The following is a 69,001-nucleotide window of genomic DNA, read 5'->3' as shown; positions in this document are numbered from 1 at the left end:
TGGACAGGTCCTCACAACCCTGTTGGTGGGGACCTCGGGCCTCTTCCTGGAGGCCAGGCAGCAAGCTGAGAGTGGATGGCACCTCTCGCCTACCCCACCCCGCGGGACAGAGCCGGCACCCGGCACCTTCTGGACTTGACCTCCCGAAGCAGAGCCAGAACGTCAGTGGCTTCAGAAGACGTCTTGCCGGGCCCTCTGGGCGTGGGCCTCGGCAGCCAGCTGGCTCCCGACTAGACTCTGCGGACACCTTGGAAAGGTCTGGCTGAGCCTCCCTGGGACTCGGATCCGTCTTCACAGCAGCCGCCACACCTTCTCTGTTCTTGAGTTTCAACAGCTCACGTGGCAGTTGATTGCAGTCAGGGTTACAATAAAGAGGGCAGGACAGGCACAAACCGGTTTGGGGACAAACACCCTGGATATCAGCAAGCAAGTAAGAGACCGAGGAGTGACCTGGAAAGGGACAAGCAGGTGCCCAGCTCAGAGGGTGGGGTGCAGTGAACAGAGCGGGTCCTGCCTCTGTCCGCTGCGGGGACTGTGGAAACCGGAAGACACCTTCCCTCTTGTCCCTGGTAGGCCCGCTGCCCGCAGACTGGGTCCACGGTGTGCCCGCTGGCCCCCTCCTTCCCCGCTCCGGGATGTCCACCCTCCAGGCTGAGGGCCCTTCATCCTTACTGGATGATGATCCCCCCGGCCCGCAGAGCCTCTGGGAGCTGATGGGCGGCCTGAGGCTCAGGGGTCTGGCTCTTTCCCTGCAGATCAGAGTTGGGCAAAAGAGGGCCTCAGCTGCAAAATGAAGGGGTCACTGGACACCAGTGACCAGGACAAATGATCCAACTAAACATGGGCAGGGATTGTTTGAAAATCAAAATGTTCAAAGGGGCTGGAGAGTTGGTCAGTGAGAGCTCTTGCCTGGCAGGTGCGAGGCCCGGGTTCAAGTTGAGTAATGGGAGGCAAGTTGGCGAGGGGCGCAGGTCAGGACCCTCGTCTGCTGCTGTGAGACCGTGAATCATGTGGACGCTGTGTGTGTGTGTGTGTGTGTGTGTGCGTGTGTGTGTGTGTGTTTAATCAGTACTGGAGGCTGAACCCAGAAGCATTTTGACACTGAGCTTCATCCCCAATCATTCTTTCTTTTGAGACGAGGTCTCCCTTAAGTGGTTGAGGCTGGCTTTGAACTTGGGATCCTCCTGTCTCAGCCTCCAGAGTGGCTGGGAGTACAGGCATGGGCCTGTACTTTTTCATAGGGCCCATTTGGGACAGTGCGGTGGTTCCTGGAAAAGGTGAACATGGAGTCCACGTCTCGGTGTATGCCCAGGAGAATTAGGACACATGTCACAGCCCTGTTCACAGAAGCATTGTGCACAGCAGCCACTCGGGAACAGGCCAACCCAGGGTGCCATGAGACAAAAGAAAGAAGCAGACAGATCCGGGATTGCAGGGCGCTCCTTCCTGGGGACCTACGGAAGGGTGGTCCCTGTGGCAGCAAGACCAGTTGGATCCTGCAATTGGGTCAGAAAGAGGTTCGTTCAGGGGATTAGGACAACAGAGGCTTCATCCTGCTTGGAACACAACTCCTTTATCTTGCACAGTATCAAAGAATCGGCACATTCCTGGAGCCAGGGCCCAGCGGTGAGGCTCCACATGCCACCCTAAGGGTTTGGTCTGTTCACAGCGTGCTGGGAATCCACGTAGGAAAACCCACCAGCGGGACTCTGAGGCATTCATGGTGGCTGCCACTCAAGATGGCTGCAGTCACGTCAAGCTGAATCCATGCACTAATAGCCAAAGAGTGGAAGCAACCTAAAGATCCACGAACCAATGGGTAGGTAGTACAGTATGTATCCATGGAGTCTTGGCTTCTAATACCATTCTCTGATTCTCCAATTAGAGGACCAAGATTCCTGGGAGAATGGCTGATTCTGGGTTGGGCAGAAAAAGCCTCAAAATGAGCCTGGAATATCTTGTGGGTCCAGAAACCAAGGAAGTACTAAACACACACACACACACACACACACACACACACACACACATGCACACAATTAAAAGGCAAAGGCCAATGGAAAGAACCTCCAGTAGCCAAAGATGGAACAGTTTAAGCAACAAATAATACGGGTTGCATTATAAGGTTGTAAAGATACACCCACGAATCCATTCTGTTGAATAAATAAGTGAACGGGAGAGACGAGATGAATCTCCCATGAGAATTCCCAATAACTAATGTAGGCTCCGCTCAAGGCCACGCATACCAGCGTCTGGCTGACTGGATTCCATCAAGGACTGTCCGTTGGATGTGCACCATTCTTATCCTCATTTTACAGATGAGGAAACTGAGTCCCAGAGAGGCCAAGTGCTAGATCAACTGCTCTAGGTCACACAAGCAGGGCACTTTTCTGCTCCTCCCCAGCAGACCTGTCCCGTTCCATTGTCCAGTTCCCCACCGCATGCCCAGGACCTAGCAGGGTGTGGGGGTTGTAAATGGTGCCCCAAAAAATTGTGGAATGAGTGAAAGTAGGATGAACAGCAAGGAGAGGACAAAGCAGGAGAGAGATGGAGTTAGACTGAGGCTGTGTGACACAGGGCAGTTCCCTGACCTCTCTGAGTCTGTCTCACCATTCTCATCTGTAAGATGGGGCAGGCTTTCCAACCTCCCAGGCTTAGTGTGGGAATAACAGGAAGTCGCTTGAGTGTGCTGGATACGAACACCACTCCACGTGCGCGGTTGTGTAAGAAATGGCTTCCGTTTTCTAACGGTCGTTTGAGCCCCTCAGCCCCACTCTGCCAGCGGGTGGGAAACCCGGCTTCAGCTCTTGAGTCTGGATTTCACTGACCCTCGCAGGTCTTCAGGGATGTCCCTCTCCACGAGTCAGAGCGGGCGACACCTTGACGTGCCCTCGGCCCTCTGGGCTCTAGTAGCCCACGTCCACTGGAAGCTGCTACTCTGGCAGTGTGGGCCACCCGGCAAGCAGGCCAGGAGGACACGGAGGTGGGGAGCAGAGCGTGACACTCCGCCTGGCCACTGGTCCGGCCCAGCGCCCCGTGGCCTGCAGGACGCTTTCCTCCAGTCGCACGAAGCCGTCCTGCCGGCAGTGCTGGCCTTGGGCTCCCTCCGTTCTGGACCTGCCTCTGAGGTCAGATATGCGTCCCCTCCTCCGAGGGTCCCCAAGGACGCCGCCCAGGCGGGGGAGCCTCTGCCCACCCAGTGCAGGCAGGCTGCAAGCGACAGGAAAGGGAAGGGGAGACACGGGAAGCAGAGAGAGCAGAGCCAGACCGGCACCTCCGGCCCTCCCTCTCCGCAGGCGGCAGCTCAGGCTGCAGCTCTCCTCCGTGTGCACGAGGTGACCTGGAGTTTGGGCTCTGGGGCACATTCCCACCCTCTCCATTGCCCAGGGCCGCACTGCGAGTCAGGCCAGTTTCCCAGCTATAAAGCCTTGCGGTGATCCCCAGAGGGGGCAGCCAGCTCACGTCCTCCCTGTCCCCCTGGGGACCTGCCCGAGTGGGCTCCTTCTCCTAGGGACCACTGCTGCCCACGTCCTGTACCAGCTCAGGGGTCCCAGTGGGAGTTACCAGTCCCGCCTTCCTCCCTAGTGATTGGGCACCTCAGCCAAGCTGGATGGATTACGGTGCCAACCGCACGGCCGTGCTGACTGGGCCAAGGACGGGCATGTGACAGAACAGACCAATCAAGGCCCTTTCTGAGGATTCTTCTACCTAGGACCAACCGACCTGGGCCCGAGGGTCATGGCATCCGGGTGCAAAGACGCCGGTGCTGGCAGGAGAGACGACGTTCCCTGGCAGAGGTGGGGAGGGGCCTGGCAGCATGAGGCTCTGGCTCAGGCCGTCCGACTTTCCTAAGGCCCCTCCTTCCATTTGAGGGGCTAGCCCAGGAACCTTCAGGTACATTCCTTCCTGCCTCTGGTTCCAATTAGGCTTCTGTCCCAGATAGTAAGGCATCACAGGCTTAAGTCCTGGCTGGCTTCCGGTCTCCTCCGAGCTCCCGAGCTGTGTGACCCCAGCAGGCTACTGAATGGCTCACTGCCTCAGTTTCCACAGCTGTCACCACACTGGTTGACCAAGGAGCTCTACGGCACTCACACCAGGAAGCACTCCACAGACACCGGCTCTTCAGCCAAGAGCACTCTGGGTCCCAACCCTCTGGGATCTGCATCTCCCCAGTGTGGTGGAACCTCAGAAGGTGAACTTACTTGGAAATAAGGTCTTTGCAGACATAAAGATTTCAAGGTGAGACCATCCTGGATTTAGGGTAGGCCCTGAATCCAATGACGGGCACCACAGGAAGACATGGATGAGGACCGTGAGTGAAGAAGAAGAGAAGACCGGAAGAAACTTCCCTTGGAGCCTCCGGAGGGCTCCAGGCCTCCCAGAAGGTGAAATAACAAGTTTCTGTCTATGGAAGCCAGCCGGTCTGTGGTCATTGGTCAGGCAGGTCCAGATCACTCATACAGATCAGAGTGGCCCTTGGCATTTTGGCTGTGTGGCCAAAGAGCTTTAAGACTTCGTTCTCAATCTCATTTAGTGATTCACGCCTGTGATCCCAGCAACTCAGGAGGCTGAGACCAGAGGATTAGAGCTCCTGATCAGCCCAGGGTTCAATCCCCAGAACCCTGCCAAGAAAGGTTAGAGAGTCCTATGTGAAAAAATACCATGTTCCAAGACGGTGTGTCTCTGCATAAAAAGCATGAGCCATAAAAGAATAACAAATTGAACTTTACTCAAATTAAGAGGCTAGCTTCAGGGCTGGGAGGTAGCTCAGTGGCAGAGTGCCTGCTTAGCATGAGCGAGGCCCTGGGTTTGATCCCAGCACTGAAAACAACAAAACAAACAAACAAACAAACTGAAATGCCAGTGTTCCCACTGTCTGTGAGACTCAGTGGACTTTGATTCTCTGTGCCTCAATTTCTTATCGGTGAAATAGAAGACCTGAATCACGAGATTTGTTCCAATTAACTATTATTGTATTAAAAAACACTCTAGATTTGGTGGCACATACCTACAAACTCAGAGGCCCAGGAGGTTGAGGCAGGAGGATCACAAGTTCAAAACCGGCCTCCACAACTTAGCAACTCAGTGGGACCCCGTCTCTAAATAAAATACAGAGAAGGGCTGGGGATGTGGCTCTGTGGTTAAGGGCCCCTGGGTTCAATTCCCAGTTCAAAAAAAAAAAAAAAAAAAAAAACCTCAAACACAGTGGTGTAAAACAATAGTTAAATCTGCTCGTGTATGTGAAATTGGGGCAGGATTAGTGAGGGTGGGTGGGGGCTCATCTCTGCTCCAGGGTGCCAGGCAGGGCGGGACCAGAGGATCTGCTCACTTGGCTGCAGGCTAGTGCTGCTCTTGGCTGGGAGCCCCTGAGCTCAGGGTCCTGCCTCCTTCCCGCTCTTCTCATGGGCTTCTCTCCAGGATGCATGGGCTTCTTCACAGCAGGGTGGCTGGGTTTCAAGAGTAGACGTCCCAAGACACAGAAAGTGGAAGCCACAAATCCCTCGTAGCCTGGGTCCAGAAAAAAGGGCACAGAGTCACTTGTGACGCACTCTATTACCAAGCACAGAGCTCAGATTCAAGGAGAGGGGACACAGAGCCTTAACTCTTGATGGATAGGATTTCAAACCCCCCTCCAGTTACTGGGGTTGACCCCTGGGCACCCTACTACTGAGCTCCATCATGTCCTTTTTATTTTTTTATTTTGAGACAGGGACTTGCTAAGTTGCCCAGCCTGGCCTTGAGCTTGAGATCCTCCTGCCTCAGCCTCCAAGGCTGGGATTACAGGTGTGCATCGTCACACCTGGCTAGAATGCCAAAGTATTGAATCATGTACCCATCCTCAAGGGATCATCCCTTATTAAATGCACAGGAAGGGACCTTTATAGGAAGAAATCTGGCAGACGTGGCTCGGCCACATGAGCAAAGCTGGCATTATAGTACCAGGGCAAACCAACATGGTGGCGGCCACAAAAGAAGCCAAGCACACTCCTGCCTCAGGGCCTTTGCACTCTCTGCTCTCAATGTCCTCACCTCCTTCAGGCCCCTACTTCAATGTCACCATGTCAGGAAGCACCCCCCCGCCCCCGCTGGCTCCAGTTCCTACATAAAATAGCTGCCCCCACTCAGTCCCTTGCCCTGCTCTGCCTTTCCTTTCTGCTTGACATTACATGTTTCTTTCTTATCTTTCTTGCTTACTCTGCTCTCCCTCACTAGAATGTCAGCAGCTTTTCAAGGGCATTTTTTTTTTTCTCCCCCCTGCCCCCTGTACCAGGAATTGAACCCAGGGGCACTTAACCACTGAGCCACATCTCCAACACTTTCTATTTTTTATTTAGAGACAGGGTCTCCCTAAGTTGCTGAGGCTGACTTTGAACTTGCGATCCTCCTGCCTCAGCCTCCCCAGTTGCTGGGATTCCAGGCGTGTGCCATTGTACCTGGTTCCATTTTGATCAGTGCTATACTCCTAGCGCCTAGCACATAGTAGGGAGTCAGTAAAAAAAAATGTGGAAGGAATGAATCTGGTGGTGGTAGCTCCAGTCCTTTGGAAACCAGGAGGTCCCTGGGAGGTCTCTTATTGATTTCATCTCTCCCGGTGAAGGGCCTGTGTCTGCCCCGCTCTCTCCCCAGCTTGGTGTTTGTACGTCTCTGGGAATGCACCGCACTTCCAGGTCACACGGGCTCTCAGGTGATTGTGATTCTTGGTCTAATTTCCATCTGTCCACAGAGCCAGCTTTGCTCTGGCTGCTCAGTTAATCCTACCCACGTCTCTCTGAGATGCAGGTCAGTGCCGGGTTACCAGATGCGACCCAGAGAAGAAAGATGGCTGGCCCAGGTCAGAAGCTGGCTGAATCTCCAGATTCCTGCTTCCCAGAAAGCACTTGGGGATGAGGGATGGTGTGGGGGCCCCGGAGGAGCTGGGAAATCCGAGCCCCCTGGCCTCTAGGCCTGCACACCGAGAGCCCACGGGGTCACAGCCGGAGCTGCGCAACAGGCTGGCATTTGTCACAAGAAGCCAGAGACAAGTCAGAGCAAAGCATTTCAAACAGTGCCACCAGGATAGGTGCCTCCGGGGGCGGGTCACCGTCCCTCGCCAGCTTTTAGCAAACTTTGCTCCTTCTAGACTCTTATCTAGATTCTAGCTGATCGTTCATCTCCATTTTACAGCCAATGAATCAAAGCCTGAGAGACGAGTGATTGGCCCAAGTTCACACAGCCATAGCCAGGACTTGAAGTGTTGGCCTGGGAAGGAGAGCGTTATGGGGTGACACAGAGCACGCATCCTGCCCTCGCACACGCAGCCCAGGCTACCGGCAAGAGGAAGGCCGGGTGCGTAATTCTAGAAGCCAAACTGCAGAAATGAACAGCTTCCTCCCCGGCTGCGCGCCCTTGAGCAGCCTCTTCCTTCTCGGCGCTTGGCCTTGCCTTAGGGACAGGACGCCCCACGTTGGGCTCTTGCTCTGCAGCCTGGCAGGCCCAGCGCTGGTTCCCTGACTCCGTGGGTCCTGGCCAGGTTCCTCCTGCCCCAGGGGTTCTGGCTCCTCCAGGTCTGAACAGGTCTGATGAGAGGTCCTGAGAGCGTCCCACACAGCACACAGGTGGCCCGATCCTGTCTCAACAAGACCAGCTCTGCTTGCCCAGGGATTGCACCAGGATGGACCGCGTGGCTTCAGGAGAGCCCTTGGGACAGCCGGGTGGTTCTGGAGCCAGCGTCGCTGTCCCAGGCCCTCTCCCTTCCCGGGTAGCAGGTACCACAACCCCTCCATTGATGCTTTGGTCTCTGGCCTTAGGAAGACATCCCCAGGCCTCCTCCCTTCCATCCTTCCGATCTTCCTATCTTCTTAACGGACTCCCCCTCCACATGCAAGGGCCCCAGGGCATCTTCTCATTAGCTCCTAGCAAAGAACTGTGCAGAGCGGGCCAAGGGCCCAGCTGGGGTATGGATGGGCCGGATAGCAGGCTGGTCCTGGCTGCCCCCCACCCCAAGGGGCTTTTCCTGCCGTAGAACTGACATCGGGGAGCAGTAACTGGGGGGCAGAAAACAGCAACATCTCCCCCCAGGGGGTCCCTCACAGCCCACCACTCAGACATTTGAAGTTCGAGTACAACTTTTTTGGTATGAGTATGTCCCAAGTAACATTTGGGACATACTTATACTAAAGCCCTATTCTTCGTTTAATTGACAGCATGATTCCTGCACCCCTAACCAGCACCTGGGGGACTGCCTGGGGTAGGGACGTTCCAACTTAGGCCCCCAAATCTACACTGGAATTCTGCCTAAAAGCCTCTTTCCCCAACCCCTGTGTCCCCAGACACTCCTGGGAATCGTGCTACCACCCCAACTCTCAGCTGGCTCCTCTAGAAAAGGAGCCACTGGTTTCTCTGCTCTGCCCCGCAACCCCCCAACCCCTCCTAAAGATTAATTCCTGAAAGAAGAGTTTGTAGGGAATGGCTGTTCTTTGGTTCACAGCAGGAGCTTGAGGGACTTGGGTCAGGGTCTTCTGTTCCCCTCCTCCAGAGCAGTTTATAAACCACTTCAGGGATGGCTGATTCAGGGGAGGATCATCAGCAATGCCAAAGCAAGTGGGCGACACCGGATGGAGATCAGGGCTTTCATACTGACGGGATCAAAGCAAAAGTATCCCTACCCTCCCTCAACAAGACCCAATTCTCAGAAGCTTCTCTTTGCTTCTGCTGTCCTACCTCTTACAGATCGGCTGTACGCTAATGGTGGCTAGGATTGCACAGAACCCTCCCTTCCTGGGTGCTCCCAAGCTAAGGGGGAAGATCCCACCAGGAAGGTGCTTGCCAGAAACACTGACCTCAATCAACGCAGACACAAGCCAGCCTCATCAGTCGGCCCTCGCCAACCTCTGTGAACCAGAAGAGACGCCCAGAGTCCAGGCTCCAGAAGATACATTTTGCAACACTGGACGATTGAGGCACCCACCTGTCTGGGACCCACATATCTAGCCTTGAAATAGTGTATAAGAGATTCTTCCTTAGGAAAGAAGGTCTTTGAAAGGTAAGAGCCAACCATCTTCCAACAATGCCGGCTTGTTGCTAACCTAAGGAAGCTCTTTCTTTCTCCCTCCTCTGCCTCCATTGGCAGCAGCCAATAGAATCTTGCCTGATTACAAAAGTAAAAGGTTACTTTTCAATGGGGAGAGCTGCAGGCGCCACCAACAGTGGGGCAAGCTGACATCACACACCTCCTGATCTGGTCAGTCTCCAGATTAAAGGAGACGAAAGAGACCTGCCAGGTAACTGCAGCACCCCACCTGGGATTAGAAAAGGAAGAGCTGGAAAGACATCCTGGGACAATTGCCACAATTGCAACAGGGACTGCGGATTGGATAACAGGATTGCATCGATGCTAAATTTCCCGAATTTGACAATTACACATTGGTCTCAGGTGCCGTGTGTGGAATCAAATATTTGCAAGCAAACTTTTCACAGTTCCCCCAAAGCAAATAGGGAGATAGGGAAAGAGGAGGCAGGCAGGGGGAGGGGTGATTGATTAATCTAATTGTCCATGTGCTTTTCTTACAATTTCTCTGTACATTGAATATTATCCCAAACCAAAAGTTTGGGAGCACACATTGCTAATAAAATAGCAGGAGTAGAGGGGGCTTGCCAGGTGCCTGTGATTCCAGCAACTCAGGAGGCTGAGGCAGGAGGATCCCAAGTTCAAGGTCAGCCTGGGCAACTGAGAGAGACCCTGCCCCCCCCCCCCCAAAAAAAAAAAAAGGACTGGGGATGTAGCTCAGGGGTAAGGGCACCCCTAGGTTCAATCCCTAGTACCAGGGGATGGAGGGGTGAAAGAGAAGTAGAGAGGGCTTATTAAATTAAATTCAGCTTAAAGCTGCCTCCATAGGTAGTAAACTGTAGCCGAACTTAATATGTTAATGAACTGCAACCTAACATGAGGATATGTTCTCTAACAAACACCCAAGTCTTCGCCAATCGCAGCAGCAGAGTTTTCAGCCAATCACAGGCTTTCCACTGACAAAACAGGTCTAAATGAGGCAAGGTGACTGTAACCAATCAGGTTACTGCTGTAGGAGGCCCCTTTCTGTGCCCTGCCTTCTTGATGCTGTTACTGGTTTGGGGTGCTGACCAATTCATGAATTATTTCTTAAAACAAACAAACAAAAAAAGCTGGGCACAGTGGTGCACACCTGTAATCCCAGTGGCTAGGGAGGCTGAGGCAGGAGGATCTCCAGTTCAAAGCCAGCCTCAGCAGCTTACTAGGCCCTAAGCAACTCAGTGAGACCCTGTCTCTAAATAAAATTTAAAAAGTGCTGGTGATGTGGCTCAGTGGTTAAGCGCCCCTGAGTTCACTCCCTGGTACCAAAAGAACAGAAAATGGCTGAATTTAAACTGAAGATGTGGTTCTGTGGTGGAACATTCGCCTGGCATGGATGAGGCTCTGGAGTGGATTCTCTGCACTGGGAAAAAAAAAAGTCAGAAGTTTCTCTTTTAACAGATCTAAGACCTTGCAGTCTGCCTGCCCTTTCTTAAACAAGGACCCTGAGAAGGGAAGACGCTGGCCGAGGGTCACACAATGGGCAGCAGCGGCCTAGCTGGCCTGCCCCTGCCCTACTAGCTACAAACCCAAGGCCCCAAGAACATGAGGGGGGACCTAACCAGTGTCACCCATCTCCTCTCCCTACTCCCCAGGCTGCCCACGGGCAGCAGCTTGCCTGCTGTGAGAGTCAGTTTTGCATACGTGTGACCAAAATACCTAAGAACAACTTAGAGGAGGAAAGGTTCGCTTTGGCTCGGGACTTCCAGTCTCAGTCCATGGTGAGCTGACTCCATTACTCAGTCAAAGGTGAGGCAGATCTTGGTGAAGGGCTGGAGTAGAAAGCTTCCGGCCTCGTGGCAGCCAGGAAGGAGAGAAGCGGGGAGAGGGGAAGAGAGAGGGAAGAAGAGAGGAAAGCAAGGAAGGGGCCGGGAACAAGACACAGTCTCCAGGACACACGCATGACCCACTTCCTCCCACCATGTCCCCACCTGACTGCGGTTTCCACCACCTCCCACCAAGTCCCTTCAGAACATTAACCCATCAGAGGAGCCCGTCCCGGGATGGAGTTACAGACTTCCCCTGCGTCGGGGACCAAGTCTTCAATACATGTGCTTGTGGGGGACCTTATGGCTCCAAATAATAACATCAGAGGTGAGCAGCCCCCTGGGGTCTAGCTGAGAAATCGAGCCCACCCTCTCCAAAGTCACTGGATCACAGCTTCCTGTGACCTGCTCAGCCCCTCCCTTCTGCAGAGAGAGCGCCACCTGCCCAGGTATAGGTGGCATCAGGGGGGAGGGGGAAGAGGAGGAGGAATTGGAGAAACAGGGACAGGCACTGAAACAACGTCCTCCAGGGAGCAAAAGCCCTGGAGCCTCACAGCCATTGCAAGCAGATTCCAACCCAGGTGGGCGACCTTGGGAGTGGAGGCCCAGATCAGTGATCAGACATAGTACGCTCTCCTTTGCCAGGGCTGAGGGCAGCTAGAGGGCAGAACTGCCAGGTCTGGGGGCCAAGCCAGCTGGAGGGTGTGGGCAGTGAGGGGCCTCTGGTGACTCTTAGTCTTCACAGCACAAAGGCCACAGCAACTGTCCTGACCACAGGGCACCCGAGCAGACAGCATCCGCCTCTGCATCCGCGCCCGCCATCACCTACTTCTGCACCAGCTCTGTCTCCCTGAGTCCACGTGTGGCCTGGGGCCTGGAGCACACCAGCTTGTCAGAGCCGACGCCAGGCATGGTATGGCCGTCACTTTCTGTGAGAGGTTCCAGACGTTTCCAGGAGTGAAATCTCCCTTTGCCCTTTACGAACTAAAATGGTGCCAGATGCAGACAGAATTTGTTATAGCACAGAAAACACTTCAATAACGTGTGCCGGTTGCAAACGGTGTTGATTTTATGTACAGAAACAATTATGAAGAGGTTCGACCACATAAGAAAAAGGATGGACAGTTAGCATGATCCTTTTTTTTTTTTTTTTTTTTTTTTAATACCAGGGATAGAACCCAGGGGAGCTTAACCACTGAGCCACATCCCCAGCCCTTTTTATATTTTATTTAGAGGCCGGGTCTCACCGAGTTACTTAGGGCGTCACTAAGTTGCTGAGGCTGGCTTTGAACTGGAGATCCTCCTGCCTCAGCCTCCGAAGTTGTTGGAAATAACAGGTATGTGTCACCAGTTAATATGACCTTAGGAGAGTCAGTAATGAAACTGAGGGAAAATCTAAATAGAACTGCTAGCTTCACTTGCTCTTAGTTGACCCTAAAAATCGCTCATTTTGGAGGCCATGCCAGCTAATGATATATTACCAGTCTCCCACCTGCTTTGCTGTCTGGATGAGACCTCTGAAATCTGGGTCATGACAATGGTTGCCTAGGTTACTCTTCAGGGATTTGATGCCTACTATTACTGAAACCACAAATCCTTTGCTTGGGCCTGTACAGTTGTCCGGTAGGTGACTTTTTGACCTCAGTGCCTGAAACTCCACCCTCTGATCATGCTATCACCACCATTTTCTGAACATGGGTCCTGTGAAGAGCTATGAGATTGATCATGCAAACGCAGACGACTGATATCCTCTTCTTCTAAAGAGTGCAGGAAATCAAACCCAGGGCATTGCACATAGTAGGTAAGCACTCAAGCACTGAGCCACATCCCAGCCTGACCTGTTTCTTTATCCCATAAAAATACTGAAACTCGATCTTTCAGGAGGCAAATTTGAGACTTGCTCTCCCCTCTCCACCTGCTCAGTCACTTCGGTGAATAAGCCTTTCTCTTTCCCAAAGCTAATCCTTTCAGTGATTCGCATACTGTGTGGCAGGCAACCAGGCCTGGTTTGGGAACAGGTACAGCAGTAACTTTAGTCTACAAATGTACATAACGATTTAAATGACCACGCAAGGCTGACAAACAGATGGGAGTCCATTCCAGCCCTCTTTTTGTAACATCGTTTGCTGGACTGGCATTTGTAGCCTTAACCTGAATAGCACTTAAGTCTTGTTTGTTTAGTGCCATTGGGTGCTGAGTCTTCCGAGGAAGACTTGTGTGGGAATTTGTCACAGCCTGTGAAAACGATTAAGAGAAAGTCAAGTTAGTCCCTGCCAAATTTTACAAGAAACTCCATCATCACACGTTGGCACTATTAATAAGGAAATGAAGATCTGAAGGTCCTGAGATGTGAGGAGCCTCAGGATGACCCTCTGCTGCCTTCAGACAAGACCTGTCTGTGGCCTCCAACGTGCTAAAGCCACATGCTAAAACCAATGTGACTACTTCCTTTTTTACACCAAACCTGTAATCATTAAAATTGAAATAATACTTACCGGAGCCATGCAGATTCACCTTATGTTCTATGGTAGTAGGCTCCTCCCCCCTGGCCACCCCCAGCTCCCTTTTCAAAACCAGCAGGACACTCCCTCCCTCCTGCCCCCGCAGGGCTCCCCACTCTCCCTGACCCCATCCAGTCCAGTCCCCTCACTGCCTCCCTGTGATGTCACACCACTCCATGCCCAGTCCCAGCTGTCTCAGCCTCTCTAGCCTGCTGACCCCGTGGGCCCACCTGCTCCCCACCTCGGTGCTGTGTGTCCCTCTGCCCACAAGACTTTTCCTTCTCTGCCTTGTCTGTGTCGTATAGAAGGAACACAGAGTCCACTTCGGTCAACCCCTCAGAGTACCAGGTCACATCTGGGTTTAAGACCCTTCCAGGAGAGCAAGGCAGGAGGACTCTGGGGCCCAGTACAGAGCACGTGCCCACTGTCTAGAGAGTATTTATTGAGCACCTAGTTACTATATGCTAGGCTCTTTGCTACTTCAGGCAGGCAGTGACTCCCAAGCGGCCAGGCTCCTGCCCTAAGGAGCCCACAGTCCACGCGGGAGCGGGTGCGCGTGGGGCAGACCATCTGCAGGCAGCACGCAGGGTAACTTCAGGCAAATGCCCAGTGCTATAGAGACAGGCTGTAGAGAGGGGCTGCGGCGAGGAGGGTCAGGGCAGCCCTGGTGGAGGGGACTCGTGACCTGAGCCTGAACAAGGTGCAAGGGCTGGTCCCCTGCACCTGGGCCGCGGCGGCCGGGGGACGAGGGCGGGGCCCGCTCGCGCAGCTTTGTCCTGCTGTGGCGCCATCTTGGCCCCTGAGCCGCGGGCCACCCGGCGGCCGGGCGCGGCCCTCGCGGGCGGAAGCGGGCCGCGCCCTCCCCGACTGGCCCGGCGGGCAGCCCCGCCCCCAGGTGACGTGACCCGGGCGGGGCGGGGCGGGGCGAGGCGGCTGGGGCGGCGGCCGGCGGTCCGGGCGGCGGCGGCGGCGGAGGAGCGCAGCGCGCGGCGCCACCATGGGGGCCCAGCTGAGCACGGTAGGCGGCGGGCGCGCGGCCACCGGACGCCGAGGCGGGGTCCCCGCCGCGGGAGGGAGCGGGTGGCGGCGCGGAGTGCGGGGCGCGGTGTCCGGGGCGGGAGGGCGGGCGCGGGACGCGCGCATCGCGGGGCCGGGAGGGCGCGGGCGGCGAGAGGCGTGGGTGGGCGTGCGCCGCGTGCGCGTGGGACCGGCCGGGTGCGCGCTGGCTGTGCACGCGCGACCCGGTGGGTGCGCACGCGGGCGTGTCGCCGATGGGACGGTGCGCACGTCTGACGGGCAGACCCCGTGCTCCCGAGGCGCTGGCCACCGCTCCCCACCAGAGCTGCGGGCCACCCTACTTGGAGGCGGCGCCGTTAGTCCTATTTCGCAGCTAGAGAAATGCCACCCAGATTTGGCCCGCAGCCACAACTCCACAGGATCTTGGACCTGTGGGGCAGCATTGTCCACTCATGCTGTCACTCGGAGTTGGCTCGGGGCCTCCCTTCTCCTCCCTTCCTCCAGGCCATGTCCTCTCTGATTTCTTTCTTTTGGAGCCGGTCTCCTCCTGTTTCCTAGGCTGATCTTAAACACCTGACTTCAAGTGGCCCGCCCCCCCGCCCCCAAGTAGCTGGGACTACAGGTGTGCACCTCCGTGCCCGGCTCCTCCTCTTCAGTGTCTTAAAAACAGCCGTGGAGGCACTGGGGCTGTGCCTGTGGACAGAGCTGTGCCCGTGGAGGGCAGACACCGCCCCCAGGCACACCCCCAGCCCCAGCGTGGCTCACTGAGTGTGGGAAGGCTGGCACTGAGAGGATAGGCCACCCCAGGTGCCCGCCACTTACCGGGCATCTTCCTCCTCCCTCAGGGCTCTAGGCAGAAAGCCGCTTGGCCTGGGTATTTGCTCATCAGCATGAGCCAGCCCAGGAGTTTGGGGGGCTTTTGGACCAAGGGCATCCTTCCCTGTGGGCATCAGGCCAGCCTCAGTGTAAAGTCCTCGCAGCTTCTCCAGAGGTCAGATGCCCCAGGCTCTGAGGCCCCCCACCTGCCCCTTTCCTTCCCTGCTCTGCTTTCCAGGGGCTTCTCACCTGGCCGTCTCCAGCACCTGCTGCTCTGAGCGTGTGCTGTGAGCTGGCCTGTGAGTAGCAGAGCCGTGTCTAGGAGTGGGACATCTTCACCAACCCCCGGCCTCATCTGTCCAAGGGGCGCCCAGGATTGCCCCTGCCTTGTGGTTCTGCTAGGATCCTGGCTTGGCCCCAGATGCCCACGGCATGCCGGGAGCCAGGCCTCCTGACCTGGCCACTGCAAGCATCCTCCGTGCCCTGGTGGTGGCCACTGGGGCTGGGTGCATGAGGAGTCTTATCTGGGTGGTGCAGGCACCAGGGGAGGCCTCCCGACACTGGGGGACCTAGGAGCTGGCACTAGAGTCTGCCGTCCCTCTGGAGAGAACGTTGGGGTCTGGCCTGCTGCCTGGACCCCCTGCCTTGCAGCCCCGGCTGAGTGCTCAGCAGGCCCCGACAGGCCCACACCACAGGTAGGGGGCAAAGGTGTCCCCACTCCCCTGGGCTCTGTGCCTCGTGGCCCAGCCCCCCAAGGAAGCAGAGCCCTGTCTTCCCAGTGGAGGCAGCTCACTGCCACCGGCCTCCTCCTGATTGCCTTCCCCCACAGAGCCCCCCACTACAGGACTTCCTCTGCTCCCTCCCACTTCCTTCTGCTTAGAATAGGACCTTGAGGGAGGTGGTCACTCAGATCCTGCTGGGACAGCAGGCAGGCTGGTGGCGGAAGGTAAACAAGTGGCTGACTGGCTTGTCCAAACCCCAGGTGAGGGAGCTGGCCCTCTGCCCATCCCATCCCTGGCCTGGGCCGAGTGGGTGCCAGGGTCCCAGAGTGGAATTCCTGGGGTGGGTAGCTGGGCGGGGGATCCTGTGGTGGGAGCACCCTGCTGACCCTGGTGAGGGAGCTGGGGACTCCCTGGATGTCCTGGGAATGTCCGGGACTCTAGCATGGTGGGTTTCTAGCGGTGGGTTTCCTGGTGGGGCAGAGCCTGGGAGGCAGCTGCCCCGAGGTCAGCTGGGTCCAGGTGGCTGGGTGAGGTGGGGTGTGGTGTGCGTGCCCACCTGCACAGCTGAGGAGGACCTGGGCAGGGCCGGGCCTCAGCCACCTCTGGTTTGCTTGGCTACTGCTGGTGTGGTGCCGCCGACTGGGAGGGACCGGGCCTCTTCCACTCCTGAGGGTGGGGCGGAGACCAAGGCCCACGCTCCGTGCCTCCTGGCCTGTGTCTCGTCCCGCATTGGCTCCTGCAGGGCGGGGTCTGAGACTGAGACTGAGGGAGAGTCACATCCCAAGTCCACCTCTGCCCCCTCTCTACATAAAACATTAGAAAGGGCTGGGGATGTGGCTCGGTGGTTAAGCACCCTGGGTTCAATCCCTGGTCCCCCCCTGCCCCCGCAAAAGTCCCACCTCTTCCTTTTCAGTGGCCAGAAGCGTCCCTGGGCTTAGGTCGTTGTCCTCACCTGAAATGGGATGGAGCGGCCGTAGCAGCTGCCCCTGTGGATGGCAGCCTGGGGGTGGGAGAGGCCGTGGGGCAGAGCACTGGCTGCTGGGCCCCGGAGGAGGCAGCTGAAGGAGCAGCCCAGATCGCAGGCCGCCCTGGGGCCTGTGCAGAGCAGGAGGGCACAAGACAAACAGGATGGGCTGTCCCACCCTCCCCGGAAGCGGCCTGGGCTCTTGCCCTGGTTCTGGAAACTTCCAGACAAAATAAAGAGAGATGGGGGGTGTGGTTTTCCCTTCAGTAGTTCATTCCACAGATATCTGTTGAGCGCTTCCAGCACTGAGTGCTGGGGACAGTGGTGACAAGACACTGCAGGGTTGCCTGGGAACACTGGGAGCCGGCCCAGCCTCTGAGCCCAGGGCTGGCCCTGGGGTTGGTGGAGGGTTTGTGTGAGCACTGACCGCGTCCAGGGCCCTGTGCAGGGCCCTGCCCCGAGCCCTGGCCTGGGAGTCCTCCTCAGCCCTGCGCTTGCCCAGGCCAGCCTTGTGGGCTAGGGCACCAGCAATGAGGCCCAGAGCAGTGGGGCCCAGGCTCCCGGGCCCTCCTTTGGCAGACTGGAAGGCAGGTGTTCCTGCCGCCCGCTGCTGAGGGAGGCCGGGCAGAGGTGCAGGACGTACCCCGCAGGCCAGGGAACTTGTGCTGTTAGACTTGAACAGCTGTGTGGGGGACATCAAACTCCAGCGTGCACCCGACAGCTCCACTGGCTCATGCCATTCAAGTTCAAGGCCAGCGCTCCCAACAGCGGCAACTTGCTGCAAACGTGCTTCACTCACCCGACCCCGCGCTGATTCCCCGGATTCCCCGGGCGTGGCTGCTTGCTTGACAGGGCACCGCTGGTTGGGGGGGGATCTTCAGAGCAGTCCTCGTCCCCATGGAGTTTATAGAGGGCCCGGGACTTGAAAGTCCAGCGCGGGCCTGGTTAGCCAGTGTGCAGGGTGCGGGTCTGGTGGTGAGGGAGCAGAGGTCTGGGGTTGGGCCACAGGATGGGTGCCTTGCAGGTGGGCGTTTGCGGGGAGTGAATGCTTGCTGGTTGGCAGCCAGGGCTGCGGGCAGGGGCTCAGGCCTCACCGTGGGAGGCAGGACACAAGATCTGGGCTCTGGGCGCAGAGAGGAGGCGGGTCCCCGAGGCGACTGGAAGAGGAGGGCTTTGGACCTGAGGTCTGGAGCCGAGGCCTGGCTCCCCTGCCGCCTGGCGCCTCAGTCTCTGAGAAGGCAGGAAGGCAGTGGGGAACTCGGGCAAGGTGCCTGCCTCTGGGCCGTTTCCCTGCTGCAGCTCGGTGACAGTGCGCCCACAGCCACAGACGAGGTGGGGATGACCCGGGAATGTGTGTCCCGTACTTGGGACGGTGCCGGGACGGTGCCAGCCCAGGGTCATGGGCATTGGCTCAGTGCACAGCCTTCAGAAACTCGTCTGCTTCCCCCGCCCTCCCTGGGCCTAGGAAGACGTTCCCAAGGTCCTGAGCTGGGACTTGAACCCAGGTCTCTGATTTTAAGCCCATGCTGCCAACTAGAGCCTTAACCCCAGAATGGGTGAGCCAGGGCGGGGTGCCTGGCACAGCAGACGTGTGAAATAGGTGGGTGGCGAGCCCTGCCCTGCGGCCCTGGCGTGGTGGGTATGGGCCAGGCGCCTGGGGCCCTTCCTTTGAGACCCCCGTGGTCACAGACCAGGGCCCTGTGGGCCAGACCAGCTGGGAGAGGCATTTTGTTCTGAGCCCAACCAAGGGCCTGTGACCGCAGCTTGGAGCTGCTGGGCCGGTTTTGGGGGCTGGGCCTGGTGTGGGTTCTGGGCACCTCTGCCCTCCCTCCACGGAGTGTCCACCCCAATGGTCACGGTTCTGTGAGGGGCAGGGAAGCTCCCTGTGCGGTCCACACTCTCAGGTCACAGGCCCCTCTGTGACCCCGGCCCTCGTCTCGTCCCATTGCAGGTCCTGTAGGAGGAGGCCCGGCCTTGGGCCTCACCTTCCTTCTGGACAGGACACAGAGGCCCGACCTGAGTTGTTAGAGGGTGGGGGGTCCTGGCAGGGATTCCAGGAGAAGGTCAGTAGGCTGGACCCTGAGAAGTGAGAGACCTGTGTAGATCCCCAGGGAGCAGAGAGGCCTCTGTGCAAGCAGGGAGCTTGGATCTGAGCTTCCTGGCAGCCAAGGTGAAAGGGTCATGATGAGAAGAGAACATGCAGGGTCCTTTGCTGAGAGAATGGGAGTCAGGAAAATGTGCTCGGAGGATAAGTGACCAGCTGGGGACTGGCGCTCTTGCAAGTCAGCATTCTGTGGGAACGTTGGTCTGGGTCTGTTTGAACCCGTGTATACCCACCTCTTTATTTCTTCTTTTATCTTCATCTTTTGCAGTTTTGGGGATTCAGCCCAGGGGTGCTCTATCATATCACTGAGCTATGCCCCCAGTCTTTTTTGGGGAGGAGGGGGGACAGGGTCTCAGTAAGTCACCCAGGCTGGCCTTGATCCTGCGACCGTCCTGCCTCAGCCTCCCCGGTTTCTGGGATTCCAGGCGTGTGCCACTGCCTGGCAGCCCCTGGTATTTTTCAGCTTTGAAATAATTCTGCGGTTCCACTACAGGTGTGGGAATGTTCCCCTGTGCTTCGTCTCCCCCACGTAGATCTAACGTAAGACCCTCTGTGTGTGGGTACGCCCCCGCCCCCCTGGTAGGGTATTTGGGAGTAAGTTGCTCCTTTGCCCCTGAATCCTTCGGTGCACGTCTCCTGAGAGCAAGGACATCTGCTCAACTGTGAGTGGCGACCAGCTCCGGAAAGCAGCACCGACACTCTTTTGGAACCCACCACCCTATTTCCCACTCTCCACTGTTCCCGGTGTTGTTCTTTGTGATGTTTTTTTTCCTGGCCCAGGAGCTAATCTAAAACCACAAGTGCACCTAATCATCCTGTCTCCCTCGTCGCCGTCCCCGGGACAGCCCAAGTCACCTCAGACAGCCGCTGGAAGCAGCAGACCTTGGCTCCCATGTCTTGGAGGCCAGGAGTCTGCAGTCTTGCTCTCCTCCGGCTGTTGGTGGCTGGCCTTGGCTCCTGGGCCTGCCGCTGCCTGCCTCCAGTCTGCACCTCTGTCTTCAGCGGGCTTCTCCGCGGCTCCAGCCCTTCTCCCTGATAAAGACACGTGCCGCTTGTTGGGTGGACTCGGCATCCTCAGCCTGCGTGCATCTGCAGAGCCCGTTTCCAGGTTGGGGACGGCCACGGTTGGCGCGTTGTTTCGGGGGCTCTCATTCAACCCCCCACCCCCTGCCAAAGCCTCCAGAGCTGGTCCACTTCTCTGGCCTTAGTTTTTCATGTCACTGACGTGTTTGAAGAGCAATAGCCAAGCCAGGCGCGGTGGCACTCAGCTGTGATCTCAGCTACTCAGGAGGCCGAGGCAGGAGGATCACAAGTTCAAGGCCACCCTGTTCAAGACCCTGTTTCAGAATAAAAAGGGCTGGGGACGTAGCTCAGTGCTGGAGCAGTTGGTCCCCAGTGCCAGGTAACCAGGGGAGAGTCGAGGCCAGTTTTTCTGGTCAACTCCTGTCCCTCGTGGCCGTGTGGGGGCCTTGCTGGAGTTGGGAGTGTGTGACGTGGTCTGTCCGCCGCGATGCTTGCTGGTCGGGACGGTGCCTCGAGACCATTCTAGTTTTCTTGCCGAGTCTCGCCTGTGGTCCAGCTGGGTGTGGCTGCCCAGGCTCAACTCCGGGTGACCAGGCGGTGCTTCGAAGGTGCCCGGGGGCGGGGGGGGGTCCAAGGCCTCTGGAACCCGGCCCCGGGTGGCCCTCCCTGTGGCTCCTTTCCAGGTGTCAGGCTTCTGAGCCCAGGTCCCAGATGGAGCCTGAGCGAACCGCGACAGCTGGAAGGGGCGGGGCCCGCTGTCCTCGGGAGGGTGTCCTAGCAGTGTGCTGTCCAGCCTTCCTGTTCTTCAGAAAATCCAAGCCACCTCTCAGGGTCTTAGCGAGGCCACCATGTGGGGGCAAGCAGAGCCTGGGTGGACTGCGGTCCACATCGCAGCTGCCCCTGCCAGCTCTCTCTGAGCTGTTCCCTCAGGACCGGCCCTTGGGCACTGCCTGTGTGCTGCCCAGCCTGGTGGTGGTGTCAGGTGGCTGCTGGCCTTGGTGACCTGTGTGGTAGTCCAGGGCTTTGGGGACCTTGCAGACCACCTGGTCCTGTTTGGTTCCGAGAGGGGAAGGGACTTCCCCGGGTCGCACAGCCGCTGAGCAGCAGTGCCCAGTTGAGTGCCGCAGCCGCAGGGGCAGGAGAGACCTGCGACCCTCACTGGTGGGCGGTGTCTCAACCTGCCACCTCACTGGCTTCTCGTGGGCTCTGGAGGCGAGGATCCCGGCAGCCCTAGGAAGCTGTGGTTCGCAGGCCTCGTGGGTGGGCTTGGAATCGAGTCTGTTTAGCGCGACCTGCTCCACTCGTGGGCCCGAGGAAGGGGGGAGGCCGGGGAGCCAGACTGCTTTCATGAGCTTCCCGGCAGCCAGGTGGAGAAGGCTCTGCGGCCAGGTGTGACTCGGTTTAGTCCCTGTTCCGGGACGCGGAGCTTTCCCAGGAACTTTCTCTCAGGGAGCTGAACTCGGAAGACAGGCGGTCGGTGACGGGGGTCGTGACCCTGGCTTTATAGCTTCCCTGGCGGGCAGCGGGGGTAGATGGCGGGGTGGTGGGCGAGCAGAGGCCTGGGGAGATGGACTGGTGTCTGCAGAGTTCCTTGTGGTCCCGTGTGACCTGATGGGTCCCCTGTCCTTGCAGTTGGGCCACGCGGTGCTGTCCCCGGTCTGGTTCCTCTACAGCCTGCTCATGAGGCTGTTCCAGCGCTCCTCACCTGCCATCACCCTCGAGAGCCCCGACATCAAGTACCCGCTGCGGCTCATCGACAAGGAGGTGGGTGCCGCCCCCGCCCTGGGCACCTGCTCTGGTCCCCATCGCTTCTCTGCCCATTTTACAGGTGGAGAAAGCGAGGGGATGTCTCTTGCTGAGGCCACCAGGAAGCGGCAGAGGGATTGAAACCCAGGTCTCAGACCACACTCGGCCCGTGGACGTCACCGCGGGGGCCCTCAGGACTGAGAGTGCACACCCCGTTGAGCAGAGGGGGAGCAGGGCACCCAGGCCCTGAGGCCCGCAGACCTGGGAGATCCGTCCATGTTCTGCGATGGTCGCCTCCTGCTCCTGCCCCGTTCCTTCCAGGCTCCGCCCAGCTCGGCTCCTCAAAGCCCTGGCCCTGTTCAGGGCCTCGGGAGGGCTCGGTGGGAGCTGAGTCACCAAGCTGGCCAGGCCTCCACTGCAGGGTGTCCCGTGGGGCTGACCTGGGCCCCACGGGAGGCTCGGCTGTCCCTGCAGCTGAGCACGCAGCTCTGGGACCGATGGGATCCCGAATTCATAGGAAAATCAAAAACCAGACAGAAGCAAAAAATTGTGAAATAAAAACCAAATCACCCCTTTCCGTATATTTTATGTGCTTGTGGGCACACGTATTTTTTTGTCTTACCAAAATGAAATGGTAATATATCGAAACCAGTTTTTAAAATATATTCCTCCTTGTTGGTGGTTTTCAATTCTAGAAGAGGCGAAGGGTCCCTCCGTGCTCACTGTGAAAACTGCGGGGTTGACTGTTGCTCAGCCCCAGCCCCGCCCATCGCTGCGTCCCAAGCCGGCCGTGGTGCAGGCTCCTCTTGGGACTTGAGGTCCACGTGCGCGTGGTGTGCACGGGTGCCGGTCCGTGCGCAGGAGGGTCTTTTTTGATGACCTGACTTTTCCTGGTTTTTTTTTTTTGGCTCAGCCCTACAGCTCGCGTCTCTCTTCGTGACCAACCCAGAGCTGCTTTGTCTTGAGTGACAGTCCAGCGTTTGTTATAGGGATATCACACAGAGGACCCGCCCCTCGGATTGGGCAGGCGGAGGTGTCCTGGACCCCCCCCTGCCCTCCCGCGGCGGCCGCTCTCTGGCATTGCCGCGTGGCAGGTGGCCTGCTGTTTGCTTCCCTGGGCTGAACCCTGCTGGAGGCTGTCCAGCACCTAGTTACCAGCGTCTCCCTCATTTCTGTTCCTCCAACAAAAAATGTCCCATCAGGTGGGTGTCTGCTTGACCCTGGGACCCATTGAGGACCCTGGACTCCGCTGCTGGGAGGCCTCGAAGCTCTGTTTGCTCTGAGGGCAAAGTTCCGGGGAGGCAGCTTTGAGGTCTGGGCTCAGCGGGCGGAGAGGCCACCACAGCCCACGCCAGGCGCATCTGGCCCGTCCTCCTGACGTTGCCTCTGCTCGTGCACTGCAGGGACTGGGTCTCTGTCCTCCGAAGGTCAGGAGATCTCAGACAGACCAAGAGGGCTTCTGCGATGTCCTGTCCCTTTAGCCAAGTTCGCTGTTCTCCCCCCAGTGATGATTCTCTCCACCTTGCCACGCGCAGCCGTCCTGGGCACTGAGCCGCGTGGGCAGCCAGGGCTCCGGGTCTGGTCCCAGCTCTGACTGGTTCACCCGTCACTCCCTGCCCTTGGTCGACGCTCCACTGAACTAAGGAGGACGCGGGCTGGGTCTCAGCTCCTTCCTCAGCCGGCCTGGCTCTTAGCCACCCCAGGGAGGGGACCGCCTCTGCACCCCAGCCACTGCCTCCCTGGGGCCCCACGACAGCGGCGGCCTGGCTTTGGGCTCTTGGTGGTAGCGGGCCCAGGATTCCCGGGCCGTGGGGGCCACGGCCACGCTGGCACTCGAGGGCTGGTACAGTGGCTTCCAGAGCCCTTTCTCGCAGCGGGACCTGGGCAGCTGGGTCACGAGTGGCCTGTGTCAGCTCTGCCCCAGGCCCCGGCTGGTGCTGGGGGCCAAGTCCTTCCCCTGTGGGACTTTCGGGCCGTCTGGCCTCCTCCCTTGGGACCCTCGTTCATTCTTTTCTGACACCTTGTTTTTGTGACTTGGAGGGGAGTCACTGTCCCTTCCTGGGCCAGCAAGCACAGAGGGGCTCCTGGCGTGTACCCGACTGCTCACACCTGCAGTTGTGCCCGTCTCGTGTGTCAGCGCCACTTCTCAAGGACACACGGGGTGCTGGGGAGGGGGAGGCCGGGGTCCTTCAGCAGCTCTGGGCCTCTCTGCAGATCATCAGCCATGACACCCGGCGCTTCCGCTTCGCCCTGCCGTCGCCCCAGCACATCCTGGGCCTCCCTATTGGTGAGTCTGCCCCAACCCGGCCTCGGAGCTGCGGGCAACTGGACACGAGGTTGGGAGGTGGGCACTTGGCAGTTTGGGGAGAGCAGAGGAGCCTGGGCCTTGGGGGTGAGTTTGTTAGAATGAGCAAGAGGCCCGGGGTACGGGGCAGCGGCACCGCAGGGACAGAGGCGTGGAGGCAGCAAGCTGAGCAGGCTGGGGTGCCCTGAGGCGGTGTGGGCCGTGGAGCAGCGGCCGAGTGGGGCGTGCGTGCAGGCGGGTGTGTGGCCAGTCGCTGGCCCTGACCGTCCCTGGCCCCGGGACCCTCCCCACCCTGCAGGTCAGCACATCTACCTCTCCACTCGCATCGACGGGAACCTGGTCATTCGGCCTTACACACCCGTGTCCAGTGACGACGACAAGGGCTTTGTGGACCTGGTGGTCAAGGTGAGGCCCCCGGCATGGCCTCAAGGGGCAGTGTAGCGTGGCCACGCCCTGGTCCCCACTGCCTGGTCTCTGGAGGCCCAGTCTTCCTTGCCTCTGTTTGAGTAAATGCTAGATTGTGGTTCACAGTGGAGCCTCAGGAGGGTCTGGGCAGAGGGCGGGCCAGGGCCAGGCTGGCACCCCACACAAGGACCGGAGAAGAGCCAGGAAGGCTGACCCGTGGGAGGCCCCGGCCGAGGCCCTTCCCTCTCCAGTGCTGGAGAAGCCCAGGGCCTCTGTGGCCCACGGGTTCAGTGGGGAGCCTGTGAGGCGGGGCCTGTGGGGTTGTCTAGGGAGCTGGGCCGAGGGGCCTTCGGGGGTCTGTCCCGGGAGGGAAGCGGATACACACCCTGTCAGAAGCAGCAGACCAGAGACGGGGCGCCCAGCAGGGGTCCTAAAAAACACGATGCTGCCCGGCTCGGTGGCACATGCCTGTAATCCCAGCAGCTCAGGAGGCTGAGGCAGGAGGATCGTGAGTTCAAGGCCAGCCTCAGCAAGTTAGTGAACTTAGGGAGACCCTGTCTCAAAATTTTAAATAAAAAGGGCTGGGATGTAGCTCAGTGGTTAAATGCCCCTGGGTTCAATCCCTGGTACCAAATTAAAAAGAAAGAAAACAAAAACACACTGAGTAGAAAGAGAGACTAGCAACCAAGAGCGGGTCACGCTTTTACAAAAGTCAGAAACCCAGCTGAGGTGGCGACCCCCATTCCCTGACCACACATCCAGAGGTGAGGACCAGCCCAGGCTGCAGGCCGTGGGGTGCTGGAGACTCCCAGTCAAGACCCAGACTCCCATGGCCTCCCTGCCCGGCACCTCCGGGGCCCCCTGAGCCCTGTCATGTGCCCCCCTTTCTCCTGAGCCTTGCCCGGCAGGGAGCGCTGCTGCTCTGGTCTCCCCACGGCTCCCGGGGTACATCTCAGTCCAGTTATTCCTGTTTCCCGAGGTGGTGATCCCAAGGGCTCCGGAAGGATGTTTTTATGGCTGGACAAGATGGGAAGGCTGGGGCCTCCACCAGGAGGACTGGCTGAGCCGGCTCCCTGGGGCCTCTGCTGGGTGGGCAGCCAGAATCCGGGCGGGAGGTGTGGGCCAGCAGCACGGCCTTCCAGCCGGGGCACCAGGCGGGCGCCCTGCTCTCCGGGGACGTGTGGAGGGCAGGCTCCCGGGGGACGGGCGTGGGGGAGGGAGCGGCCTGGGAGAACCCCAGAAGAGGCACCTGCTTCCCAGTGGGCGAGCTCTGCCCCGAGGCCCCAAGGCCGGGGACCGAGCTGCGCACGTCCTGCAGGTCTACTTCAAGGACACCCATCCCAAGTTCCCCGCTGGAGGGAAGATGTCCCAGTACTTGGAAAACATGCAGATTGGAGACACCATCGAGTTCCGGGGCCCCAACGGGCTGCTGGTCTACCAGGGCAAAGGTGATCGGCTGGCTCCCTGGGCGGAGTGGCCGGGGAGAGTCTGCACGCTGGGTGGGTGAGTGGTTGGCCGGCTGCCCTCGGGGCCAGATCCGCCCTGCAGACCCCCGTGTCTGGGTTACTCAGTGCCCCAAACAAGCCAGCGCAGGCCCAGCTGGACAGCCTCCCGGGACCAGCCTCTGCGCCCTCTGCAGACTCCTTTGGGTCCTCTCCGGCATTAGAGGGGGCCCTGGATCGCCCCTTCCCATCCCGCCACCCTCCTCGGCTTGGGCTGAGCCGCGGCTGCCCCACCCTGGCCTTGCGCTGGGCAGCTGCTGCGGCGTGGTCGGCCCCTGGCCCCTGAGCGCTGCCTCGCCCTCGTCTTCCCACAGGCAAGTTCGCCATCCGTCCTGACAAGAAATCCAGCCCCGTCGTCAAGACGGTGAAGTCCGTGGGCATGATTGCAGGAGGGACAGGTACGGAGGTGCCGAGGGCTGAGGTCCGGGCGCGGGCGGAGGCCGTGGTGAGCTGCCTGAGGTTGGGCCCGGCGTGGCTCCCGGCTGGGATGCTGGGCACTGCGCAGGTGCGTGTGGCGCTTGCTCAGCGCACGGGCTGCTCCTTCACAGGCATCACCCCGATGCTGCAGGTGATCCGTGCCATCATGAAGGACCCGGATGACCACACCGTCTGCTACCTGCTCTTTGCCAACCAGGTCAGTGGACGTTCCCCAGAATGCAGGCTTGGCTTCCGCTGACCGGCCAGCCTGGCCAGGCTGCCCAGCGGTCCCCCACAGCTCGAGGTGGGACGACTGGAACGTGCGGGGTCCCTGTGCAGCAGACAGGTCAGGTGCCTCTCCTCGTGGGGCCCGCGGGAGAGAGACGCCCCCTTGCAACTCGGGGACACAGTGGACGGCCCCTGCCACCTGAGGCCCATTGCCTGAGAGCACGGAGGGGCTGGACCCGCAGGGCCAGCGTGGGCTGGTCCACTGTTAGCAAGGTGCCCACCCCCGTGGCACTCAGGAAGTGTGGTCCTCTTTCCGCCCTCTGCCCCGTGTCCATCGGTGTCCTGGGCAGTCTTTTTTTTTTTTTTTTTTTTTTTTTTTTCCTGGTACTGGGGACTGAACTCAGGGGACTCACCACTGAGCCACACCCCCAGCCCTTTCCGTATTTTATTTAGAGACAGGGTCTCACTGAGTCGCTTAGGGCCTCGCTGTTGCTGAGGCTGGCTTTGAACTCTCGATCCTCCTGCCTCAGCCTCCTGAGCTGCCGGGATGACAGGCGTGGCCACTGCTCCCAGTTCTGGTCAGTCCTCTGGCTGGAGTGCTCAGGTCCCATGGGTCATGCACCTGGAAGTCAAAGTCACCTTTTCTGGGTGGCCTGGCCGGGCAGTGTCCACCGTCACCCGTCACTGACGATCTTCCCTCTGGCTGGCAGTGCTATGGAGAGGAGGGCGCCCTCTTGCTCAGGGTCCCCTGAGGTCATGACACTGCACACTGACCGGAGGAGCCCTGTCTGAATGACCGCTGACACACTGGGCACCGGCTGTGGTCAGAAAGGGACAGGGGCTCCGTTAGCTGGAGGATCTCAGAGGAGATTCCCGATACCCCAGGGGAGTCCGGGGCTTCCTGGAGGGGCCGACACTGGACGGAATCCTGTAGGCCTGTCAGCTGGGGGCTGCTGCAGACGGGCTGGGCCAGGCGAGCGAGGGCGTCCGTGTTCCTGGCCTGGGCGTAGGCCGGCCTGAGCCGCCTGAGCCGCGGAGCTTGCCTGAAGGGCAGAGGGCAGCGACCCTCCTCCCAGGGACTGTCCCCGGGTGCTCTCCTAGCCCGGGATCCTGTCTCCGGCTCTTTCCAGTCCTACTGAGCTTCCCTGTCTTCGGTTTTGGTGGACAAGACTGGACGTTGAAAAGCGGCCAGCTCTGTGTAGCGACCCTCTTGGTGGCCAGCTCTGAGGGCAGCTCTGGCAGGCAGCTGGAGGGCTCCTTAGGTGGCAGCTGGACAGGGCGAGGTGTCTAGATTCCGGTGACTGTGCACATTGCCCTCCTGGAAGCCTCGCCCAGCGTGGGGGAGAGGGCCTCGGGTGGATGCGCCCGTTGAGCATCTCCGAGGACAGTCCCTGTCCCCACCCCCTGACCAGGTGGCCCTGTCCCCTTATAGACCGAGAAGGACATCCTGCTGCGGCCCGAGCTGGAGGAACTGAGGAATGAACATTCTGCCCGCTTCAAGCTCTGGTACACGGTGGACAAAGCGCCTGAAGGTGAGAGCGGGAAGCCCTGCCGTGGTGCCTTCTGTGCACACGGTCCATTCGCTGCCCACCGTGCCCTGTGAGAGGGCGGTGGGCGACCCCTGCTCAGAGATGAGGAACGAGGGCTCAGAGAGGGCGAGTAGGTGCCCCATGTCACACAGCAGAGCCGGGGCCGGAACCGAGCTGCAGCTGTCGGCTCCGGCCCTTCCCAGCCCCTCCGCTGCCCCTCTGGACGAAGGAGGGCTGCTCTCGGGGCAGTGCCAGGGCAGAGTGGTGGCTTCTGTGCCGTCTGTACTCCTGACGCCCCAGACACCCTTTCCCTCCCGTCGCCACCTGGGAGCAGGCCTGGCTGATGTCACCACCTCCGTTCCGCCCGCCCAGCGGGCAGGCTGTGGCCCACGCAGGTGGCAGGGAATGAGGGCTACCCCACAGCGTGCCCTCTGGGAATCCAACAGGCCTTCACGTCACTGCTGTGGGTAAAAATGCGGGTACGAGAAACATCTCACTTCTTTGCTCTAAGAAAAGCAGCCGCTGCAGCTTCCTTGTGGGTAATTCTAGCGGTGTGGCTCCAGGTTAGGGAGACGCTAGGGAGCGGTGGGGACTGTGGCAACTGAGTGTCCATGCCCCGGACAAGTGGCCGCAGGAAGGACTGGGCTGTGTGGGCACCGTGTGAGCGTCAGCTCCTGGATTGTGCGCACCCGCCTCCTGCCCTGAGCAGGGCCGCTGTCCCCGCAGACTCTTCCACAGCATGGGGTGCACAGTACCTGCTGTGGGGAGGCTGTGTCCTCCCCACCGTCTGCCTCCCTGGAAATGAGTAGCGGGCTCTGGAGGCTGGCGCCCTGCTGGACCCATCAAATTGGGTTCTAGGCTTTACAGGCTGAGCCAGGCCTGAGCCTGGCGTATTCCGGGACTTGGCAGCTGTGTCCCCAGGCCTCTGGCTGGACTGGTGTCCAGAGCCAGCCTGGCCACGCCCTCCACCCAGTTGTTGGTGAGCCCGCAGGGCCACTGGGCGTGGGAGTGGGAGCTGCTCTCTTTCCTCTAGTAACAAAAGGGACGTTTACCTGTACCCGGCTGTCAATCAGACAGGCAGGGGAGTTGGGGGCAGCAGCCGTGGCCCCTCCAGTGTGAGTGACCGATGGCCCTGCTTCGGCCCCGGGAAGTCCTCCAGCCGGCCAGTGCTGACCCCTGCGGGTGGCATGTGGCAACGCAGACACTTCCTGGGGCGTTTTCTCAACAGGGCTGGTTACCAGGGGCAGTGGGCAGCTCCTGGTCAACAGGGGGTGGTGTTGGTGGAGGCTGGACTTGGAGATGTCAGTGGAGAAGTGGTGACAGGCCCCGGCCAGGGGAGGCCACTGAGACCTCTGCAGGCCAGACGGGCTTCCAGGCCCTCAGGGTTCACATCTGGCCAGCGGGCTTCTCCCCGGCAGCCGCTCAAAAGTCCTTTCAAGGCTGCTGTCCAGACTCGAAAACGCTCCTGCCTGCTCTGGCAGGGGTGGAGGAAGCGGTGAGTCACGGCAGTGCCCAGTGCCGTGCGGAGGGAAATCGGGGGGAAAAACAGGGCGGGCCGCCCCACGGAGTCAGGAACGAGTCTGTGCAAACAGGCCGCCGGCATTTGGAGCTTCCCAGCAGCCAGGGTGAAAGGGAAGCGTGGCCAGTTACTCAGCTCGTGGGATCCAGGAGAAAAAGAGGACCCTGTCGGTCAGGGCAGTACACTTCCCGGTCCAAGGTTGACCAGGACCGTCTTGGTCCCTCTTGTGCCCAGGAACCCCAGTGAGTGTCACGTGGGGTGCGGGGCCCGCGAGCGAGGCAGGTGCCTCCGTCACCGTGTCTCTTGCGTCCAGGGCTTTGAGGAGGTTCTCTGGGATCGCAAAGAGCAGAGGCAGGCGCGAGGCAGGCCTGGGTGCTCAGGCTGGGGGCAGTCGGGGCGGGAAGCCACCGTGCCCTGGACCACTCCAGCGGGCGCACCGAAGGCAGTGACCCAGCGTCGGTGACCCAGCATCTCCGTCTCTTCTGCCACTTCCGGGTGCTGCGCCTGCAGCCCTGCTGCTGCCTCTCTGGCCGTCCCCGTCCCCGTCCCCCTCCAGAGCCACGCTGGGGATCTGCCTGGGTGGCCATCCTGCCAGTTGAACTCAGGGGCTGGCGTGGGGGAGGCTGGCACAGCGGGATCGGGAGTGGCGGGCGGCTCCCCAGGAGAGGAAGCTCGCGGCAGGCGGGGCACCCCCTGGGCTGAGGGTCCCAACTCGTGTTTGTCCCACTGGAAAAAAATCTCGAAAAACGGGGACTTTGGGACTAGGTTCTGGGCCGGGTGCAGCTTGGTAGTAGAGCCCTGGTAGAGCCCTACGCGCTCACGGCCCTGGGTTTCCTGCCACCAAGACAGGGACAAGGAAGGCCTGGGCGTCCCCCTCCTGCTGTTGAGTAGCAGGGAGCCCCAGGGACGGGCGGGATGGGACTGGGAGTCCATGTGAGGAGGCCGGGGCTCAGAGGCCGGGACTCGCTGGGCTCCTGGCCTTCCCCCATCACACCCCTGCCAGCCCACACGCCTCGTCCCTGCCGACACTGTGCCTGCAGGCTGGGGGCCGCTTCTGTGTGGCCCCTGCTGACAGGTAGTCCCTGGGGCACCGGCCCTCCCAGCCTTGGCCTCGGGATGTTGGCTCCTCGCTCCCGGTTGTCAGTTTCTTCAAGGGACCAAAAGGCGGCTCCAGATCCCAGGGGAAGCTTGGAGACACAGTGTCCTGGGGATCTGTGGGCTAGGGTGGCGGCCAGGACCGGAGGGGGCAGCCAGGGCCTCCAGCGCCCCACGCCTGGGGCCAGCCTGCCCCTGGCCTTGCTCCAGAGCGTAGCCCTCCTTCAGTGGACAGCCTCCTTCAGGTCCTGCTTTATTGAGTAGCTACTACATGCCAGGCACCAGGAACGCAGCTGTGACAAGACCTCGCTCCTGGGGGGCCACTTCCCATGGGGGGCAGCCAGGCCAGAACCTGTGGGAGGACAGGGGACGACACCCTGTCCGGCACAGGGCTGGGCGCATCTGGGGACCTCTGGACCCGCAGCTCCTGGCTCAGCGGTGTCCCTGCCTCCTTGCGTGACCTTGAACAATGGTCCTCTGGGTTCAGTTTCCACATCTGTAAAATGGAACCAGGTCGTCCTGCCGGGCCAGCCTAGAGGGTGGTTCTGAGGGCCACGTGGGAGGCCAGGTGGAGGCAAAAGGCTTTGCAAACTGTAAAGTGCAGTGGGAGGAGTCATGAAGGGCTCCTGTGCTGCTCTTGGGTTGCAGGGTCCAAAGCCACAGGTGTGGGTTGGGGACGGGGCCGGGGCAGGGCCCGCTGGGTCACCCTCTGTGTCCTGTGCTTGCTGGGAGGGGTGGGGGGGCAGGTGGGCAGTCCAAGCCGCCGGTCACCTGGTCTCTCCCCTGGTCTCCCCGCAGGCTGGGACTACAGCCAGGGCTTCGTGAACGAGGAGATGATCCGGGACCACCTCCCGCCCCCCGGGGAGGAGCCGCTGGTGCTGATGTGTGGCCCCCCGCCCATGATCCAGTACGCCTGCCTGCCCAACCTGGAGCGCGTGGGCCACCCGCAGGAGCGCTGCTTCGCCTTCTGAGGGCCCCGGCCGTCCACGCCCCCGCCGCCCTCAGCTCCCGCCGCCTGCCCGCCCGCCCGCCCGCTGCGCTGGGCACTGGGTTCAGCCTGGCCTGCCCGCGCCCTGGCGCTCACCGGCCCGGGGCCCTTTGGGAGCAGGGTTCTCTCAGGCGGGCCGCCGCTGGCCGCGGCGGGGACAGCTTGCCGTCTGGCATTAGCTGGCTGTTACCAGAGGTGCCGCCTGCCCTGTCCTTGCCGCCCCTGGTGCCCCCACAGCACCGCCACGGGCCAGGGTGGTGGTGGCCCACGGTCCACGGAGGCGCAGAGGAGAGGGCAGCCCAGCCGCTGTCCTGGGGCCTGGCCTGCCCCCCACCGCCTGCCTGAGGGACCCTGCTCGGCGTCTGGCAGAGGGGCGGCCGGGTGAGAGGCTGCGCCCCAGCAGGGAGCCCTGGCCTCCCAGCAGCCCAGACCCCGGTGGCCTTGGGTGGCCCTGGCCGTCAGCCTGGCAGGGGCAGCAGGCCTGGGTGGGGCCGCCTGCCCCCCGTCCCCCCCCCGCCCCTCCTGCCTCCCCTCACCCCGCAGGCTCCGTGCCAGGCGTGGCCCTCGGGCACCGGCAGCCGCCTCTGCTTCCCGGAGTCGTTTATCAGCATTGAAGTAAACCTGGCGGACGCCTCTGCTGCCCGCCTGCCGGCCTCTTTCTGTGGGAGTTACGGGCAGCGGCCGGCTGGGCCTGGCCTGGCTGCGGCGTCCCTCGGCGTCCCCTAGCTTTGCCCCATAACAACACCCGTGATGGTGACGAGTGTGCGGGCTCCTCTTGCTGGACAGCTGGACTCCGTGGTGTCCCCAGCACTGCGCCCAGCCCATCCCCGCTCACCTTGGGGTGGCTTCTCCTGGGACAGGCTCCTGGGAGAGGGTCCAGGCCAGGGTGGACCCTGGGGCCCCTTCAGATCCTCCCGGCCAGCCTGGTCCGACCACCTTGCCGGTTGGAGGGTTGCTGGGCCCGTCTGGACCCCCCCGGCCCTGCGGTGTGACCGTTCACCTCCCGACAGCCCCGAGGGAAGCCTGGGGTGGACGGTCACTGGGCCACTTTCCCTGGCGAGGCAGGCTCCCGCCGCGAATGGCTTTGGGCTGGAGGCGGGACAGGAAGCCAAAGCCCCGGCCTGACTCCAGGCGAGGGAGAGCCCACCCCTCCCTCCTCCACACCAGGCGCCAGGTGCAGGGCCAGCCGGGGCCCCTCCCGTCACTGCTCCACCGCACTGGGGTTCACTGGGAAAGACACCGCACACCAGTAGAACACGTCACTGGCAGGATGGTGACAGTGGCAGCAGATAGGTCAAGGCCCGGGGGGCTTCTTAGAGAACACCTCCCAAGGTGCACATGAGCTCCCCACGGAAGGGAAGGAGCTGGCTGTTGAGGCAGGTGTTCCACAGTGGTAACAGCAAGTGCAAGGGTCCTGGGGCAGACACCTACTGGATGGCTCAAGAAGTGGTAAAGGCCAGGGAGGCTGGGAGTGGGTCAGGGAGGGCAGGGAGTTCACAGGAAGGAATCCCTGACTTAAGCCAGTGGAGGAGGTGTAAGCCCTTCATCCTGTCCCTGGTCCTCTGCCACATACAGGAGCAAGGCCAGGACTCTGCCTAGGTATCCCAGGCTCCCATGGCCTGTCCCCATACTGTGCAGGGACCATGTGGAGCACTTGGCACTAGGTGTCATTCTGGTCCTGTCTGAGGATGAGAAAACAGGGCTTGCCTGAGCCCATGAGAGTCCCTACCTTCTCTCCTGGCCTCGGTTTCCCCATCCATAAAAGGGTGGGGGGCTGGGGCTGACGGGGGCTGGGGCTGACGCTGAGTGACAGCTCTCAGGCTCCCCGAGTTCAATCCCCAGCACTGTAAAAGCAACGGAGCTGGTGAAATAGGTCAGTTCACTCACCAGGCCTGGTTCTCCACCACCACCCCACCCCCACCCGGCCAGGGCCATTTAGAACAGGTTTATGGCAGCCCCTTGATGTCCCCCCACGAGTGCACGGCGGCCACACACAAAGCTCCCACTGTGTTGCCCACGGACGATAAAGGATTATTTACGCGAAACCACACATATCTGAGTAAGCAAGCACTGAGCCCGTGTCCCAGAAGGCGGAGACCCACCGGACAGCAGTTTGCACAGATGCCCATCCCGCAACTGCAGTGGCTCCTGGGATGCCTTGGCCAGTTTCCAAACACCGCGGCTGAACTCCTTTGGCTGCCGCCCATTTGCATTGCTGGAGGGTTCACGTCGGCTCACACCAAAGTCTTGTGGGCCACACAGATACTGGATGGAGGCCCTGGTGCAGAGGTGCACAGGGGGACTCTCCCCTCCAGGAAAGTCCCCGACTTTGGGAGGACCCTGAAGCACTCCTGACGCCCCACCTCAGTCCCCACCTCTACCTCCTGTGATCCTTGTCTCTGGACAACCAAAGGCCTCCACCTACCATCCCAGAATTAAATGATTCAGTTTATGATTCATCGTACTGGCTTCGGAGAAAACATCTAAGTGACATTTTAATATTTAACTTCTCTAGGTCACGGCAAGCTAGGGCCGTTGCTCCTGCCCCGCGGCCCCTCCAGGTTCCTCTGCATCTCACCTTGAGGTCCAGCTGGCCCCAGAGCTGAGGCTGAACCTGTGGGCCTTGGGTTAAAAGTACATGATTCAAAGGCTAAGGGTGTAGCTTAGTGGCAGAGGCCCTGGGTTCCATCCCTCTTCCCCTGCAAAATGACATTACTCCATTTGAGCTGAGGTCATGCATCTTTAGAAATGTGCTCTACCCTCAGCTAAACCTCCAGCCCCGCCTGTATTTTATTGGTTGATTCATCAACTAGCTGGAAAATGGGGCTTCAAGAAGAAAACGCCATTCCGTATATTGAACACTAATGAATCGCGGCAGTTAACCTCCCAACAACCTACTATTTATCCCATTTTACGGTTCGGGACAGAGGCACAGAGAGGCTACCAACGGGACTCCAGCCTCCACTGTAAAGAGCTGTAGACCAGCACTACACTGTAAAGGTTCAAAACGAGCAGGTACCGCCCCTATTTTCCTGAGGCTAGACTTCAAAAACTCAAAAGAACACCACCGCAATAGATCAGTAGTGGGCTACTTTAAGGCGAAGAACACCCCCCCCCCACAGAAAAAAAAGCTTTAACGCCCTAAAAAAACTACTCATAGCACTTCGTCAAAACTAGAAAAGAAAAAAGGAGGAGAAAGAAGAAAAAAAAACAACAAAACCTACTTTTTTGGTGTACAGGGGTCGGGCAGATCGCGACTCCCAGGCATCCCGCAAAGTAGGCGGGTCACCTTAGGGGCAACCTTTACCCGCTCAAAAATTCGTCTCACATTAGCAGTGAGGATTCGGGCGTCACCCCGAATCGTTATTTTCCTTACTCATAAGTTTAAGGCATAAAGAAAGATGGGTCTCACTTCCTGGGTAATGAATCCTATTCTTATTAAAGCTATGGTGAGTAACAAGTTGCTCATTAAACTGACCGCCCCATTCTTCCGAAGTTTGCTTTATTGGCTACCAGTTTTTTATGTCGTTTTAAATTTTATTTGTTCGGGGAAGAGAAAGGATCTGCTGGGCTCGGACCCTCCGTATGCAGATAAGGAGTTCGCATCGCGAAGGCTCATGGGAGGCATCCACGCCCCTTCCGGTCCTTGCCTCGTGTGAGCTGTCGCGAGAATTGGTTGGCCGGACGCCGGAAGCAGCTTGTCTCACCGTAGCGGCCGAAGGGGCGGGCTCGCGGGCTGAGGCGTCTAAGCTGCTCTCGGCTTGCTCGGTGGCGCAAGATGGCGGACATCTCCCTGGACGAGCTCATACGGAAACGCGGAGCGGCGACGAAGGGGCGGTGAGTGGCCTTTTCTCCCTTCGGGGCTCGGGATCTGCGGCCTAGCGGGGCTCGGGACGGAGGAGGGAGCGGTCCAGGCGCTACGCGAGGGCCGGCTGCGCCCGCCCCCTACCTCAGCCGCGCTCCTCATTGGCCGCGCCGCCGCCGCCGCCGCGGGCCCGGCCGCCCGGCCGCCCACTGGCTGGCGGCGCCGTCGCTCGGCGGGCCCCGGGCGGCGGGCGGGACGGCTGCGGGGTCGGGGCCTGGCGCGTGAGGAGCGGCTGCCCTGCAGGGCCGCACCCCGCCTAGGCTCGGGGCCTCTCCTGCGGGGTCCCGGCGCTGCCTGCACCCGCCGTCTCCACCGCCTCCGAGTTCAGAGAACTGCGTTCAGAGGGAAGTGGCTCGCTCGGACCGCCGAGCTGGCGCTCGGCCCGGAGCTCGAAATCCGCCCCCCGCCGCCTGTTAACAGCCGCCCCTTGGCGCAGCCTTGCGCTTCCGAGCGCTCGGGGGCGAGCCGCACTCGCTCCCTTTCCGCTGCCCCGCGGACGGGCGTCTCGCCGCCTTGGCCAGGCCGGTCTTAGAACTCGGCCGCGGGCTGCAGGGCGGCCCGCGCCCCGGCTTGCTAACTGTTGGCGGCGAACCCATTCCACACGCCGGGCCCTCGAGGCTGGGAGTGGCGGGGCTCTGGCCCGAGGCCCGCGGAGCTCCGCGAGCGTTTCCCCGCCGGCCGGGCCGAGAAACAGGTGGGACGGGCTGGGGGACGCCCGGGGATGCTCGCAGGCTTGGGCCCCGCGCTGTTTTCTAGACTCTTAAATATTAGGCCATTTTCAGCTTATGCGAGCTAAGTTTGTATGAAGAAATGGGACCTAGGTTAGAGGTCTTCCAACACAGATAAACGTCTTTGTAGAACAGGCTGTAGAAACATCACCGTTTCCTCAAACATGCATTCCCGGGGCAGATGTTTATTACTGATACCTCCCTGTGCCTGTGGCTAGAAAATAAATTCATTCTTTTATTTGTATTTGTGCTTTGTATATGGCAGTGGGATGTATTTTGACATACTGTGCTTACGTGGAGCGTAACTGATTCTAACTAGGATCCCATTCTCGTGGTTGAACGTGATGTGGTGTTGCACTGGTCGTGTATTCATATATGAACTTGGGAAAGTTCTGTCCCATTCGGTCTTGCTGTGTGAAGTGTACACCCTGAATACGCATATCCACCACAGCCCCCGCTGCCAGCGCCCTGTAATTCACCAGCCAGTACGCTCACTTGGCTGCTGGCTCATACACCTAAGCAGTGTGTTTTGTCAACAAGGTCTTCCCCTCAAGTAACTGAGGTGGAGTTGGTGCTGGATCCTCTGGTGCTTCTGAATCCACAGGTTCCCTCAGTAATTCCTGAGTGAGCCCCTTCCCAGGCAGGACCTGAGCTCTCTGAAACTCTCCTCTCAGCTCTGTACTATATTGAGTCTGTACTTTTCTGACCTTGGTGTGTGCAGTCTTGTATTGAGGTGGGTGGGGCTGCAGGAAGAGGTTCTGTGTGGATCCTCAGTAAGAGCAGGGGCTGGGCAGACAGGCAGACCAGGTCTCCAGCAGGCACCACATTTGTTAGGTTCTATCCCCCTAGCCAGGTGACTTCTGAGCTGAGCAGTACCCTAGATCATATTATAAAGGTATTCTTGGTGAGGGAATTAAATGTAACAACAGCTGTTTTAAGTTTGTGCCATGTGGTAAGTGTTCAGCAAATGATGGCAGTTGTCATGGACCTCTCCTTAAAGGAATAGGAACATGTGACCCTTCTGGGAACAGACTAGGTAAGGATGAGGGCTCTAGAGTAAGATTGCCAAACTTCAGTTCCCTGCTTCATACTTTCCATATGGTCTTATGCAAGTTGCTTAACTGTTCCTGGTCTCCCTTTCCTTGTGTATAAAATGTGGCCAATATCAGCTTCATCAGGACTTGAGTGAATTAATATAACTAAAATGCTCCAAAAAGAGCCTGGCAGTACTAAGTGCTCAGTAGGTGTTCTTTTGTCTTTGTCATTGTTGAAGGGTTTTTCACTAAAGAAATAACATGATCCAGTTTTCAGTGCAAGAGTACTGCTGTCAGGTGGAGAGTATTAGGGCAGGCGGCAGGCTGGAAGACTAGGGTAAAGGAAACTGGAGAATGTGTTGTGTCTGGATTAAATCTCTTCTGGAAACTTGCACAACCATCAAAGAGAAAAACTAGATGCAGGGCTCCCTATCTGCGGTAACTGGGCATGATGGTACATGGATGGGTCCTGTAACCGCGCTCCGGGTTGCTAACTGTTCGTGTCGAACCCATTCCACAAACCGGGCACTCGAGGCTGGGAGTGGCGGAGCACTGGCCCGATGGAGGATGAGGCAGGACGATCCCAAGTTCAATACCAGCCTCAGCAATTTAGTGAGATCTGACTTAAAAGGGGCTGGGGATGTAGTTCGGTGGGGAAATGCCCCTGGTTTGACCCCCCAGTACAAAAAAAAAGAAAAAGAGGTGAGGTGTGTGAACAAATTTCAGTGAACAAATGTCTTCTCTTGTAGTTAATATATTCTATTTTATGTGGGTTTTTTTTTTTATGTGTTTCTTAAAAGAAATCATCGTTCTGGAAACTTTGGTCTTAATGTGCGAATATTTCAGGGAAAACGTTGCTCAGGGGCTGGGGATATAGCTCAGTTGGTAGAGTGCTTGCCTCGCAAGCACAAGGCCCTGGGTTCAAATCCCCAGCACCGAAAAAAACAAAAACAAAAAAACGTTGCTTAGTAATTTAGGAAGAACCTGTGACTAGTTTAGCATTTTTTCCTCTTAGTGGAAATAAGGCCTCTTTCCCCACCTGCCTAGCCACTTGTTTCCTGTTACCCTGAGGATAGATAGCATTTGTGGAATGTGCTTGTCCTCTTGCTGCTGTGTGTTCCTCAAGCCTTGTAAGTCAAGAAAAGAGTCATTACCATTACCTGGATCTCCAGTTAATCATCTTCAAGATTTCTTGCTTAATGGGAACTTCTGGGACTGAAGGGGGGTGCTTTGAGTGACTCTTCGCCCAGACCATGGAATTCCATCTTTTTGCCTCTTACAACTGTAGTGACCTCAAGCATGCAGGACAGATAGTTGAGTCTCCCTGGGTCAGTACTAGTCACCACCTGCATTGCAGACCTGGGTGGCATGTTGACTACTGCCTTTAGATGTGGTGGTGTCACTGAGTTAGTTGAAGCAACTCCTTTGTGGGTTGTTTAGTCTGTCAGAGGACAGCTGTCTACCATCTCCAGCTAGTTCAGGGTGGTAACCCTAAATGGACTGGAGTTGAGCATCTGGAGTTGAGCATCCAGGGCCAGATGTCCCATCTGGGGAGTTCTTGGAGCTGCAGGGGTTGGGGGCAAAGTGAACTTTCCTGTTCAGGCCAAGGCCCGAGACCTGTACACATTGCTTGTTTCCTTGTTGAGATAAGATAAAGGAAATATAGAACTAAACACAAGTGAGTTGTTACATAATTTGGAGGAGAAGAATTTGATTTTAAAATGAAACATCTGCTCTAGACTCTTGAGTAAAGGGATAGTGTCTTAGTGTCTTGTTTTTGTGTGTCTCTCTAAAGAACCTAATTCAGAATTGACCCTTAGTAATAATTTGAATTAGACTTTTTTTCCTATAAAAATGTCCTCAAAGCTGGTCATGGTGGCATATGCCTGCAATCCCAATGACTCAGGAGGCCAAGGCAGGAGGATTGCAAGTTGATAGCCAGCCTCAGCAATTCAGTGAGACCCTATCTCAAAATAAAAAATAAAAAGAACTGGGGATGTAACCCAGTGATCTGAATTCAATTCCCAGTACTAAAAAACCCAACTCAACACATATGTACTGTAATCCAGAAATCCCCATGGATTACAGTCCACATTATATAATTCAGGTTCCCCCCTTTGTGGGCCTGAGTCTTTTAGATTAGACATCTGTCCAGAGCCGCCTGCAGCCCTGCCCTCCACAGAGCCAGGAGGGTGAGGCATTCCCAGTCCCCACAGACCCTCCCTAATTCTCACGCGTGCGCTAGGTTCCAGTCTCAGGAATGTAGGCAGGGAGGGCTCAATAAGGCATTTGCCCTCTCACTGTCCTGCAGTACTCTCCCCAGTACCCCTCAGAATGCCTGGGGAGGACTTTGAAGCAGTTGCACTGTTTCCATTGTTGGCTGAAGTGGAGCAATTAAAAGACTTGCTCAGAACCTCTCTCCCTCACCCTCCTGAACATGTGCTGAGGACAAAAGTGCAGAATGTGTTTTGGAAACAGAAGTAGGCCCTACAGTGGGGGCTGAGGCTGCAGGCAGAATCTGGGGTTACGTTGGAGGCCCCCCATGGATTGGGCTTTGTTGGGGAGCCCTCAGCAGTTCTTAGACAGGGGGATAACATAATTGACTTTATGTTTTTGAGAACTACCCCTGGCAGGGGTGTTTATTTAAAAAATTCCTGATGACTAATGCCTGCCTTAGAACCACTACTGCTGCCTGCTGGGATGAATAGCTGTCTTTTCATGCAGGAAGAGGAACCATGATTATAAAAAGCCTGAACACTGGAGCCCCCAAAAGCTATTCGTGAAAGGAGTTGAAAGGACTGGCGTAACTAGGGAACTAAATGCATCAAATTGAGGAGTCGCTTACTCATTCCCACTATGAGTAGCTACTACATCCATCTGCCAGCACCTCCCTCCTGCAAATGTATCTTTTCTGCTAGTCAGACGCAGTCAGGTGCTGTGATGTCCCACCACATACATGGAGGGTGGTCCCCTAGGATTTTATCACCTGGTGATGCCAAGTTTGTATAAGTACATGGATTTCTCAGGTCATGTCCCTACCGTTAAGTGAAGCATGACTGTGGATTAAAATATCGGCATATGCCAGGCAAGGTGGCCCATGCCTGTACTCCCAGTGACTCAGTAGGCTGAGACAGGAGGAGCCACAAGTTTGAGATCAGCCTCAGCAATTTAGTGAGAGCTTGTCTCACAATAAAAAATTTTAAAAGGGCTGGGGATGTAGCTCAGTGGTAGAGCATCCTGGGTTCAGTCCTCAGAACAATGCAAGACACACACACACACACACACACAGGCCAGGACAAGTGGTCTCTCCTGCCAGACAGGCATTATGGTATATATATTCCTAGGTGTGACTGGAGTTCCAAGATTTTCCTCCATTTAGAAACACCCTTAACTGTTGTGTTGTTTTATTTTAATTTTGAAGATGTATTAGAACCAATATGTTAGAACTAAAAGAGCAGACATTAGTAATATGGAAGATTAAGTTTTGAATCTTCGAGATCTAGACTTTACTATTAACACATACTTTATTAGTGTTTTAACTAGATATAATGAAGTTCAAATCTATTCTTCAACATTAGTATCTGATTTTGAGATTAGCTCCTCACATCTGTTTCCTTATTTATAAAATGTGAACAGTTAAACACTATTCACAAGGTTGTTATGAGGCTTAAATGAGGTGTATGTTAAAAATCTGTGCCTGTAGTAAATTCAGGACCTCAAACATTCTTAGGCAAGTGCTCTATTACTGAGCTACGTGCCCAGCCCCTCAAATCTTTATCTTTCATAATCCTATTAGTTGCCTCTTCTGTGTCAGTAGCAGGTATTGCTTATCTACCCTACACTCATGTGAAGTCTGGAAATTCCCTTGGGATTCTCAGTATAGCACTTCAGACAGCCATTGCTGATTATCAGAGAAGGGAAACTGTTGAGGAATATGAATAAGTTACGGTTGCAGAAACCTAATCCCCCTCCCCTGGCCCACCTCATGCAAAGGTCAAATTCAGTAGTAGAGTGAGCCAGAAAATGTCAGTCTGCCCTTTTCTCCATCCCTGTTCAGGGATAGGAAATTTGTCTTCAAGAATCTCATAGTTGCTGGTTACAGTGGCGCACACCTGTAATCCCAGTGACTCAGGAGGCCGAGGCAGGAGGTTGCAAGTTCAAAGCCAGCCTCACCACTTGTGAAACCCCATCCCAAAATAAAAAATATAAAGGGCTGGGGATGTGGCTCAGTGGTTAAGTACCCCTGGGTTCAATCCCCAGTACCAAAAAAAGAATCTCATTATTAACCTTAATTTAGAATGAGGCTCTTGGTCATTCTTTTTTTTTTCCTCTCCCACCACTGTTTTTTTTTTTTTTTTTTTTTTTTTTTTTTTTTTTCCCTTGGTACTAGTGTTTTATTGACTTTGTGATGGGTGATACTGGGTAAGTTGACTTGAAAGCAAAATTGGTAACTGTGGAGCTCTAGATTTACCCAGCCTTATGGTATTATAACATGGAATTTTACAAGATTAGATGGTCTCACCTCCTGTAGTTATAATATCAGGGACCCTTTGATAGTGAGAGGTGCCTTGGTGATGGGAGAAGGTAGAATTTGGAGAAGACCAAAGTTGGGAAGTCTTGGAAAAGGATCGGGTTTGATTGGGATGTGTCTGACTCCCACTGTGTGGTGCACACCATGACCAACTGAGTCCTCCACTTTTGTTTATGTAGCCTGGTTCCATTTGTGATGTTCTGTCACAGTGGGAGACCAGCTCCTTTCTCTTCCAGGGGACTTTTCCTGAAGCTCTTGTGCCCTGGCTACATGGGTGCCTCCCTCTCTGCTGGCAAGACTGGAGGTCAGGATCCTGCAGAGCAGTGGGTAGTCAGTGAGGGCTGGTTTCTCTAGGAGAAGCCCTTCAGGGCAACCACCGTTTCTCCATCTTATTCCTCTGGAGCTTGGAGTAGGAAGGAGGGAAACTTGGAGTGGGTTACAATGAGAAGAGTGGGCTCTGGAGTCTGGTGGCCCTGGAGTTCTGTTCTGGTTATGGCCACTAGCTCTGTGATTCAGTCATTCCAGGAATCATATGGAGATGATGGCAGCTAGCCTCAGAGATTGTGAGCCCAGGAGAAGGATGTATGCTAGTAGCTTTATAGGATTCCTGGCACCAGAAAGCCCTTTGAGCCCTACCATTTCCCTGAAGCAGGGTTGACAGAGGTGAGAAGGTACAGGGGGTGCCCCTGAGAAGCTGGCAGTTCTGTGGGAGATGCAGGCTTGTAAACAAATCAGTCTGTGATTCAGCATGGTAAATGCCTTAATGGAACTTTGTCGAATGCTTTGAATGCTCCAAGGGCAGGGGGACCTTCACCTGAAGACCAGGGTAGCAGAGGCTTTGCCTGAGTGATATGGGAAAAGTGAAGGAATGCTCTTAAGTTTGGGAAAGCTAGAGGCTGACTTGGCTGCTCGCCTGAGTCCTAAGAGCAAAGAAGCTGCGAGCTGTGGGCCAGAGTCGTCTTTTCTGCATTTGACCTTTGACAAACTGCTCTTCTCAGGCACCCTAGGCCACTGTCTTAGCCTTCCCACGCGAATGGTATCCTCTTTGACTTTGTACCATCCTCTGTTAGAGTAGAAGCGTGGTGATTATTTGGGGATCTCTATGCCACACCTCAGCTTGGAGGACCTAGAGACCTGTACCTCACCATGTTCGTTTTGGTAATTTGATTGCCTGACCCAGAGCCTGTGGCCTCAGTAAGTAAGCTTTTTCTTCTGGGATGCTTTCCACTAGCCCCTGTTTCACATGGATCTCTGTGGGAATTGTTGGCCAAAACCTTTCCCATTTTGTGAGTAGACTTCAGTAGCAGCTCCTGATCTGAATGCATAACCTGTTTCTTCTCTTTGAAGGACATCATTAACAGATGTGAGAGAACTTGAAACTTTTTTTTTTTTTTTTTTTTTTTTTTTAAGCCAGAGACGGGCTGGGCATGATGTGATCCCAGTGGCTGGGGAGACTGAGGCAGGAGGATGGCAAGTTCAAAGCCAGCCTTAGCAACTATTTGAGACTCTAAGCAACCTAGTGAGACCCTATCTCAAAAAACAAAAAGGGTTGGGGGTGTAGCTCAGTGGTTAAGCACCCTTTAAAAAAAGGTCAGTGGGAGCACCCTGCTCGAGGGTAGGACCTTCATTCTCACCAAGAGTCCTTCAGAGTAGCTACAGGTTTCTGGATAGGCCCACTGTTGTCCATGGCTTTGCAGGTCATGGACCATGAAGCCTAGGATAGCCTAGGCCAGGGGAGGTGGGTGCTGTCCACCACACAGCTGTTTCCTTCTCCCGAATTGTGTATGCTGGCCTCCCTCCACACTCGTTCCTTGTGGCTCTGCTTTCTCTAAGGCATCTCTAATCCATCTTCCAGAGTCTTTTTTTCTTTTTGTACCAGAGATTGAACCCAGGAACACTTAACCACTGAGCCACATCCCTGGCCCATTTTTATTTTTTATTTTGAGACATGGTCTCACTAAGTTGCTTAGGGTGATAAGTTGCTGAGGCTGGCTTTGAACTTGCAACCCTCTTGCCTCAGCCTCCTGAGCTGCTGGGATTACAGGCCTGCACCACCACACACCTGGCCTTTCCAAAGTCTTTACGTGAGAAAATAGAGTAGGGCCGAACATGCAACCGTCTCCACATTTTTTTTTTTTAGCCGGGAGGATTGAACCCAGAGATACTCTACCACTGAATTACAACTTAGAGTCTAGCTAAGTTGTTCAGACTGGCCTTAAATTTAGGATCTTCGGCCTCCTAAAATCAACTGTGATTACAGGCATGCGCCACCAGGCACAGCAGCCTCCTCAACCTTCAACTTATTCTAATTGATACTGTAAATGACCCTTCCATCTTCTCTCCCACCCAGTCAGACCTACTGGAAAGTAAACCTTAAAGCAAGTTGCCATTTCCCAAAGAGAAAAGTGGAACTGTGCATCATTGTCCAGTCTGCTTGGGCTGCTATCTAACAAAATAGCATGAACTGGGTGGCCTATAAACCAGAGAAGTTTATTTCTCTTGGTGCTAGAGGCAGAAAGTCCAAGATCAAGGCCTCTCTATTCTTCATGGATAGACAGGTTAGGAAAAGCCCACAGATCCCAGGAAGACTTCTAGTGTTATACTCAGAAGAGCTTTTTTTTTTTTTTTTTTTTTTTAAACAAACTGCTGAAAGAGAAAGAACCTGTTTAAGGGAGTTAATTAACAAGTTTCCAGTTTTAATGGTTTCTGAAACTTGACATTTTTATTGTTATTGCAGTGAGCCATTATTTTTCTTTTCTAAGTCTTTTTGTCATTCTTTGAGTTGCTAATGAGACCCACATATTGACTTTTTTAATTGCAACCCAGAGGAGGAGGTCTCATGCAGCATGGCCAGGAATGCTTCTCCCACTGTAAAGCAGACATAATAGGTGCCCCTCTAGTTCTGAGAGGGCTGATGAAGAGTGGGGGTGTGGCCAGGTGGGGTCGGGGTGGTGCATTCCTGTAATTCCAGTGACTCAGGAAGCTGAGGCAGAAGTGTTGCGAGTTCAAGGCTAACCTCAGCAACTTAGTGAGTCCCCAAGCAACTTAGACCCTGTTTCTAAATAAAATATTTTTCAAAGAGTAGGAATCTGACTCAGTGGTAAAGTGCCCCTGGGTTCAGTCCCCAGTAACAAAAAAAGAGCAGCTTTGGGAGCAAGTTGCTTTCCAGCTAAGTGGGGTTTGAAATCTTGGGGATTGTTTCTTATTTGACTGGCATTGTCTGGGGGTTATTGTTCATGTGATCTTTCAAAACACCTGATTTGGGGAGTAAGACAGTCTTAACTAGGGGTGGAAATCCAGACCCTCTTTCTTAATTTTGTTTATGATACAAAGTTAAAAGGCATGAAGTAAAAAAGAAGTCTGTTATATTTTATGTTGAATTAAGTATTGACTTACACACAGGCAGGAAGCAGCATCTGGTTTCTGTAGGACCTGCTCTATTCCCAGATTCCCAGGTTCTCCTCCATGGGCCACTGGTGATATTCAGATCCACTTACTATTACAGTTTGTATTTGTAGGCTCAGCGCCAGACCAGGAGGAGTTGGAGGTGTCCGATCTCGAGTTGGGATCCAGCAGAGCCTTCTCAGCCAGCCAACACGCACAGCCACCTTCCAGCAGCGATTTGATGCCCGGCAGAAGATAGGCCTTTCAGATGCCCGGCTCAAGCTGGGAGTCAAAGATGCTCGGGAGAAGCTTTTGCAGAAAGATGCACGGTTTCGAATCAAAGGGAAAGTGCAGGATGCCAGAGAGATGCTGAACTCACGCAAGCAGCAGAGCACAGTGCCACAGAAGCCTCGCCAGGTAGCTGATGCCCGGGAGAAGATCAGCTTGAGGAGGAGTTCCCCTGATGCCTTCACAAGCCCACCCATTGGCACAGTGACCCCTGCTTTGAAGCTCACCAAAACCATCCAGGTAGGTTGCAGTTTCTGTCACGAATTCTCAGAAAGCCAAGAAGAAAGGCAGATTTAGGCAGGAAGATTTGGGGGTGAGGGGAGAGTGACTGGGCAAAAGTGCAGTTCTCCCAAGTGTTGGGACAGCCCTTGGCTGTTTACAAAGGCTTTTTATGTTCATTATAGCTGAGCAAACATGAAGAAGGACCATATTCTCTCTTAAAAAGAATGGGGAGGTCAAGAGAAATGATTTTCTTAAGGGAGAAGTAGTATAGGGAAGAGAGGGAAAAGAGTGAAACGTTTTGACCATTTGCTGTGCAGCAGGCACTTAGTGTATTTGATGTTATGTATTCCTTACTCTAACTTTAGGACTGTTACCCCAGTTTTATAAAAGAATCTGGGGATGTGGCTCAGAGATGAAATACCATGTCTAACATTACATAGCCAGGCAGTGGAAGGACCAGGGTAGAAACCTAGTTAGATCTGACTGCTAGTCAAGTTGGGGGCCCCCTACCTCCCCAACCCCCCCTCCCCCAAAATGAGAAACAGTGTCATTTAATCTCTGGGCAGCTTTGTTAATACGCATAGCAGTAGCAAACATTGATGGAGCCAAGTTTAATTTAAAGCACTTCAATTGCATTACTGCATGGTCTCTGGGATAATGATACCTTCTTGCTTGGGGGCAAGGCACTCTGTAGTCCTTTTTACCAAAGATCCAAACTGCATGCTCACTATATTTCAAATTCAGTGACCTCATATTCACAGAGTGCTTGTGAACCCTTTGGGATAGATTGTGATCACTGAGTGTTTCTAGGTTCCACAGCAGAAGGCCATGGTGCCACTTCATGCCCATCCAGCTGGAATGAGGATCAATGTTGTCAATAACCACCAGGCCAAACAGGTAGAGAGAGAGAGAGAGAGAGAGAGAGAGAGAATGAGAGAGAGAGAGAGAGAGAGAGAGAGAGAATATGTGTACATGTCCGTGTGCGTGTGTGCACGTTTTGATGAAGCCAACTTGGGTGAATCAGCTGGAGCCAGGTTCAAGGTTTCCAGTTCATTTGACTTTTTGTAATTTGAGTTTTAACAAAAAGCTTCTTAATGAGTGGGGGGAGCTACAGTGTTTAATTTAGATATGTTGTGCACACAAAATAATGTTTTGGTCATAGCTTCCTGGTGTGTTTTGTGTCTGTGTGTGTGTGTGATTTTAAATTAAATGCCTAGTTGTAGTTGCAATTTTGTTCTTGTTTGTGCCATTCTTTTTCTATTTTTAAAATTCAAGCATTTAGACCCTTTTCCTGTCTCTTTTGCTGTTAGAAATACTGGTGTTAACATAAGTGGGGTGGGGGTTGAGTTTACTGCTGTGGGCTAGATTATCCAGAATGGGCTTTCCAAACCAAAGGATATACAACCATGTGCTGCACAGTGACATTTGGGTCAATACTGGGGGTGCATATATGACAGTTTATCCCATATAGACGTGTGTAGTTGCATAGTTTGTGGAAGTATGCTCTGTGATGTTCACGTAACAAAATCACCTAATGACTTCTCAGAACATGTCCCTGTCATTAAGAGACACATGACTATAAGCAAACATTTTAGGGATTCACACCCCCCCCCAACTGGGGATTGAATCCAGGGGGCACTTTACCACTGAGCACTTTAGCACTTTAGCCCTTTTTAATTTTATTTTGAGACAGGGTCTTGCTTAGTTGCTGAGGCTGGCCTCAAACTTGAAGTCTCCTGTCTTGGGATTACAGATGTGTACCACTATACCTGGCTCATTTTATGGATTCTTGATGGGTATTGTGTACTTATGGCAATGTACTTCTGATGTGTGTGGAGCACTTTTAATCAGGCCCCATGGGTAGAAGTCACCTGTCAGGACTTGAACCTAGGCTCCAAGGCCAGTCTTTCCAGGCATCTCCACCCCTGTGCTCACCTTTTCCCTTGATCTTTCACTTACTGTAGCATTCATTTCCCCATTGTGCTTGGGCTGGATGTCTTTTGTGGGCCTGCATGCCACATTAGCTTGTATTTCTTTATTCTCAGAATTTATATGACCTGGATGAAGATGATGATATTATAGCACCTGTTCCTGCTAAACAGATGAAGTTTTCACCCTCAGGCAACTTTCACCACCACATGGTATGGCACTTTTTTCTTTTTCTGTCACTCTATGTGTCTGATGTGGTGGACAGGAGAGGTTGAGGATAGATAATAGGCTCTTTCAATGATTTGGGCTGTAAGAGTCTCAGAACTGGTTCAGCCCCTTGCTTTTTAAAAAAATTGGATATCGACAGTGTCCAGGAATTTGCTCAAGGTCCCACTGCACGTGGAGTGCAGAGCTGCAGTCCCGGGCACTGTGTTTGGGCACCTGAGGGAAAGTCCATTATTTACTGCTGTAGCAGAATACCACAGACTGGGTGAGTTTTAAATAATGGTCGTTTACTCTACTCACAGTTATGGAGGCTGGGAAGTCCAAGATTGAGGGACTGCATGGGGGAGGCCCTTCTTGCTTAGTCATAGTGTGTTGGAGGGCAAGCAAGCATATGCAAGACAGATCAGGCTGCACTCATCCTTTAATCAGGAGCATCTTCCCTGATATAGCAAATTCGGTCCTATGAGAGTGGCCTTAATCTAATCATGATAGTGATTCCCTGATGACCAAAACAATTCTTAATGCTGTCACTCCGAAAATTAAGTTTCAGCATCAGTTTTGGAGGGGACACTCAAATCATAGTAGTGAATTAATCCCACAGGAGGGAGTCTCTTTTTCTTTCCTTTGTACTCCCTGACCCACTATGGACAGTGACTCTGGGCTTGAGCTTGGATTTTGAATTCCCTGGGTTGGTGTCAGTAAGAATAAACCTCATCTGATTGGTGGGCTCCAGTAGGTACAGCCTCTGTGCAAGAAAAACTTACCTACTAGGGTTTTGGTCAGACATCATGCAGAGAAGTAAAGCAGGCAGTATCAGGGTGGTCCCAGTACTGAGCTCAGTGGGTACAGCTGAGCCACAGCAGGGAGGCTGGTGGGCTGCCCAGCCAGTTCCTTGTGGCAGGCACCTCCTTTATTTTACCTTCAGAGGCCCAAAGACTCAGTTTTAGTAACCACCCTGAGTATGTGGACCAGTCTCCTGGTTATAATTAAGCTCTTAAGAGTGGTATGTGAAGCTGAATGTTGGCAGTGTGTTTCTTTATAAAGGAACCAGGCCTTTCTAGTAAGTAGATCACTTGCATCTGCTGCCAAGAGAACTTAGCTGGCTCACTTAGTGGTTAACCCTAATTGAAAAAAAATAGTATTTATATTAACTCATTTAAGATCTTCCCTTAGCCAAGCAGTGGTGTACGCCTGTGATCCCAGCAGCTTGGGAGGCTGAGGCAGGAGGAACATGAGTTCAAAGTCAACCTCAGCAACTTAGCTAGGCCCTGTCTCTAAATAAAATATTAAAAAGGACTGGGGATGTTGCTCAGTGGTTAGGCACCCCTGGGTTCAATTTCTGGTACAAAAAACAAAAAAAAGACCCTCTCTCCTCCCACCCTGTGAAATGGGTATTTTTACTCTCATTTTATGGATGAGGAAACAGATATAGAAAGGTTAACCTGTTCAACATCACCCAACTTGTAAGTAGTAGATGTAGTTGTTGAGCCAAAGTAGCATAGTTCCTGGGGCCCCATGCGTAACCTCTACACTGTCCTGGCTATTGTGACACAGAGCAGCTTGAGAGAGCTAGAATCCAACTTGGAGAGGATGCTTCACTCACATTAGAGAGGCCTGGTGAATGGGGCCTCCCTGTATTCTGATCTGCCCCTCTGGCTGCTGCTTTATCCCTGGGTCAGCACTATATAGACCTGTCCTAAAACAACAATACCACCTGCTGCTTGTGTCCAGCATCTCTTTTCTCAGACATGTTAATACAAGGGAATTTTATGTTTTCATGGGACCGCATCCCCAGTTGGAGTGGGAACCATTTTTGGTGGTCTGCATGTGTTGATTCTGCCAGCAAATCCTTAGTAAGCTGATTGCTGAGGATGCCACGGCCCTGGTGCTTCCATGTGGCCAGATCTGTGACCAAAAAGCTGGGGGTTCTGAACCTTCTTCAGAGTGAGTTCCTGTGCCCTGTCAGCCTAGAGCTGGTGATTCTTCCATTGTATTAGAAGCTTATCTTAAGAATGAACTTGATTTCAAGCTTTTGATCTTATGACCAACCCCAAATTGTAGAGATTTTGGCAAGTTTGAATATGGGTGAGCTTGTGGTTCCTGGGAGTTTCTAGGTCAAGGCTAGGAAGCTTCCTGCCAGAGCTTCGAGCACTGTAGGAATTGTCTTCTATGGTCACATGCTTGGGCCGTATGCTTTTGTCCCTTTCTACCCCTTCCCTAGTGGATGTCACTGGTAGCCTTTCTTTGCTTCAGACTTCTAATGGATGTGGAGCAGAGCAACATCAAAGATTCATGTATTCATCTAGTTCTTGGCTCTTCAGGGCATTTTCAGATCCCTCTCTGCCTCTTTGTATAGGCTGGGCTGAGCAGTTCCAAGCTCTCCATGTCCAAGACCCTCCCTCTCACCAAAGTGGTTCAAAATGATGCATACACTGCTCCTGCTTTCCCCTCCACTATTCGAACAAAAGCCTTGACCAACATGTCCCGGACACTGGTGAACAAGGAAGAACCCCCCAAAGAACTGCCACCTGCTGAGGTAAGGTGACTGTGACCATCCTAGTCAAGCGTCAGCCTGCGCTGGGTGGGTAGTGTGCTGTGTGGATCCCAGTGGGTCCTTGTGACACCCCGTTGAAGTAGGTGTTGCTACCCCCAATTTACAGATGAGCAAACCAAGAATCAGGGACCCTTACCCTCAGAACTCATGGGTCATTGAGGACACCACACCAGCAAAGAGATTACTGTATGAAGTGACAATATGAAGGGTTTTCCAAAAGAAAGCTGCTGAAGCCATGGGGAAAGAGCATCTTTTTTCTCTCAGGGTTCTGGGAAGACTTTAAGAACATGGCATTTAAGCTGCGGGGTCTGGAAGGATGAGTAGCATTCCAAGCAGAGGCTCAGGGACCTGAAGAGGGTTGGTTCCTTTAGCACAGGGTGGTGGGGATGTGGTGGACATTAGGGTCTGAGGAGCCTAGTTATGACGGACTCTGCAGGGTTGTCTCCTTTGGGCCTTGTGGGTGCATGTCTGCCCTTCACCCTGGTAATGTTCTTGTCTGTGTGACAGCCTGTTCTCAGCCCCTTGGAAGGCACCAAGATGACTGTGAATAATCTGCATCCTCGAGTCACAGAGGAGGACATCGTTGTAAGTACTGTGGCATGCAAGAATTTTAAATCTCAAACCACTCTGTGATATAGGTCCTGAGACCAGCCCCCTGTTTGGTTTGCTAGAACTCTGCGTATAGTAAGGCTTAGGGCTAAGATTTATCAGGGTACAAGGATACTGAGCAAAATCACCAAAGGAAAGATGCATGCGGTGTATGTAGTCTGGGGGAAATTGCCACAAGCTTCCAGAGTCTTCCCAGTGGAGGCACACAGGATGTACTTTATTCCTCCAACTTGTAATGACACATGAAACTACAGATCTTGTTCAAGACTCAGTACCCAGAGGTTTCATTGGGGACTAGTCATTTAATCATTCTCTGCCTAGCATGTAGCAAAATTCCACACTCTACAGAGGGCAAAAAAGTGTTCAGCATGAATCGTACTGTTTGCAGAGTTTAGGCACAGGGGCCACCTGATCATTTAAGGTGGTAGAGCCCTCCTGAAATCCAGGTTCCCAGATGCCAGCCAGTGACCCACCTGGAAGCAGACCTTTCAGAGTACAGTGGTCAGGCCAAATCTCTTTGCTGTACTGCACAGCTTCTAAACCAGTGCCACCAGCCTGTCCTGAATCTCAGAATCATGGGATATTTATACCATAATGGGTCCTCAGTGGGATCCTTTAGTACTGCTGCACAACATCTAGTGGTGGGTATTTTCCCATGAGTCTTTGGAACTTTCTGCCTACTTTGGGGATTTTACATGATTATTCTGTCTTATAAGTGGAGATGAATTAGTAGTGACTGGTGTTTGATTCCTCAGGATTACCTTCTTGGTCTCTTCTGCCCTGCCCATGGCAGTCATGGGCAAAACTTAAATCAGGTGCCAGGTTAGTGGGGGCTGTTTTAATTTAGTCAGTTTAAAAAAAAAAAAAAAAGTTTTAGGAATCTAGGAATTCTTTGAACTATGAGAAATTTTGGTGAATGCGTCTGGAGATTCCACCTACACCCTGTAGCTAAGTCCCAGGTTCTGTAACAGCTCACATTGGCCGTCATCTTTGTTAATGGTCTAAACTGTGAAACACACGAGTGCTATGTGACCTTAGAACTAAGCATGCTCCCCTTCTTCAGCGGGTGTAGTGCTGCCAGCGGTGCACACAGTAGTAGAAAGGTAACCTATTCTGGGTAATCTGGACGTGTTACAAAGAAGTAGTCTTTTCTTAATTATGAAAGTATCTGGGTGCAGTGGCACGTGCCTGCAGTCCCAGCTACTCAGAAGACTGACAAAAGGATCATAAGCTCAAGGCCAGCCTGGGCAACTTAGCCAGACCCTATCTCAAAATAAAAGCAGCAAAGGAAAACTAGCCACCATTTATTGAGCACTTACTATGTGCCTGGCACTTTGTATGAGAGATCTAAGAAAATATGCTAATAAAAAATGAGTTACTTGTACTGATCACCCCTCTGAAAATTGCCAGTAATAATCGCCTTCAACTTATTTTCCACCCAAATAGGTAACATTAAAAGAGCAATAATATCATTGGGAGGACACCTAGTATTCAATTCCGCAGTGTGGTTTTGATATTTAACATTTTCTCCTTTATTATTAAAAACAAATCATTTCAAGGATCTTTTCATAAGCCATCTATTTATTCCTGCAACAACCTTGTGAAAGGCAATTATAGATGAAGAAATGGTTTGAATGCTAATTGGCCTCTGTCTGCATCTGCACATGGTGGTCTTTCTTTGGCCTTAGTCTCCGTGTCAGTAAATGAGGGGTTTGGAGTTAATGATGATAACATGTACAAAGCACAGCCTTAAAAATTAACTCCAGGGGACTGGGGTTGTGGTTCAGTAGTAGAGCGCTTGCCTAGCATTGTGAGGCAGTAGGCATAAAAATACAATAACATTTTTATTTTTTTATTATTTATTTATTTATTTATTTTTGTGTGTGTGGTGCTGGTGATCGAACCCAGGGCCTTGTGCTTGCAAGGCAAGCATTCTACCAACTGAGCTATCTCCCCAGCCCACAATAACATTTTTTAAAAAAATTCAGTTGAAGCTGGGCATGGTGTCGCACACCTGTAATTCTAGCAACCTGGGAGGCCGAGGCAGGAGGATCGCAAATTTAAAGCCAGCGTCAGCAACTTAGACCCTGTCCCAAAATAAACGAAAAGGACTAGGGATGTGACTCAGTGGTTAAGCGCAACTGGGTTCAATCCCTGGTACAAAAAAAAGCAGTTGAGCATTCCAGGGAAGTAGACAGCTTTACCTGGAAGGTAGATAGTCTTTTTCTTGTTTTTAGAAGAGGAAATAGCTTCAGGGAAGTTATGAAATTTGCCGGCAGTTACATAGCTAATAGAAAACAGAGTCCCATTCGTGTGACTTATGGTGACCAACTGCCCTGGTTTTGCTAGGGATTCTTCTTCTGGGTTTAACCCTCAAAGTTCCTCGTCTTGGGAAATGCCTTGATCCATTTGGCCTAGGGATAGTCATCACCGTGGTGGAATCTTGAATTGGTAGTTCTAACAGGTTCACAGGTAATATATTAGCGGCTCTCCTTTTGGTAGGCCTGCATGTCCATTCTCATGACAGCTCTCAAATTCTGTGTTGTCCATATTGGGGAAGTGGGAACCTTAGCAGTGACTTGGTGAGACGTCACGGGTACTGCAGGCTTACAAACCCAGACCTCCCTTCTCACTGCCACACAGCTTGTCCCTCATCTGTTCCTGAGTTGGAGACCTGTGTCTTAACACCACCTAAAACGGAGCCTTCCTGAAGTCTTGTGCATATTCAGCTACAACACAGTCAGCCCAGAGCCCTTGGAGCTGATGAATGACAGGCAGTCACAAATTCTTCCCCAACCCCTTCTCTTCTTTGCAGGAGCTTTTCTGTGTATGTGGAGCCCTCAAGCGGGCTCGGCTGGTGCATCCTGGGGTAGCGGAGGTAGTCTTTGTGAAGAAGGACGATGCCATCACTGCATACAAGAAGTACAACAACCGGTGTCTGGATGGTAAGTTGGGGAGAAAACAGCCACCTTACCCTCCTAGTCCTCCCTCTTGCTGTCGGGCTGCAGACCTTCTGGGGTTAGCCTTCATCCGAGATGGGTAGAAAGACATCTTGGGACAGTCAGGATGGAGCCTCCATGCACCAGCACAGGCGGGGATACAGTCTCTGTATAGTGCAGAGCTGTGGGTTCTTGGTGAGTTTGAGTTCAAACTGAAGTCCAGCGAGAAGGAGAACACCATTTCTCCATTTTTTTTTTTTTTTTTTTTTTGCGGTGCTGGGGATGGAACACAGGGCCTTGTGCTTGCAAGGCAAGCACTCTACTGACTGAGCTATCTCCCCAGCCCTAAAACACCATTTCTCTATGGATGGTTCTCATACTGGGCCTTACAGGGAAACCAAGAGCCACAACCTTCCTTTCCCAGTGTTGGACTGCTCACTGCTAGAATACAGGTTCCTCAGAGGCCTGGAGCATTGTCTAAATGTTGTCACCTGGTGAGCTCTGCTCCTGGTGAGTGAACTTTCACTTTCTTCACCTCAGCATAGCATGTAGGGCAGAGCTCTGTCTGCCATACTCCTTTTCCACTCATTTGTTCTTTCCGTATTTATCGAGTACCAATTCTGGCCCAAGGCCCTGTGCTAGAAGTAGGGAAGCAGAGACTATTAAAAACACAGCTAGTGAGATTTTCATATGCATTTCCCTGGTGGCTAATGATGTTAGCATCTTTTCATGTGCTTATTGTCCACTTGTGTATCTTTGGAGAAATGTCTCTTCAGAATCTTTGCCCATTCTTTGATTTTTTTTTTTTTTTTTTTTTTTTTAACTGGGGTTGAACCCGGGGGCACTGCACCACTGAGCTACATCCCTGCCCTTTTTATTTTTTATTTGGAGATAGGATCTCATTAGTTGCTGATGCTGGCCTCATTCTTGCAATCCTGCATCAGCCTTATGAGTTGTTAGAATTATAGGCGTGTACTACTGCACCTGGCCTAGTTAGGGTTTGTTTGTGTATGGGGGTTTTTTGGTGGAGAGGGGTACTAGGGATTAAACCCAGAGGTGCTTAACCACGGAGCCACAGTGCCAGCCCTTTTTATTTTTTATTTTGAGACAGGGTTTTGCTAACTTGCTTGAGGCCTTGCTAAATTGCTGAGACTGGCTTCGAACTTGTGATCCTCCTGCCTCAGCCTCCTGAGCTGCTGGGATTACAGGCGTGTGCCACTGCACCTGGCTCAGTTGGGTTCATTTTTATTATTGAGTAGCAAAAATTCTTTTTATATTCTCAATGTAAGTCCCTTAACAGGTAAATGATTCACTAGTAATTTCTTGCACTCGGTAGGGTTTTTCCCATGCCTTCTTTTAAATATAAGCATTTACAGCTATGTATCCCTCTGAGCATTGCTTTTACTATAATTTATAAGTTTTGGTATGTCATGTCTTTATTTTTGGAGAATTTTCTAATTTCTCTTGTGTTTTATTTGACCCATTTGTTATTTAGGATTATTTAGTTTAATTTCCATACCCAAATTTTTTTCTGTTCCATGAATAAAGAGAATATGTGTTTCCCTGTAGTTGGTTGGAGTGCTTTATAGAGATGCCTATTGTGTCTAGTTATTCTATAATGTTGGTTAGGGCTTCCATTTTGTTGTTGATCTGCCTGGTTCTGTTCATTACTGAGAGTGAAGTATTGAAATTTTTAACTTATTTGTATGCATTTCCTTTCACTTCTGTCTTTGTATTGTTGTTAGTTGCATTTATATTACAGTTGTTTTCTTCCTAATCAACTTAACCAATGTCCTTGTTATTGCTCCTAACATCCCCAGCCCTTATTTTAAATTTTTTTAATTTAGACAGTGTCTCGCTGAGTTGCTTAAGGCCTTGCTAAGTTGCTGAGGCTGGGTTTGAACTCAAATCCTCCTGCTTTAGCTTCCCGAGCTGCTGGGATTGCGGGCGTGCACCACCTCGCCTGGTGCTCATGACTTGTTTGTTTTGAAGTTTGTTTTGTCTTGTATTAGTATTGCTACCTCTGTCTCTTAATGATTGCTGTTTGAGTGATACATCTTTCTCCATACTTTCAACCTTTCTATATCTTTGAAGGTGAAGCATATCTCCTGTAAAGAGCATGTATAGGGGCTGGGCTGTGGCTCGGTGGTAGAGCACTTGCCTAGTATGTGTGAGGCACTGGGTTTGATTCTCAGCACTGCATATAAATAAATGAATAAAATAAAGGTCCATCAACATCTAAAAATATATTTTTTAAAAAAGCATGTATAAGCATACCTTGGAGATATTAAAGGGTCAGGTATTATAGGATTCCTTTCAGACAATTGTAATAAAGTGAATCACAGGAATTTTTTCATTTCTCAGTGTATATGAAAGTTAGGTTTATGCTGCACTGTAGTCTAGTGTGCAGTTGCATTATGTCTAAAAAATGTACATACCTTGATTTTAAAATACTCTATAGCTTAAAACATGTTAACAGTCATCATCTGAGCTTTTAATGAGCTGTAATCTTTTTGCTGGGGGAGGGTCTTGCCTTGAGATTGATGGTTGCTGAAAACTGAGGTTGCAGTGTCGGTTTCTTCAAGTAAAACAACAATGGAGTTTACCACATGGACTCTTTCTTTCACAAAAAAGATTTCTCTGTAGCACACAATGCTGTTCAGTAACGTTTTATCCATAGTAGAACTTCTTTCAAAATTAAGAGTCAGGGGAGGGGTGTAGCTCAGTGGTAGAGTGCATGCTTAGCTGCAAGTTGCTGCTTTAACAACTAAGTTTGTGTAATATTCTCAATCCTTTGTTGTCACTTCAGCGATGTTCACAGCATCTTACCAGGAGTAGCTTCCCTCTCATGACACTGCTTTCCTCGTGGGTCTGTAACAAGCAACCCTGCCCGGTTAAACAGTTTTCATGAGAGGGCAGCAGTTCAGACACATCTTCAGGCACCACTTCTAATTCTGGTTCTCTTACTTTTCCCACATCTACAGCTCCTTCTTCCAACGGAAACCTTGAACCCCCCTCAGTCATACATGAGGACTGGAATCACCTTGTTCCATACACCTGACAATGTTAATATTTTGACCTTCTTGTGAATATGAATGTTCTCAGTGACATCTACAATAGTGAATCCTTTCCAGATTTTTAGTTTACTGTTCCCGGATCCATCAGCAATCACTATGACAGTAGTAGCCTTATGAAATGTATTTATTAAATAATAAGTTGGGTTTTTTGGTTTATTTGTTTTGTTTTTGATACCAGGGATTGAATTCAAGGGCACTTGACCACTGAGCCCCATCCCCAGCCCACTTTTGTATTTTATTTAGCGACAGGGTCTCACTGAGTTGCTTAGCGTTTCACCATTGCTGAGGCTGGCTTTGAACTCGTGATCCTCCTGCCTCAGCCTCCCGAGCTGCTGGGATTACAGGTGTGCGCCACCATACCTGGCAAATAATAAGATTTTAAGTAAAAATTACTCCTTGATCCATGAGCTTCAGAATGGATATTATATTAGGAGGCATGAATTAATCTCATTTTACCTCTCCAGCAGGGCTCTTAGGTGATCAAGCACTTTGTTAATGAGAAATAATATTCTGAAGGGATTCTAGAGAATCTTTTTTTTTTTTTCCTTTCCTGAGCAGTAGGTTACAACAGAGAGCCTAAAACGTGCAATAAACCATGCTGGAAACAGGTGGGATAGCCTCCAGCTTTGGTTTTCCACTCACTTAAGGAGCACAAGTATAGTAGATTTAGGATACTTAGGGTCATAGGATTTTCAGAATGGTAAGGGAACATTGGCTTTACCTTCACCAGCTGCATTAACCCATAACAAAAGACTCAGCCTGTCCATTAAAGCTCTGGAGTCAGGCATTGACTTCACTCTGGTTATGAAAGTTGTAGGTATCGTATTCTAATCAGATGATATTTCTGCTACATTGGAAATCTGTTGTTTAGTAGCGCTGCCTTCACCAGGTTGTGACTTTGTCTTCTGGATAACTTGCCACAGCTTCTCCATCAGCACTTGCTGCTTCACCTTGGACCTTTATGTTATAGAGATGACTTCTTTGCTTAAATCTCATAACTTAGCCTCTGCTAGGTACATGCTTTTCATATTCTTATGTCTCTCAACCCTCATAGGACTGAAGAGAATTAGGGCCTTGCTCTGGATGAAATTGTGGCTTAAAAGAATGTCGTGGCTGGTTTAATCTCTGTTCAGACCACTAAAACTGGCTCCATATCAGCAACAAGGCAATTTTGCTTTCTTTGTCTTTTGTGTGTTCACTGGAGTAGTACTTTTAATGTCCTTCAAGGACTTTTCATTCACAGCTTGGCTAACAGTTGGTGCAACTTTTGACCTCTCTTGACTTTAAACATGCCTTCCACAATAAGTTTCATCATTGTTAACTTTTTTGATTTGGAGACCCTTCTTTTACTCTCCTAAAGGTCATTATAGGATTATTAATTGATTTTATTTTAGTATTCTATTTCAGGGAATGGGGAGGCCAGAGGAGAGCGAGGGAGATGGGGGAACAGTGGGTTGATGGAGTAATCAGAACCCATAAATTTTATTAAGTTCACTGTCTTATGACATCCCAAAACCGTTACAATAAAAGATCACTAAGCACAGATCACCTTAACAAATATAACAATAATGAAAAAGCTTGAAATACTGTGAGAATTACCAAAATGTGAGCACATGCTATTGGAAAAGTGTCACTGATAGAATAGCTCAGAGTAGCCAGTGTACACACTTGTAGTCCCAGGCACTTGGGAGGCTGAGGCAGGAAGATTGCAGTCCAAAGCCAGCAACCTAGTGCAGCCCTTATGCAACTTAGTGAGACCCTGTCTCAAAATAAAAAGGGGATGTGACTCAGTGGTTAAGTGCCCCTGTGTTCAATTTCTGGTACCCAACACCCCCCTCTTAAAAAAAAAAAAAACACCTCAAAACAGAGCTGCTGTGAACTTCCAATTTGTAAAAAATAGATATCTACAGAGTGCAATAAAGTACAACAAAATGAGGTTTGCCCATAGTTTGGTGTGTTTCTAATCCAGGCAGATAATTTTGCTTTTTTAATTGGGTTATTTGATCCAGCCACATTTGATGTTACTGATAATTGAGTTTATATCTACCATTTCTTTTATTTATTTTTTCTTCTGTGGCTTTCTTTTTTTTTTTTTTTTTTTTGTTTGTTTGTTTGTTTGTTCGCTTTTTTAATTTTCAGTACTGGATTTGAACTCAGGCTTTCCACCACTGAGCAAAATCTGCAACCCTTTTTATTTTTTTATTTTTAAGACAAGATATTGCTAAGTTGCTGGGGCTGGCCTCAAACTTGGGATCGTCCTGCCTCAGCTTCCTGAGTAACTAGAATTATAAGTGTGTACTACCTCACATATGTATATTTTTATATACATCTAATATTTAATTTTTTAATGTGTTTTTATAGACATCTCTTTTTAAATTACTTTAATGAGTTTTTCAGAATATATTTTGAATAATTATCTTCATAGTTCTTCAGAGGTTTTATTTATTTATTTATTTAAAAATTTTTTTAGTCGGAGACAGACACAATAACTTTGTTATTTATTTATTTTTATCTGGTGCTTAGGATCAAAGCCAGGCTCTCACACATGCTGGGCAAGCGCTCTACCATTGAGCGACAACCCCAGCCCCCAGGGGTTTTATTTACATATGTGGTTTTTTTGTATGCATATAAAATAACATGCATATAGTATACATATTATATACATACATATACATATATGTAATGTGTATATTCATATTATTTTATATGCTCAGGTTTCTTTTTTTCTATTCATCTCTTTTTAATTCATTTAATGAGCTTTTCAGTGTGTGTTTTGAGTCATTTTCTTCATAGTTGCTCAGGGATCTACAGTGTACATTGTGAATAATCAGAACTTCTCAGATTAATACTGACAATTCTAATTAGTGAAATGTTACTCCTGTATAGCTCACTTTTCCTCTTCTTAGGCCATCACTGTGACACATCACATCTTATAGGTAGTGGGAGCACAGCCATCATAGCACTTAATCCTTCATGGATGGGGAGAGCCTCCCTTTTTTTTTTTTTTTTGCAGTACCGCTGGAGATTGAACCCAGGGCCTTGTGCATAGCAGACAAGCACTCTACCAACTGAGCTATATATCCCCAGCCTATGCACATATATTTTTTCTTATGTGCTTCACAGACAAGTTTGGATGGCTTTTCACTGAAGAATTTCTCATTTTCATGCATGAAGCAGGACTTATCTCTTTGCTTCTCGATGTACTCGTTGCTGAGTTTTCCTTGCTCCCTGGGATTTTCTTAGTGTCTGTGTGTATGTCAGTTCTCTGTTGCTTTAGCAAAATACTGGAGGTTGGGTAGTTTATAAAGAAAACAGATTTGGGGCTGGAATTGTAGCTCAGTGGTAGAGCTTGCCTCACGCATGGGAGACACTGGGTTCAATCCTCAGCACCACATAAAATGAATAAAATAAAATAAAGGTATTGTATCCATCTACAGCTAAAAAAAATTAAAAAAAAAAAAAACAGGTTTGTGTAGCTCACAGTTCTGGAGGTTCAGGGGCATGCTGCTGGCATCCGTGTGGCTCTGCTACTTCATTGTTACTAAACCAAGCATATTTAGCCCATTGCACAGTATGTACTCAGTGAAATGATGAATTTCGGAAAAGAAAAACAATTTACTTACAAGCCAATCAAGTGTGGAGACTAGAGAGCGAGGCTCCTAGCACCTGTCTGAAGATAGGGTTTAGGGGTATTTAGGGAAGCAGGTATAGGCAAAGGCGAGTGGAGTTAAGGAAGAGTAATCAGTGTTCTCTGTGTGCATAATTAAACATGGTTCTCATAGGGCATATATTCAGAAAATGGTGCCATTTGGAGCTCCAGTGGCACAATCTGTTGGCACACGGTACTTATAAGAAAATGGTGACTGTAGTAGGATCTGAGGGGTGCTTTTTAGACCTGTAATGTCAGCCAATCACTCATCAGACACTGTGCAATCCAAGCAGAGGATTGGTGTTTTCATTCAACTGGTTTGACCTACCTCCAGACTGCTGAAAAACAGCTGAGGCAACTCTCACCACGGTGATCCTGACATCTGGAGTGTTGTCTAGAGCTGATGCGGGGAGTATGCTGCTTAGCGTTGTGACCTCTAAAACTGGTGATGAAGGCAAATAACTAAAAGCATGTGGAGGAAGTCAGGCACAGTGGCACATGCCTGGTGTCCCAGCTACTGGGGAAGCTGAGGCAGGTAGAATTTGAGGCAAGCCTGGCAACATAGTGAGACTCTCAAAAACTTAAAAAGGTTTGTTTCATCATTTCATCATGGTGAAGAGCAGCTGGGGTCCCTTGGGAACTATGATAATCTGACCATTTCCTGGGTCCACCCCTAATGGCCAGCTAGCTCCCTGAGACTCCACCTCTTAAAGGTGCCACTGCTTCTCAACATTGCCACATTGGGAATCATGCTTCCAACATGTGAACCTTTGGAGGGCAGAACATATCCAAACCATAGCAGAGATTTGTCTGAAACCTGGCAGCTTCTCCCAGCTATGGAGCCAGAGCTGCCAGTGGTGAGTGCTTTACCTTTGGTGGTGGAGGCGACTGTTCTCATCCTTTTGTGCGAAGCTGAGGTCTCATGGCAGAGCCTTTTCTTTGGTTTTTCAGGGCAGCCAATGAAGTGCAACCTCCACATGAATGGAAACGTTATCACCTCAGACCAGCCCATCCTACTGTAAGTTCCAGAGGCAGGGAGACTGGGGGGTGAGGCAAGACTTTTCTGCTTGTTTGCCCTGCATGGCTGCCTCTTTTGTGCCACGTCACAGCTTTCCTCCAGCCTTTATCCATTTCCTCTGTTCTGATGCTAACAGATGGTTAGCCAGGGTGCTGAAATTGGAACCAAGTGGCTTATCTCATTTCCCACCATTTGTCTCATCATGACCCTGGAGGGGCTAGCATTATGACATTGTCTCCGACCGTAGAAACAGCTGAGAGGAAATTGGAGCACTCAGGCCACTTGTACCCTGTCCCCCTTGTAACTGTGTATCTTCCAAGTGAAGAAAAGCGTACTCCTAGTGTTGGACTGCACTGCACCAGCACCAGCACTGCTCTGTTTTGTTATGCACACATGGCCCACCCTCAGACTCTCTTGGAGTCCAAGATGCATAAAATGTTGGGGCTGACAGGACATCTTTTTCTAGTAAGGAAACAGATGTGCAGGGAGGAGGTTAGACTTGCCCAGGTGAGTGGATAGTGCAGCAGGGCAGGCCTGAAATAAACTGATTTAGAAAGGCTGGGATTTGAACCTGGTAATGAGGGTGTGATTTTGACAAGTTTCTAAAACTGTGTTCCAGAAACATTGTGTTCCAAATGTGTTTTTTAGGGTTCGGTGACCTGCTGAGCTTGGGAATCCTTAGTTAATGAATTGCTACTTAGGAGTTTGTGTTGCCATCCAGGAGGGAGGAGCAGTGTTTCCTGAGCTTAAAACTCCAGAACTCAGCAGCTGCACTGCATTTTTCTCGCAGCAAATAAGAAACGGGATAGGTTTGCTGCCAGTGACATGACAAAGGGATAAGGAGAGCCTAGCCGCAGTGCCCAGTTCACAGCGGCCCTCCCCATCGTGGAAAACCTGGTGGGATTTTGACTCTGCTCTGCTCTCTACAGGCGGCTGAGTGACAGCCCCTCAGTGAAAAAGGAGAGCGAGCTGCCTCGAAGGGTGAATTCTGCCCCCTCTTCCAACCCTCCTGCCGAAGTGGACCCCGACACCATCCTGAAGGCACTCTTCAAGTCGTCAGGGGCCTCTGTGACCACACAGCCCACAGAATTCAAAATTAAACTTTGAGCAAGAAAGTTAGGCAGCCGGAAGTGGGGCAGAGGAGGGTGGCTCTGTTTTCCCAAGGCAAAACTTGTGACCAATGGGCCGTTGGACTGAAGCCCCCTGAGTGTGGGCAGGGTCGCCAGGGGTGGAGCTTCCTCACTGGACAGGCCCGCCTCTCTGTGTCGTGTCCTACCCTGTGCTCTTCTGTATGTTAATGTTCTGTAGTGTGTTCCCTCTGCCTTCCACCTCATCACCCAGGTAGGCGTGTGTATCTGAGTGTACCTTCCTCCTCCCTCGGCCCCAAGCTGATTCTTTACCTAGAACTGGTGCACTGAGTTCCCTGGGTGACTTTCTTGGGCCCCTTGGGATACAGAATGGGGCTGTTTAAAAGACACTGCTTTGTCCAGGGGCTGAGGGATTGCCTTCCCTTTCTGTTTTTCAAGCTTTTCAAACAAAGTAGAGTATGGGAACTCCTGTGTCGACGGGAGCCAGGTCAGCTTGAGAGCAGGGCTGTTCACCCGCGGATCAGTGAGATGTGTGGGGCGCAGGGGGAATCAGGTCACCGGCCTGACTCCCTGTCGACAGAGGGCCCCGTGGCAAGGGCAGGCTGAGGTGCTACTCTGCTCGGAACAGTGCCACCCCAGCTGTTGGTTTTGAGGCCCCGCACTGTGTCAGGCAACCTCTGGTAAATTCCCAGAATTCATGTTTCCCTTTCTCTATGAGGAAGGCCAAATACCCTACCCCAGCGGTCTGCTGTCTGCGTCACTGCTTGGGGGATTGCATTTCAGCCCTCTCAGTTCTCACCTGGCTTGGTAGTCATCCCACCCTTGTTTTGGGCAAGGGCCAGCTGTCAGTTGGTTGGGCCTTTCAAAGGCTCTGCCTCCTGTAGTACTGTGGGTTTGGGAGGTTATTTTGAATGGGAGATGTTGACTTCTGGCTCTTCCTTTCTGTCCTCACTTGTCTATAGGACAGCAGTCATGGATGGCAGATACATATATCCAGCTGCCACCAAGGGGCATTGTCCCCACTGTTGTGGGAAACATGCCTGGCCATGATCAGAGGGGTATTTTCCTGCCTTGGCAGTTGGGGAGATGGAGGTCAAGAAGGTAGGTCAGGAGAGAAGGGCAATCCTGCCAGGCAAGCTGGTGGACTGTTTCTCCAGCATGCTCCCGGACATTTGGGGCAAAACTGTAGAATATAGTTTCACTGTCAGAATGCCAGGGCAGCTGTCATTGAGCAGGCCCTGTTGGCTTGTTGGAGCTGGAGCAGGTTGCAGGACAGGATTCTGGGTGCTGTACAAAATCAGTAGCACATGCTATGAAAAGCACAAGCCCAGGAGGGAAAGGGACCACAAGCCAGTTAAGCCTTGTTCAGGGTCAGCCCGGTGAAGAAAACCTAGACACTCACCTTCCCACAGTTAGATCTTTCAAGCAAGAAGGATCCAAAGGTTGAATCCAGCTTTAGTCCTCCAGTTCTGAGGTTGCCCAGGCCAGGGAATCCAGGAAAGGTGCCTGCTGGTGCTCTCCTTTCCTATTCTTTGAACAATGCTGCTTTTCTTCTCTTACCCCTTCAAATGGGTACAAACTTATTTCTCTTTAGCAGCTGGAAGACATTCCTCCTACACTTTACCCTTTCTGGCCCAGTAAAGCACCCAGAAGGCACTAGGATCTGACTTCTCAGATACTGGGAACAGCTTGGACTGTGCTGAGAGTAGGGATGGTAAACACTCTGCCTGCCCAAGGTGGCTTTACCCTCCCATTCCCAAGACAGGTGTGCTTTGGTTAACACAGATTTCATGAGTCCAGCCCCAGCCTCCTGGCCACATGGCATGTTGAGAACAGGAAGGGACCTGTTTGCCTCCCCTGCTGTACAGGGTGTCATCTTGGGAACAAGGAAGAGAAGGTGGTGGGCCAACCCTTATGTCCTCTACCTCCCACTCCCTTACATTGCTCATCAAGTGTCTCTTGTTCAGAAGGCGAGGAAGAGGCATTGAGGGATGGAGGTGACTGTATTACTTATCCATTTCTGAATAAACGTTTGTTATTCCTACCTTTAAGTTGTAATCTCTTAAAAGATGTGCTTAGTGACTTTAATGGGACCTCTCTACTGCTCTCCAGCTTGGGCATTACTCAGGACTCACTGAACCTCAGTCCACAGCTGAGAATGTGAGTAGTGACATCTGTGAAGCACCAGCTACTCCAGCAGTTAAGAGGAACAAGGGAAGCAGGCGAAGGACCTTTGCCGGTTACACTCATGGGTATAACTTACCTCTTAGGTAAACTGTGGCATTAGAAAAGAAGAAATTATTAAAAATGGATAAGATATCCATATCCTCCCCACTAAAAACAACCCTGGGAATTATATGAAACAAATAATTAAGGTGGCTCATGTTTTTCAACTCCGGTGTATATGAAAAGATGAAGAGAAGGCACATAGGCTGGGGACTTAAGGACTTCAGGACCCTGACTAGCACTGGGTTTCCTGGGTTTTCTTTCTGCTAACTTGGAAATGCCAACAGGTACAGGACCCACCCACCAAGAAAAAAAATAATAAGGGCTCAGAGAAATGCTCCGTCTAGCCAGGATTAAACACTCCAGCCTGGTGCCCGGGAGGAACTGCAGCCCCACCTGCACCAGCAAAGGTCGGGCTGGGACCATCGATGTCCATCTTCACCAGACTGCACTGGTTGCACCCTGAGACCCCTGCTGAGTGGGGAACTGTAGATTGTGGTGGTGGTGGTCTGTGGAGTCCACATGACGGAGAAATGAGGTTCCTCAGAGAGTTGGCCACAGTAGAGGGATGATGAGCTGGCCCCACCTAGCAGTAGCAAGGAGACCCTCCCTTCTTAGGTGTCAGCAGATACCAATTTCCCATACCTGGCAGTAGCTGCTGCCTTTCCAACCCTGAGAGCAGTGTCAGAGGAGGTGTGTTGTAACAAGATTTAAATAAGATCCAGAGTAGGTAATGATCTAAAGTCCATGTTTCAATTGAAAATCATACATACTGAGAACCAGGTAAATCTCACCTTGAATCAGAAGATGATCGATGGACATCAACACCATGGTGATAAGACATTAGAAAGCAACTATCAAATTGCTTCAATAAGCAATTATGAATACACTTGAATCATACTTAAGAACAAAGTCTCAGTAAAGAGATAAACACAACCATTTAAAGATGACAAAAAACAATGAGATAGGAAAGAATCAGTGAACTTCAAGATAAAACTAGAAATTCCCCAATCTGAACACAAGAGAAAGATTTTTTTTTTTTAAATGAACCTCAAGCTGGGCTTCCTGACACATTCCTGTAATCCCAGCAGCTCAAGAGGCTGAGACAGGAAGATTGCAAGTTTGAGCTCAGCCTCAGCAATTGAGGCCTAAAGCAACTTGGCTTCACCCTGTCTCCAAAAACAAAAGGGTTTGGGAGACAAACCCCTTGGTTAAGCACCCTGTATTCAATCTCTAGTACAAAAAAAAACTTAGGGACCTATGATACTCTAACAAAATAATCCAAAATCTGTGTTACTAGCGCCCCAGACTGTAAACTCCCCAGAGATGACAAAAGATACAAATTTGCAGATTCAAGAAGCTTGGTGAACCCTCCCCTGCCCGCCCCCCAAAAAAAACCAGTTTGTACCAAGCATACTTCTGCAATCTAGACCAAAGCATCTCAAAATGCAAAGATCTTCCTATGTGGAAAAAACAATTTTAAAAAAATAGTTTTTAAGTTGTTGATGGACCTTTATTGATTGATTGATTTATATGTGGTGCTGAGGGATCAAACCCAGTGCCTCATGCATGCTAGACAGGCATGCTACCACTGAGCCACAACCCCAGCCCCATGGAAAAAAATAATTTTTAATAACAGATTTCTCACAAATCTAGAAGTGGCACATTTTTCAAGTAGTCAAAGAGGAGTTGTCAATCAAAAATTCTATATCCAGCAAAAATATCCTTCAGGAATCACAGGGGAAATTCAGACATTTTCAGATTTTGTTTTCACAAATTCTGCCCTAAGAGAATGACTTTTTTATAAGGTTTCTCTAAAGAAAAGCCGGGTGCAGTGGCGCACACCTGTAATCCCAGGGGTTTGGGAGACTGAGTCAGGATCTCAAGTTCAAAGACAGCCTCGCAACGTAGTGAGGCTCTAAGCAACTCAGTGAGATCCTGTCTCTAAATAGAATGTCTCTAAATAGAATATTTTTAAAAAGAACTGGGCAATCCTGGTTAAAAAAAAAAAAAAAAAAAAAAAAAAAAAAAAAAAACCTTCTCTAAACAAAGGGAAAACTAAAACAAAACTTGGAACATCAGGAAGGAAGAGCAAGAGAAAGAATAAAACTGAAAAAATACATATTCTTGCGTTTTTAAATTTATTTTTTGTGGTACTGGAACTTGAACCCAGGGCCTTGTGCATATGAGGCAAGTTTTCTAAATTACAGTTGATGGTTGAAGCAAGAAAGTATGACATCTGACATGGTTCTTTATGTAGAGAAAATATTTTTAGATTATTTTATAAATGGGTGAGAATAAAGGATGTAGAGAGGGTTTCTAAACTTCACAAGAACTGTATGATTTTAAAATACTGGTAACAGTATACTGATGTAACTCTTAGAGCAATCACTAAAAAAATAAGAAATATGCTCAAAATACTATTAAATAAAAATGGAATTCTCAAAAATGTTCAAAAATAGTGGCAGAAAACAAAACAAAAATAAAATGAGAGCCTTAAGCCCTAAAATATCACTAAGTACATTAAATCTAAGTGGTTTATTATGCCCACTAAAAGGGATGGCAGAGTGGATGAAATGACAAATGTACACTGCCTACAGGAAACTAACTTCGAATTTGACAATATAGGCATGCTGAAAGTAAAAGGATAGGAAAATACATTTTGCAAACCATCAAAAGAAAGTGGCTATGTTAGTAGCAGACGAGACTTCAGAACAAAGGCAGTTATAGGGATGGAGAGGGACATCACATAATGAAAAAAGGTCAGTCCACTGAGAAGATATTACATATTTACCCAACAGCTGCAAACTGATACGAAGACTGGCAGAACCGAAAGGAGAGCAAATCTCCCTCCCACTCGACACGCTGGGATTGGAACCCAGACCCTTGAGCATTCAAGGCCCTAAGGGCTTTGCCACTGAGCCCAACTCCAACCCTAACACCGTTGTGTTAGCGTGCTGGTGGAACCATCAGCAGATGTGTGAACCTAATCTGCCCAGCCACTATCAAGACGTAGGACACCAGCAGCACAACACTCTACATGTGCCCATGGTCCATACACCAACACAGACTAACTCCTGGCCATGAAAAATAATAAATTGGCACAGTGGCATGAGCCTATGACCCCAGATACTTGGGAGGCTGAGGTAGGATGGCAAGTTGGAACCTGGGTGGCACAGTAAGACCCCATTTCAAAAACAAAAATTAGCAAACAACGGGGCTGGGAGTGCAGCTTAGTGGCAAAGTGCCTGCTGAGCACATGGGAGGCCCTGGGCTCCTCCCCAGCACTGCAGCAAACAAAAACATGCAAGATGACTGAAACTGCATAGTGTATTCCTTTTTTTGTTTGTTTTTAATATTTTTTTAGTTGTCAATGGACCTTTATTTTATTTATTTATTTGTTTGTTTATTTATATGAAGTGCTGAGGATCGAACCCAGGGCCTCACACATGCCAGGCAAGTGCTCTATCACTGAACCACAACCCCAGCCCAACAAGATGTATTCTTTGATCATGGTGGAGTCAATGCCTGTGTAGCTTTCTCTCTAAAATCAGAGCTAAGACAAGAGTGTTTGCTTTTGCAACTTCTATTCAACATTACCCTGGAGGTGCTAGCCAGGAAATGAGGCACAAAACGAACAAAAAGCATCCAAAGTGTAAAGATAGAAGTAAAACTATTTGCAGATGACATGGTCTTACATATAGAAAATCCTAAGGAATTCTTTAAAACATTAGAATTAATAAAATTGCAAGATCAATATATACTTGCTATGAACAATTTTAAAAATCAAAATAAGAAAACATTTCCTTGCAGTGGTGCATGTCTGTAATCCCAGCAACTTGGGAGGTTGAGGCAAGACCATCACAAGTTGGAGGCCAGCCTGGGCAATTTAGCAAGATCTATCCC

At 52.5% G+C, this 69,001-nt stretch overlaps 2 protein-coding genes and 1 non-coding gene across 7 annotated transcripts; 2 read left to right on the top strand and 1 right to left on the bottom strand.

Moving 5' to 3' along the window:
- The first annotated feature begins 14,223 nt into the window (after window positions 1-14,223).
- On the top strand, window positions 14,224-32,367 carry LOC124983337 (NADH-cytochrome b5 reductase 3). Of its 2 annotated transcripts, none has more exons than XM_047550538.1 (9): window positions 14,224-14,367; window positions 21,628-21,759; window positions 23,956-24,028; window positions 24,345-24,451; window positions 25,770-25,899; window positions 26,268-26,351; window positions 26,502-26,587; window positions 28,031-28,130; window positions 31,540-32,367. In XM_047550538.1, exons 1-9 carry the CDS (start codon window positions 14,347-14,349, stop codon window positions 31,710-31,712), a joined length of 906 nt encoding a protein of 301 aa, XP_047406494.1. In that variant the 5' UTR covers window positions 14,224-14,346; the 3' UTR covers window positions 31,713-32,367. The 2 variants fall into 2 exon arrangements, with proteins under 2 accessions (XP_047406494.1, XP_047406495.1); XM_047550539.1 differs by lacking the exon at window positions 14,224-14,367 and adding an exon at window positions 16,105-16,164.
- A 1,153-nt stretch (window positions 32,368-33,520) lies between these two features.
- On the top strand, window positions 33,521-64,914 carry Poldip3 (DNA polymerase delta interacting protein 3). 4 transcript variants are annotated; one of them, XM_047550534.1, is made up of 9 exons: window positions 33,521-35,566; window positions 45,406-45,799; window positions 46,592-46,678; window positions 47,827-47,922; window positions 50,292-50,471; window positions 50,997-51,074; window positions 53,914-54,043; window positions 61,715-61,781; window positions 62,711-64,914. In XM_047550534.1, the coding sequence occupies exons 1-9, from the start codon at window positions 35,508-35,510 to the stop codon at window positions 62,886-62,888; spliced, it is 1,269 nt and encodes a 422-aa protein (XP_047406490.1). In that variant the 5' UTR covers window positions 33,521-35,507; the 3' UTR covers window positions 62,889-64,914. The 4 variants fall into 4 exon arrangements, with proteins under 4 accessions (XP_047406490.1, XP_047406491.1, XP_047406492.1 ...); XM_047550535.1 differs by lacking the exon at window positions 46,592-46,678; XM_047550536.1 differs by lacking the exon at window positions 47,827-47,922.
- On the bottom strand, window positions 34,973-35,122 carry LOC124984128 (U12 minor spliceosomal RNA). The gene has a single exon (XR_007108588.1). It is a non-coding gene; the product is annotated as a U12 minor spliceosomal RNA (small nuclear RNA).
- Window positions 64,915-69,001: the final 4,087 nt, after the last annotated feature.

Source organism: Sciurus carolinensis, chromosome 4 (assembly GCF_902686445.1).
Source record: "Sciurus carolinensis chromosome 4, mSciCar1.2, whole genome shotgun sequence".
NCBI lineage: Eukaryota > Metazoa > Chordata > Mammalia > Rodentia > Sciuridae > Sciurus > Sciurus carolinensis.
The sequence above is the reverse complement of the archived record's forward strand: the minus strand, read 5'-3'. Positions and strand labels throughout refer to the sequence as shown.

Bases quoted from the DNA above. Each gene is read 5' to 3' on its own strand.
- LOC124983337 (XM_047550538.1), top strand. From the start codon at position 14,347: ATGGGGGCCCAGCTGAGCACG. The intron at 21,760-23,955 runs GTGGGTGCCGCC...GCCTCTCTGCAG, and splicing joins TGCGGCTCATCGACAAGGAG to ATCATCAGCCATGACACCCG. The intron at 26,588-28,030 runs GTCAGTGGACGT...GTCCCCTTATAG, and splicing joins ACCTGCTCTTTGCCAACCAG to ACCGAGAAGGACATCCTGCT.
- Poldip3 (XM_047550534.1), top strand. From the start codon at position 35,508: ATGGCGGACATCTCCCTGGACGAGCTCATACGGAAACGCGGAGCGGCG. The intron at 35,567-45,405 runs GTGAGTGGCCTT...TTGTATTTGTAG, and splicing joins GGAGCGGCGACGAAGGGGCG to GCTCAGCGCCAGACCAGGAG. The intron at 61,782-62,710 runs GTAAGTTCCAGA...TGCTCTCTACAG, and splicing joins TCAGACCAGCCCATCCTACT to GCGGCTGAGTGACAGCCCCT.